A 72,089-nucleotide genomic window follows, 5' to 3' on the forward strand; every position below is an offset into this window, starting at 1 on the left:
GGATAAAAGTCAATGTTGTTCCAAAATTCCACCAGGAAATTGCCGTGTTATGTACAACAGGCCACATTAAAATCATTTTGCAAAAACATAGTATTGTAGCATGATTCTATGACCAGGTTGTGAATTCCACTGAGGAGAAAATATGTCAGTAAAAAGGTGACTTAACAAACCAATCAAATTTAACAACATCCTCTCTCACACAATCTCCTCTTTTGATTTCATTCTAGGAAAGAAGTTACTTTTTACTTTTTAATACAATTGTTTTTGGCTAGATACTTTTAATTGAGTAAAATTTTCACTCAGTATCCATACTTTCACTTAAGTATAATTTCTGAGTACTTTTTACACCCCTGCTTATTTAGTTGTGTTGTGCACCCCTCGGCCACCATAGGCAAAGGAGCAATTCTAATGTGAAGAGTATAAGGCTGTGATGTGTTGTGTAAATATCAGCGCTGTTCCATGTGTGGCGGGTGAGGCTCTAGATCTTTACGGCTGCATCTGTGAAAGCATGATTAGGTGCCAAGTGTGTCATAAAGGCAGATCAACACTCACTAAATCAGGTGAGGGTGCTTTTATTCTTTAGGTTTTAAAAACCTAGAGCTAACTGCATAAATAATTACACTATGCACTGATGTTTAATCATCAGAGGTGCCGATAAAAATAGTTTCCCATTATTCACTTGGTGAATTTCTTCTTTCTTCGCAAGCCAAGGAAACTGGGAAAGAGTTAGCTACTGTGGTTTATGGCTACTAATAGAGGTTTTACTACTTAAAGCAATTGCATGCTTTCTTATTTATTTCATTGATGAATGGTGTTTGTGTGTGTGTGTGTGTGTGTGTGTGTGTGTGTGTGTGTGTGTGTGTGTGTGTTTTATGTTTGTTTCTCATTTCAGATATCTTTTAAAGGTGCAATCAGTAAAATGTTTGAACATGTTGCCATGACACCTAGCGGCGTAGATGTAGCATCATGCAAAAACAAAATTTTTCAGTTTCAGTTTTCATATTAATTTATTCATGATTAATGTATTCTTCGAGTAAAAGTGTCCATTTTAAACATATTTTTCAAATATACTATTTTACTATATTTATTTTTTTAAAAGTTTAGCAATTAGCAAAAAATACTGGGTACACCTTTACCAATCCTGTAATAATTCACTTCATCAGAATGCAACAAGGAGGCATTTTGTGAGGAACACAGACCTAAGGATCTAGTACCAAGGGTGTAATCTCCAAATACATTTTCATAAATGGAAACTTGGACCTGTTGGCTCTATAAAAAAAAAAAGAAAAAAAAAAAAGGGAAATGAATTGGATTACAGAAAGCCAACATCCATAAAGCAGTGAGGTTTAATAATTTTCCAAAAGGAAACAGAATGGAAAATTAGGTGATGTTGTCCCTTGATGGCATAACTCTGCATGAGTGTGAACAGAATGTTCAGTTAGGTCCTACTTTCCATAAATATGATGGTAGCAACCAACCAACATGGACCTCTCTAAGTCAAGTAGCATGTTGTATTTTATTACATTTATTCTTTTTTTTTAAACGTTCCTGTTTAATTTATTTTCCTCATAATTTCCTGTAGGCAATAAAAATGTTAGCTCTGACATGTTTTAGCCTACATTTGAAGGGCCTTGTATGAAGCTGTTATACTATAATCAGGAAAGAGCTGGAAAAGCATTAAATAATGAAGTCTAACAGTGGAAATAAATACAGCACAATATCACATAGTCCACAGCATAGGATGGATTACACATTCATATAAATGACAGACCTGTATACACACATGACATACTGAAAACCTTGATAAATGCACATTGATTAATTATTTCTTGATGGCCTGAAAGCTGCATTGATGGTCATGTATATTTCTATATGACCATGTATAAAAGTATATAAATAAACTATCCATGCAGGCCCACATCTGTGTAGAAATATCTGCTGCAAACATGGAATCTGCACAATAAACATATCACACATCAAACCTTTAACTGAATTCTGCTCACAAACATTAACAAAACTTTACAACACAATGCACGCTGTGCTATTTATTGTATCAGAAAGACTGAACATTATTACACATTTGCTCATGCAACTTGTTCCATATCTGGCATAACCCACATGCAGAAACCACTAATCATTCCCGAATCAAATAGCCAAGTAGGATTTTGCCTTGCATGCCAACCTACACATAGCAATTGATTTTACAATGAATGTTTTTAAATGCAAAGGTACAATGGCAGATCTTGGCATAGGCAATAGAGGCAGTCATCTAGGGTGGCAACATTCTCTAGGGAGCCCAGACAAGCCGAGCCAAGCCCTCGCATCAGTGTTGGGAAGTAACTAACGTAAGTACATTTTATAGTGGACTGTAAACCCTATTAAGTTAATAGAACTCAAAACTCAATTTTAAGCAATCAGTTACATACAATTTTAAGTAATAAACTCCCAAGTTTAAGTTAATAGAACTTTCAGTTTTTGATTTTGTACTACACATGCATGTTAATTGCTCTGAACTTGAAATACTGGGTAAGATAACTCATACATTTTAATGGCAATTAACTTTAATTTTAACTCTTTGGCTCAATTTAAATTCTATGAGTAGAGGGAACCTAACTAGTAGCTAGAACTAGCCAATACAGTGCTTGCTGAATGTATGCTGATTGGAAATACTATGCTTTGATTAGCATAGCAATTACTCAATAAGTAAAGCAATATACTATAGGATAATCTTAGATTGTACCTGTCCTCAACCTAAGCTCAAGCTCGACTTTTCACCATAATGGTAACCCCCAAAAAACTTTACCGTAACAGAAACTCTTCTAAATAACACAACAAAACATTAAACACTAACAAGTCTCCCCCTTTACATTCATTTGCACAAATGTTCATTTCAAAGTTAATTTAACTCAGGTTACTTAAAAGGTGTCAGTTTTGTGAACAAAAAAGAAAGAGAAAGTTCTAAATACTCATTATGGTTAATTTATTTTAACTCATTTGTATGATTTATTTTTCCCTACTCAAAACAATTAGTTATTTTGAGTATTAGAGTTTAATGTGTGGCGTGGTAGTAGTTCAGTTATGTTCAGAATATTGTAGTTTTCTGAGCTAATTTTTCCAACGAGCAAAGCTGCAACATGACAAAACACTACATTGCTTTTTATCACATTATATTGCATACTCTGCAGCCAAGCAAATAAAAAAAATAAAAAAATAAAATAAAAAAAAATTAATCAAACAAGCTTACCATCTTTTCTCTCTCTCTCTCTCATAGGAAGTCCAACACATTTAAAGGTGAAGTCTAAATCATTTTTGTGAATTGCTTTGTTTGGATGGTATATGTAAATAAACCAGTTCAAATAAAAGATTAATTGATTCACTTGAGACCATAAATTTACAAGCAAATAGGTCATTGCAGCTGTTTATAAATATGTATTCGACTCAGCTCATATAAAAGTGTTTTATTAATTGTATTTAGTATAAATTATGCTCAATTAAGTATATTTATGAAGAATGAATTTGCTCAATTTAACGTTGCCACCCTATTTGATGTTGTGCCAGATAAATTCTGTAAAAGTTTTAAAAGATTTATAGTAGGATAAAATAACAGACCTATCATTTCATAGTTACTTTATTAAAAACATTTTCTTTCACAAAATGTTGTAATGTGGACCAGACTGTATAACACACATGGCTAGGAGGGAAGGGGCAGCATTGGATTCTGGCATAGGTGATATAGGCAGGTGCCTAGGGTGGCAACACTCTCTGGGGTGGCACGACAGGATACCTGCCCGCACAGAGCTTGAAAAATCGCGATGGGAGAAAGGTGCCCTGAATTGTACCGCCCCACCCCTGGCTTGCAAGATCGCGATGGGAGAAAGGTGCCCCAAATTGTGCCACCCCGCACAAAGCTCGCAAGATCGCGACGGGAGATAGCTGTCTGATCTCGCCTAGGGCACCCAGTAAGCCAGAACCGCCACTGTGAAGGGTGTCCTAAAACTAATATTACAGGATTTAAATAGATGTCAACACAATTATCCCAATTTTATGATACACAGCAAATAACAAATTTAAAAATCCACAACTCAGTTGCCATTTTAAATAAATTTTACATTAAATGATATCAAATGACAAAATTACATTCTTATATAGGAAGTTAATTTTATCTGAATAACATCTCCAAGATGGTACTGATAATAGAAATTGTGTTGAATAAATGCTGGCCTTTCTAAAGTCAGATTCGTTCACATCCACACTATGTCCACATAAAACACTTAAGTATTAATGAAAAGTACACAGATTCCCCTAGACTACCAAATTTTACACAACTTCTGTGTGAATGAACTCAACATCTCCCAAGATCTACAGCTACAACACGACTCTTTGTATACTGATGTTCCTCCTATATAAAGAGCATCTGCTTTTCCGTACCCAGCACACACCATCCATAAAACTGCAGGGTGAGTTCATAGAGGACATATAATTTCCTGGCTTGTTTTTCAAGGAGCCTGGTCTTTTTGGGCCCTGGCCGAGACTGTAAGCATGCAGACTGTTATCCAGTCGGTCTATTTAGCTCCTCCACCTGTGGGCCATAGACAGGTGTGATGCTGCCTCAGGCAAGGTGAGCCTCCACAGGCCGTGTTTACCTGTACAAATTTGTCTGCTTTGATAAGGGTGACAGCCTTTGAGGAACTATGGGGGAGAAAACAAGATTTCAGCCTCTTGCGTATTTCCTGGCCCAGGCTAACGCGGACCCTCATGTATGGTGCATTCCGCTGTGCAAGGCAGCCGTGAGAGCCTGGTTTTAGCAGCTCTGCACCCTCAATTACACACCCTCACACTGCAATCACATCCTCCCAGAGCGCACTCAAGCATATCACAGAAATTCAAACCCAATGACCCCCACAGTAAACACTATTGAGCCTAGAGAACCCAGCGAATTCTGAAATATTATTATCCAGAGGGTGCGCTAATGTTCAGGCTTTCATTTGTAACTTCAGACACTGCAGAGTGTCATTGGGTGAATGGAAACTGACAGAATGCAAATGCAATCATTATATTTATTATTTACAACGGTTAGTCCCAGTAAGGACAGAATGATATTTAAAGGTGAAGTAATTTCTGCTCCTCAAGTGTCACCAAACGGAATTGCAAAAATAATTACTAAGCTGAATAAGTTTTCAAACAGGTTTCCCAATCACTCCTCCTGTCTTTCACTGGTCGGGCAAAAAATTTTTCCTGCCATAAACATTTTATATTAAACAGCACTGGTGGATTGCACACATACTTTATACAAAAACTGGCTTTAAAGGTAAATAGCTGTATTCATGAAACACAAGCAGAACAACTTTCTGTGTAAATTATTCAAAAATCCATTTGTCACATTCACTTTAATGGGACAATTGATGTACAAATGGTTTTACGTCAACATTACTGACAAGCGCCATCCCCCATCATACATTTTCACATCAGTTCAAGTGTGAGAAATGGTTTTTGGTCCCATGGAAACCAGGAAGTAATCACGTTCACATAAACAACGGTGATTGTTTGCTCTAAAATGACATTTTCACTGCATTGATGGTTAGGTTCAGGGTTTGGGTTTGGGTTAGGGGATAGAGTTAATAAAATATGCATGAAAATATTCCTGTTGACTGTATTTTATCATTTGCAACAAAAAATACTACTTGCTTTTGGCACCATTCTGTGGACATTTCACATGGAAACTGAATCTCACAAGAGCCCATATGTTCAACAATACTCCCAGCTTCGGCTATTGGGGGACAGCGATTAGAATTTTGGTTATCACAGACCGGTTTCAGCTTAATAATTTTCAACCTACTGTTGCAGAATTCATAGAGTGATATCTGTTAACATAAGATTTATACAGAAATTTGTTATGCTTATGTTTAATGAATAAGGCCCATTAACTTTAAAGCCAGTTTTTGTTAATTTTTTGTGTGTGGTATACTGGAGCTGTTTAATCTAATCATGCAGCTATAAAAAAAGCAATGACAGCAATTACCCTAAATTTTCTAATATGTGAACCCCTGTTTTCTTCTTCAAATATCTGAAAATGGGAGTCTCCCACTTTTAAAAATTATCAAACTCCTTATATCTATTGTAATGAAAATAGAAACAAGCGAAGGATGGTGTCATGGTAACCCCATTTGCCACTTGGCATCCACAAGTAATTAAAATGTGGTGTGATGAAACCATTAGAGGTTCCTCTCATTAAGGCTAATTACAATGGCCCATTTTTTAAGCCATTTTTTAAGCCATTTTTTCTGCTTGCCACCTCTGCAGATGCTTTAAGGACTTTCGACAAAGCTATTAATGTCAACAATACATTTTTTCAGTGTTTGTCAATGCTGCCTCAAATTGGGGTTGAAGGGAAGTTTGTGGCATACCTCTGAAATTCTACAAGTGGTAATGAAATGCAGTTTGACCAAAAACAGAGAGTTTCAGCACAACAGATCAGTTGTTCAACTAAATTAGAATGCAAGACTTGTAAGGATTACGATAAGTTTTAAGTCATGCCAGGTCACAAGGAAACAGCCACGATAAAGGGAGACTGGCGTGACTGGCCGGTCACTGAATCTCCATTTCCACTTTTTGAAAGCATGGCGTGCGTGCTAGAGTCTGTGTTTTCTCAAGAAGATTCAAGTCATAATCAAAACTGATTTATTGCATCCTAGCCACTCAACTGAAGCGAGAAAAGGTCGCCACAGTAGTGGAATGTCCAGTGGGAGGAAGTGAAAAGATGATAACTTGAGGGTTTGGAATGAGTAGACCCTCTTTCAGACACTCGGTCAAAACAGAGCAGTCTACACCAAAGACTCAGTTTCCAGATCAAATGTCCACTGAGTGGCACCAAAAGTGAGTTGTGTGTTTTGTTGAAAATGATGTAATAGCTAACGGGAATGCCTATTTTATCAACTCTATTTCCAAACCCAAACCCTAATCCTAACCATCAGTGGAGTAAAAATATAATCATACAGTGAAAATACAACCTCTGAATCATACTCACCATTTTTTATTTGATTGTGATAACTTCCTGGTTTCCATGGGACTAGAACCTGTGTCTCAGAGGTTGCTCACGTAACATGCAAACATTAGCGCTAGTCAGAAAGGTGGTCACGGCAGAAATGATGCAAAAATATTTAATGGTGGATGGCATTTATTGTAATTCGGCAGTGTATGTTTGATTTCAGGGTACATGAATTTTAGGAATAATGTGGATTTCCTATTTGCATGTTGGTCTCAGCCATGCCCTAAAAGAAAGTCAAGATTAAAGGCCTCTGAGGAAGCATATCTGAAATCAGCATGATATAGGAGTTTATTAATAATGATATATATATATATACACATACACACACACACACTACTGGTCAAAAGTTTTGAAACACTTGACTGAAATGTTTCTCATGAACTTAAAAATCTTTTGATCTGAAGGCATATGCTTAAATGTTTGAAATTAGTTTTGTAGACAAAAATATAATTGTGCCACCATATTAATTTATTTAATTATAAAACTAATACTAAAAAAAAAAAAAGTTTTTGAAATTGATGACTTGGACCAAATAATAAAGAAAAGCAGCCAATAAGTGCCCAACATAGATGAGAACTCCTTCAATACTGTTTAAAAAGCATCCCAGGGTGATACCTCAAGAAGTTGGTTGAGAAAATGTCAAGAGTACATGTCTGCAAATTCTAGGCAAAGGGTGACTACTTCGAAGATGCTAAAATATAACACAGTTTTGAATTTTGTTTAGTCACAACATAATTCCATTTGTTATTCCATAGTTTTAATGACTTTACTATTATTCTAAAATGTGAAAAAAAAAAAAAAAAAAAAAAAAAAAAATTATAATAAAGAATGAGTAAGTGTTTCAAAACTTTTGACCAGTAGAGTATATACAGTTTTTAACCACTCCACAGATTTCATATAAGCAAACTATAGTATAGTTGGTTAGGACATCTACTTTGTGCACGACATGAGTAATTTTTCCAACAATTGTTTACAGACAGAGTATTTCACTTTTTATTGACTATATCACAACTCCAGTGGGTCAGAAGTTTACATTCACTAAGTTAACTGTGCCTTTAAGCAGCTTGGAAAATTCCAGAAAATTATGTCAAGCCTTTAGGCAATTAGCTTCTGATAGGCTAATTGGCATTAATTAGAGGTGTACCACTGGATGTATTTTAAGGCCTACCTTCAAACTCAGTGCCTCTTTGCTTGACATCATGAGAAAATCAAAAGAAATCAGCCAAGAGCTCAGAAAAAAAAAAAAACACAAGTCTGGTTCATCCTTGGGAGCAATTTCCAAATGCCTGAAGGTATCACATTCATCTGTACAAACAATAGTACATGCATTCTGTCTCCTAGAGATGAACGTAGTTTGGTGCAAAAAGTGCAAATCAATCCCAGAGCAACAGCAAAGGACCTTGTGAAGATGCTGGAGGAAACAGGTAGACAAATATCTATATCCACAGTAAAACGAGTCCTATAACGACATAACCTGAAAGGCTGCTCAGGAAGGAAAAAGCCAATGCTCCAACACTGGCATAAAAAAGCCAGACAACAGTTTGCAAGTGCATATGGGGACAAAGATCTTACTTTTGGAGAAATTTCCTCTGGTCTGATTAAACAAAAATTGAACTGTTTGGTCATAATGACCATCGTTATGTTTGGAGGAAAACAGGTGAGGCTTGCAAGCCGAAGAACCCCATCCCAACCGGGATTATGTATTTAAAATACAAAATATAAGTAACTGTATTCCACTACAGTTACAATTTAAATCATTGGTAATTAGAATACAGTTACATTCAAAAAGTATTTTGATTACTGAAGAGATTACTTTGCATTTTATTGTCATTTGTTTCATTTAATATTTAGTCCTTTCAGATGGAAAACACTTATACATGTAAATGATGCGGTGAAACACTTTCTTATGATGTGTTACATTCATATGAGCAGACAGAGAAGTAAGTTTGAAGTTGGGAGCAGAAGAAATAGAAATAAACCTTGCTTAAATTATCAGCTCTACGCTAAGCTAAAATGCTATTTCTAGCCATTTTACATGCACGTTAACAAACACGATCATATTTTTATTTTTTTTTATCAAGAAAATTCACATTAGATTTCATTCATTTTTTTCTAGTAAGACCTTTGATATTAGGGCAAAAATCATATTCTTTTTTTTGTATTGTTTTCCTGTAAAAATGTCTAAAAATCCTTAAAAGAAAAATCAAATTAATCATCTTGTTTTAGAAACAACACTACATAAGATATTTAGGTTTTTCAGAGAATGTATTTTTAACATGTGTATTTTGTCTTACTGTGCTGGCAGAGTTTTTATAGTCAAAACAAGTGAAAAAAATCTACCACTGCTGAAGAAGTAATCCAAAGTATTTAGAATACGTTACTGACCTTGAGTAATCTAACGGAATACGTTACAAATTACGTTTTACAGCATGTATTCTGTAATCTGAAGTGGAATACATTTCAAAAGTAACCCTCCCAACCCTGGGGGTGGCAGCATCATGTTGTGGGGGTGCTTTGCTGCAGGAGGGACTGGTACACTTCACAAAATAGATGGCATCATGAGGAAGGAAATGTATGTGTATATATTGAAGCAACATCTCAAGACATCAGCCAGGAAGTTAAAGCTCGGTCACAAGTGGGTCTTCCAAATGGACAATGACCCCAAGCATACCTCCAAAGTTGTGGCAAAATGGCTTAAAGACAACAAAGTCAAGGTATTGGAGTGGCCATCACAAAGCCCTGACCTCAATCCGATAGAAAATTAGTGGGCAGAACTGAAATGGTGAGTGCGAGCAAGGAGGCCTACAAACCTGACTCGGTTACACCAGTTCTGTCTGGAGGAATGGGCCAAAATTCCAGCTACTTATTGTGAGAAGCTTGTGGAAGGCTACCCAAAATGTCTGACCCAAGTTAAACAATTTAAAGGTAATGCTGCCAAATACTAACTAAGTGTATGTAAACTTCTGACCCACTGGGAATGTGATGAAAGAAAGAAAAGCTGAAATAAATAATTTTCTTTTTTTAATTTTATTATTCTGACATTTCACATTCTTAAAATAAAGTAGTAATCCTTACTGACCTAAGACAGGGAATGTTTTCTACAATTAAATGTCAGGAATTGTGAAAAACTGACTTCAACTGTATATATATACCATTATTATAATAATAATAATAATAATAGTGGCCTACTGTTAGAAATAAAAATAGTACAGCTGATATGTAATAAAATATGGTGCCAAGAACTGTAGGTGTAGTAAATAAATAGCATTTTATTAATTTATAATTAATAGCATTTTAAAATATATTTATTAATTAGCACAGAGGCTGAAACAGAATCTGCAGGTCTGGAACACCCATCATACAAAAATTTTCACAAATCCCCTGCCTCTTGAGTGTTTATTAAATATTTTAGCTACTTTGATAAGGCTTACAGCAGCCATTACAACTAAAGTGCTCCCAGTTCAGTTAAAGTGAATAACAGGCACAACAACACGCTACGACATGGGCCGCCATCTTTATTGTTTTGAGTTGAATGTTTTCCCTGTCCACTCTAAAACTTGAAGACAGTGTTCTCAAATGTACCAACCTGAGAGTTTTATTTTATTTTATTTTTTTAAAAGCTTGGTTTTTGCTGTAAAAATGCCATCTGACTGAAGCCCAAAACTTAGAGAAAAAGATGGGTTTTCATAAAAAAAAAAAACATAAGTGTGGACATTGCTCAAGCCATTTAATCCATTCTGCAGAATTTCACAGATTTTTCAACATAATCAGCACAGAAAAAGTCTGCAGATTCCATCTGGTTCACTTTGGATTCAAGTGAAAGATTAAGATCTTTCACTTTAATCCAAAAGTCTCTGCAGAACTACTGCGTTTCTTAGGTTGAGCACAGACCCATATCCTGATCTTTAATAGAATGAAGGCATTTACATGTAAACAAAACAAGATACAAATATTAAAAGTCATGTACAAGTTAAAATGGTCAGGTTAAAAGAAAAATGGCAAATCACAACACAGCGACGACAAGAATAAACCTTACAAAATTAGCTATTCAACCAGCATAACCAGCTCCTAACAGTAGAATTTGTGAGTAAACATTTAACAGCCACAAAATGGCTCAGTTCCACAGACTGATTACTTAAAAAACAATAAGGTTAGACTACTCATCATCTCCTCTGTAGGGGTTGTTTCTGTAGACTGGAGGTGGTGAACTGAGACATACTGTAGGTTAGGTGAGGGAACCTTTATCTCGAGTAAATCATCACAGGCACAAATCACAAACAATGCTCACACAGCACTGTAATTTCTGTCCTTCAGGTTGAAAGATATTCAACGGAGCATACCACACAAAACCAACAAAAATGTGGCAATGAAAAATGACATGGCCACATGTAAACCATCAGAACACACAAGTGTAAAAGCCAACTAAGAAGAATTGTTGATTGTTATTTGGTCCTTTGTTCCCCTTTTTCCTAAACATTCTTTGGTGCATGTGGGTATTTATTTTGCAGCCATCTGCACTTAATAAAACAGTCTCAATGCTTTGGCGCTGGTGAAAGCTTGTGCTTATTGATTTTGATGGTTATTAGTTTTATTGGCTGTTTGTGAGCACACCATTTAAACTGCAGAGCTCATTTGAAAACAAAGGGAAATGCTGGGGATTAGTTAATTTGGATATTTTTAAGCACTCGTAAATGAAAACATACAGTCCTGGCAGAACAGTCAAACTTACCCAAAATCAATATTAAAGCACCCTGACTTATAGCCTGAGACAAGAGTTATCCTATGTATATTTTTGTGGTCAAAGACTTTCAGTTATTTACTTAGGAAACTGTAACAGCTATAAAGAAACAACAACAACCTGCACAGTTACATTTCTTGGATAGTGTTTTCTTGGGGACTGAATGGAAATTTGAAACATTTTGTTGTGATGTGCTTGCAACATTTTTTTCTTTTTTTCCTTTTTTTTTTTTTTTTAAATAATAGAGGCACATTTTCAGAAATGTTTGCCACCTTTAACATTCTACAAAACAAAGTTATAATAGCCTAATGGTTGAACACAAACATTAAGTCCTAGCCTAGAATATTATAACAAGAAATATCATGAAGAAACTAGGAATTGTGCAAGAAAACTATTATATAAAATGTCAAAAAGCATTCAATTCCATATTTGTCGTGGGGACTGATTTTGCTAAATCAAAGCAGAAATGAAATTTCACTGGAAATATCACAGGAGAATCCTAATAGAAACCCATGCATCTATCAATTTATGGCATCACATTTAATATTAAATGTCTACTCAGATCCTCCAAAGAACTCTCCTTATTTTCATAGCATGTTATTTATGTTGAACTAAAGCTTTCAAAGAGACAATCTTTGAAGTGAGTTTAAGTCTAAGACAGATGCTGATGTCTACCTGACCTGGTCTAAACCCTTAAGAGAGTTTAGATAGCAGGCCCAGCGCTCCATCTTCCTCTGCAAATGTCCAGTAGGAACATAACATTACACCCCTACATCTTGCTGCTTCAAAACCATTCAGAGAAAGGAGGTATTCATTTAATCCCCAATGCCAATTAATCTTGAACACATACTGCTAATGCTGCAATAAATTTAACCGCATCTTTAGGGCCCCCATTGGGGGAGCGAGATAAAAAGGAGCATTGATGAATGATAAAGTTTAATTTTTTTAATTGAAATCACATTTTGTAGTTTAAAAAATATTTACACGATACAATGCTGGTAAAAAAGTTAAAAAAACAAATATATAAATAAAAATATAACTTAAAATGTTTCATCTTTTCATGTTACTCTCCTGGGGTGCTTTTGGCGTTATCTTTTGCATTCTTCTTGGTGAGGCCACTGAAGTATTTCTCTCTGAATGAGTTGTGACCCTGGTATGGTGTGAAGTGAGGGTCTGCAAGGTGTGCTAGTCTGTCTGATTCCTGCAACAACAAAGAAAGTTTAAAGAAATGAAAAAGTACAGCCAGGATCTTTCAGGATAGAGGTCACTTGTAAAGGGGACCTATTGTAAAAATGCAAATTTGCTCAATCAACAAATAAATCATAAGGGTAGTTAAAGGATGAGTAAATCACAAAATTTTGTTTTTTGTGTAAACTAACCCTTTAAGGTGGTCAAAAGTTAAATTCACTGATCGAAATAAGATTGCAACAACCGCACTAAAAAGGCACACCAAAGCAAAATGTCAGAAATGGACATAAACCTTTGTCAATTTACCACACTTTTATGCCTTCCCTTCACAAGCTCATAGTCAAGTGCCTAATGACAGACAGCAGAGTGTTAAGTTCCTCAGATTTTCCTGCTCAGAGCCGAGGCCAGATATTTAAGCAGGACCTGCTGTAGGAGTGAAGCACACTGCAATTCAGGCTAACGAGGTGGTGGAGAGACCATTTGCTGGAAGTGATGACTCCATCTCTATGCCTGCAAACCATCAACGCCACCTTCCACAATCCACTCCCTTCTGCCAGTTAGCTAGGGCTATGTTCAGGTCACACGCGCCGGCCCTTAGTTTACAATGCAACGAATTCCCCTCTCGAGAGGGGAGACCCTCAAACCTTATGCAACACAGACCACACCAGGATGGAGGGAAGGAACATATGAAGATGAAAAACAGAAGAATGGAGAAAGAAAAATAAATAAAAGGAGGGTGAATCTCACAAAAACAGCACATGTCTGGGTCATATTTCACCCCCATATTTAAAAAAACATTTGTTTTTCATGACAATTAAGGACATTTAAACCTTTCCCCCAATTTCTGGTAACTTACTGTTCCTTTAGCTCAACTATTAGAGAATGGCATTAGCAACACCAAGATAATGGTTGCGATTCCCAAGAAACACACAAACTGATTAAAGGTTACTTGAATGCCCTGTAATGCGAAAAAAAAAAAAAAAAAAATCTTATTATCATTATTGTAATGCGAAAAATCTCAGTCTCATTACTGTACTGTGGGGGGAAAAAAATCTCATGTAATAATGTAATGCGGAAAAAAATTGCATTCTCATTACTGTAATGTGGGAAAAATCTCATTCTCATTACAGTAAATTAAAAAATAAAATCTTTTCATTACCGTAATACGAAAAATCTCACTCATTACTGTAATGTGAAAAAATCTCATTACTGTAATGTGAAAATAAACTGTATTTTCATTATTGTAATATGAAAAATCTTATTCTCATAAAAAGTAGAGAATGAAAAAATCTACTGTATGTGAAAAAAAATCATATTTTCATTACTGTAATGAGGAAAAATCTCACTCATTACTGTAATGTGAAAAAAATCTCATTACTGTAATGTGAAAATAAACTATTTTCATTATTATGAGAAAAATCTCATTCTCATAAAAAATGAGAATGAAAAAATCTCTACTGTATGTGAAACAAAATCATATTTTCATTACTGTAATGAGGAAAAAATCTCACTCATAACTGTAATGTGAAAAAATCTCATTACTGTAATGTGAAAAACTGTATTTTTATTATTGCATTGTGAAAAATCTCATTACTGTATGTGATTTTTTTTAAATTTCATTACTGTAATGAGGAAAAATCTCACTCATTACTGTAATGTGAAAAAAAAATCTTAATCTCATTATCATTACTGTAATTTGGAAAATCTCACAGTAATGTGGGAAAAAAAATCTCACTCATTGTAATGTGAAATAATCTCTAATAACTGTAATGCCAAAAATCTAATTCTCATTACTGTTATATATATAAAAAAAAAAAAATAAAAAAATAAAAAAACAGTCCAGAATATGTCTGGGTCATATTTCACCCCCATATTAAAAGAAGAAGAAGAAGAGAGGAAAAAAAAAAAAAAGGAATTGTATTTTGAATAAAGAAAATGAAGCATGTTTTTAGACCAGTAAGAATTTTTGGCATTTGTTTTTCATGACAATTAAGGACATTTAAACCCTTTCCCCCAATATCTGGTAACCTACTGTTCCTGTAGCTCAACTAGTAGAGAATGGCATTAGCAATGCTAAGATAATGGGGTTGATTCCCAGGGAACACACAAACTGATTAAAGTTTAACTTGAATGCACTGTAATGTGAAAAAAATAAATAAATCTTATTCTCATTACTGTAATGTGAAAAACAAAAATCTTATTTTCATTATTGTAATGAGAAAACAAATCTCACTCATTGTAATGCGAAAAATTTCATTCTCATAAAAAATGAGAATGAAAAAAATCTCATTACTGTAATTTGGAAAAAATCTCACTCACTGTAATGTAGAAAACAAATCTCACTCATTGTAATGTGAAAAAATCTCATTACTGTAATGTGTAAAAAAAAAAAATTTCATTACTGTAATGAGGAAAAACCTCACTCATTACTGTAATGTGAAAAAATCTTATTTTCATTATTGTAATGTGAAAAATCGCATTCTCATTACTGTAATGATGGGGAAGAAATCTCACTTATTACTGTAATTTGGAAAAAATATCTTTCTCATTACTGTAATTTACAAAAAATCTCACTGTAATGTGAATTTCTTTTCATTATTACTGTAATTTGAAAAACAATTTAAATAATTGTAAGTATACATCATGAAAGTGGATTTCTCCAAAAAGTGTAAACACTGGCTCTGTGACACTTTCAAAACACTGCACTGTGAGAGAGAGAGAGAGACAAACGGCCTCATCTGGACTCAGGAGTTGTTTGACAGCACTAGATAAATGCTAGTTCTGCTAAGCTCCTGAAAGTTCTGTGTTCTATTCTAAAAATAAGCTATTACTTATATGACAATGATACATTCTGAAATTTTTCTAAACCTAATATCATGCTTTCTGTGAAGAGCGTTGCTGAACAATCTGACAACTGTTCAGGGTACAAAAATGTGCTCTGACATGGAGATAAACATGTATAAACAACAAAAGATCTACAGCATTTAGTTTTTTTTTTGCTACTGCTGGATGCATGTTTGGCAGAAATCTCCATACTGCTGTTCGAATACTGAATTCCAAGATCAGATCATGGATACTTGAGCACTGGGAAATGGGCTGGTGTTTCAAAGAACAGATTGTCACTGATTGTCAATGTTTTCTCTTTTTTTGATGGGGGTTGGTTTTAAAGCAAGTTCAAAAAACTTCAGGAAGACAGGAATTCGACTTTTGTAGGTAACATATACATTCCAGGATTTAAACGCAGGCAGAGGAGACACATCAGTCAGCATATACATGAGTGTGTGTTTCACAAAGTCTTTTATAGGAACAATTTGGGGTTTTGAAGTGAAGTGGTTATCAAATCCAAAGATGGATTATTTTCCATACAATGTGTGATTAAGTCATTAAAGCGCAGCATAAAAACAGTGAGTCAATCACAGCCAGATGGCGAGATTATTTTCAGAGACACAAATTTATTAAATATATTAATTAGCACATGCCAACAGTTTGCATAAAATTAAGCTCATCAACTGAGCATACCTTGACACTGGCCTGTCCAGTTCGTTACACTTAAGGCCCTTTCACATGACTTGCATCAGGACTTCAATTAGGAATGGAATTTTGCAGTAATTTTGTAGTCAAGTACACTAACCACCAAAAATGAGTAATTGTAAACACATCACAAATGTTATCAACGGTTTCAAAATAAGCTAACTTCAACGAACTATGCTTTTCTTTGGGGAAAAAAATTAACTTATAGAATTCAATAAGAATCAAAATAATACAAGTATTGCCACACTTGTTGAAAGCACACACCAAAAAGGTCATCATAATTCCTTCCATCAAAAATCTCATCCAACACCTCGACAACACAGATCCACAGCGTCCCCCCAGTGGACTCAATTGTAACTGCGATATTTGGTGAGCGATTCAGAAGGAAACTACAGCATAATTCGGCATTGTTCACGGCAGGCAAATGTGCAAAGGAAAATCAATTTGCGATTTTCAAGTAGTGTTTTTAATGGTCGACTAGCTGGTGCAGAACAAGTACTCAATTAATCGAGCACATCCTGAACTCCCTAACCTCTCAACACAAACAGAATATGCTGCTTTGAAAAGTGCTGCAAATCGTGTCAAAAAGCGAATGTAAAAGTAACATGTATTTATATGCTTAGAACAAAAACAATCATGTTGATTGCTTTGATACATCGCAGAAAGAAAAAATCATCAAACTTTGGTTCACAAAACATTGTTTCTGTTTGCTCTTGGTCAATTTCAATTCGTTCAAGAAGTATTTTCTAAATGCACAGGCTCAGTCTCCATTCCATCTTGCTTCGATTTTCACACCAATATGTCATGCGAATTGTTCAGTAATTATTGGCTGCACTTAAAGTGAGTTGGATGAAAGCTTAAATAGATTGAATTTCGAGTGTTGCGAACAACGTTTGACCTGCGTGCAATGCTTGATGCTTTGCTCTGTAGAGTTTAATGCATTGGGGAACATTGTTGTGATAATGTTAAAGGGCCTTTACTACCTCATACACATGTATATCCACCACATCATGTCCAAGTAAGGACAGAATCACATACCTCAGGCTCCTTGGTCTTCTCCATGGTGATGAGTCTTCGTGAAGTCTGGCTGGACAGAGTTTGTTCACAGTTGCTGATGAGAGTGAGACAGGGGTGAAGAGGCACCATCTCCACACAGTACCTGCAAGCCAAAGTAAACACATAAAAAGCGCAAGTTTCAGTTAAGCCAGCTGCCCACTTACAACTCAAAACACCTTGATAATGGTAGAGGATGTCACAACTATCAGCTGGTGTTGCTGAAATCTCACCACACTCACAAGTATGTTACTGCTCAGAAATGGGAGAGGGGTGATCAGTTAAATGAGTGACATTTCTCACAGATTCCCTGCACTGACTTTGGAAGTCAATCAACCTGAATAATGTCAAAACAAATACAGAATCACCAAAGCGGATGTAATCAGTCACAACTGACAATCACCGTCGTAGATAGGAGCTTTACTTGTATACATAGAAAATAGGACTGTGGAGGCGAGGGCGTGGTTGAGCGTTCGTCAGGGGAGAGGGGAAGCGGTAAGGGTTTGCACCTGTGATGAATTGCTGGTAATTGCTATTTCTAAGTTCACAGTGAGACAAGGGAAATAAAAAGGGGCCAGACCTCAGAGTGAGAGAGCCCAGTTGACAAGCTACGTCTGTGTTAACCACTTCTGTTTCCATTAGAGAACCTTTTGAGTGATTTATCTGAAGCTACACCGTTGTGCATTCAAGCGAACTTGTTTGTGTTAATAATAAATTTACCTTTGAGTTGGATTCACCGTCTCCCGCTTCTTTGTTCCTTGAACTTCTTACAAGGACCTTTCAAGTTGCCCGTAGCTTTACGAATATGGCCGCAGAGTGACCTGACATGCTAAAGTTAGCTACTAAGTGTGCTGAGAATTCTGGGCCAGGAATGGTTTGTAATTGTACTGTACCGAACTCACTGTGCTCAGAACTGTTTGCCCGATGATGGAAAACTGCTTTAAGTGCAACTTTTACATCTCTACATTGTACTTAAATAAACATGATGCTCACCAAAATCAGCACAGAAGCACACTATGAAACAAACACAATCACCATGTACAACTATCATGGTCTTGCTGTAACAGTTGAAACATGACATTTTGCATTTGCTGAGAACAACCTGAAGATGACAATGTGGCAAAAAGTTGGGGCTCGGACCCAACGGTCAGACCAAGTCAGTTTTTACACCCATGCATTGTACTTCCACATTGAGCTCACTGATCATTGCCAAGGGCATGAGAGCCTGCACAACAACAGCCAGTGAGAAAGTCCAAACTATTCGTTGTTCCCAGAGGCTGCAAAGAGAGTTGGTGTGGCCATTAACTCAGTAGGGAGTTGAATTGGTGGGCTGTTAAAGTTCACCCACTGACAGACACAGTTGCAAGCCCCAACTCCCTTCATTTTTCAGATGATTATGTAAATATAGCTAACGCCTGAAAATCTGTGAAGAAAAAGAAATAAGTTACGGGCCGCTAGCTGTAGCTGAACCTTATCCATACAAACCTAGTGATCCACAAACCAACAAGCACACACTGTTAGCTATATTTCAAACAAATCATAAATTATGTGCCCTCTTTTCAACAGGCCTAACAAAGCAAAACAAGGGGGCATACGAAGCATACATAGCCTCCATCGCACTGTTTACATGGAGCTACTGCTGTCACCTTGGAGAAATGTCTAACAAATCTCAGCTTTCCAGAAAAGTGCCCTCCAGAGGACTATGTACACAGAAATCACATGGCAGAATCACATTTCAGAATACAGGGCAATGAGTCAGAATGGAGGGATGCCATCAGTAACGTCCCATGTGGATTACACTCATCTGTGCCTTCACCTAATGACGTTCGTACACTGTAAGAGAGATTATTCTTCTGTTTCACTGCAAACAGATGAAGTGATATGAAGTGGTAATGAAACAGATTTGTTTGGCTGAGTAGTAGCAAAGGTCACAGTGATGCATCATTTGGATAAAAAGATTCATCAGCTCATTTGTTCCCGGATATATTAAGTCATTCATAAATAAAATTTATACAAAACATGACACAAACAAACCTCTCCTGTTATGTTTCCTTTTTTTGATATTTTTGAGAAGTTTAAAGGGATAGTTCACCCCCAAATTAAAATGATCTCATCATCTACTCACTTTCATGCCATACCGAATGTGTATGGACTTTCTTTCTTTTGCAGAACACAAAATGTTTTTTTGAAGAATATTTCAGTTCTATAGGTCCTTTAAATGCAAGTGAATGGAGACCAGACCTTTCAAGCTAAAAAAAAAAAAATCACATAAAGGCAGCATAAATGTAATCCATATGACTCCAGTGGTTTAATATATAATATATAACGAATATGGACTAATTTTATGACACTTGGGGATCCTTTTTAAGCTTTAAAGTGAGTCGCTACCAAATGCTATTGTATTAAAAAGACTGGCTGAGGTTTTCCACACAAGACAAAGTCATACAAGATTTGGAACAACAGTAAATTATTTCAGAACTTTCCTTTTTGTTTATCTATTCCTTTATAGTAAAAAACACCTAGGTTGTGTAACTGTCCAAAGATTGTAAAAAAATAAAATAATAGAATAAAAAAAAAAAGGCTGAAATTTGTCAAAAGAGAAAAGTCTTGTGGCATATATAAGAAATGTCCCTTTTTCAGGACACTGTTTTTTAAAGATAATTTTGTAAAAATCCAAATAACTTTACAGATCTTTATTGTAAAGTGTTTAAACAATGTTTTCCATGCGTGTTCAATGAACCATAAACAATTAATGAACATGCACCTGTGGAACGGTCATTAACACACTAACAGCTTACAGACGGTAGGCAATTAAGGTCACAGTTATAAAAACTTAGGACACTAAAGAGACCTTTTTACTGACTCTGAAAAACACCAAAAGAAAGATGCCCAGGGTCCCTGCTCATCTGCGTGAACGTGCCTTAGGCATGCTGCATGGAGGCATGAGGACTGCAGATGTGGCCAGGGCAATAAATTGCAATTAGTCAGCACTACAGGGAGACAGGAAGGACAGCTGATCGTCCTCGCAGTGGCAGACCACATGTAACAACACCTGCACAGGATCAGTACATCCGAATATCACACCTGCGGGACAGGGACAGGCTGGCAACAACAACTGCCCGAGTTACACCAGGAATGCATAATCCCTCCATAAGTGCTCAGACCGTCCGCAATAGGCTGAGAGAGGCTGGACTGAGGGCTTGTAGGCCTGTTGTAAGGCAGGTCCTTACCAGACATCACCGGCAACAACGTCGCCTATGGGCACAAACCCACCTTTGCTGGACCTGACAGGACTGTGCTCTTCACTGACAAGTCGTGGTTTTGTCTCACCAGGGGTAATGGTCGGACTCGCGTTTATCGTCGAAGGAATGAGCGTTACACCGAGGTCTGTACTCTGAAGCGGGATCAATTTGGAGGTGGAGGGTCCATCATGGTCTGGGGCGGTGTGTCACAGCATCATCGGACTGAGCTTGTTGTCATTGCAGGCAATCTCAATGCTGTGCATTACAGGGAAGACATCCTCCTCCCTCATGTGGTACCCTTCCTGCAGGCTCATCCTGACATGACCCTCCAGCATGACAATGCCACCAGCCATACTGCTCGTTCTGTGTGTGATTTCCTGCAAGACAGGAATGTCAGTGTTCTGCCAAGGCCAGCGAAGAGCCCGGATCTCAATCCCATTGAGCACGTCTGGGACCTGTTGGATCGGAGGGTGAGGGCTTGGGCCATTCCCCCCAGAAATGTCCAGGAACTTGCAAGTGCCTTGGTGGAAGAGTGGGGTAACATCTCACAGCAAGAACTGGCAAATCTGGTGCAGTCCATGAGGAGCAGATGCACTGCAGTACTTAATGCAGCTGGTGGCCACATCAGATACTGACTGTTACTTTTGATTTTGACCCCCCCTTTGTTCAGGGACACATTATTCCATTTCTGATAGTCACATGTCTGTGAAACTTGTTCAGTTTATGTCTTAGTTATTGAATCGTTTTATGTTCATACAAATATTTACACGTTAAATTTCCTGAAAATAAAAGCAGTTGAGAGGATGTTTATTTTTTTGCTGAGTTACATATATATATATATATATATATATATATTATCTCTTCAAAAATAAGCACTGAAGCCATTTTAAATTATTAATATTTAATGTTTTTTTTTTTTTTTTTTTTTAAGTCATTTAACAAGAAAATCTTATAATACAGAGGACCCCTTGTGACTGTGTGTCAAGGTCCCAAAACAAACATGATGAACGTCCACTTTATTGTCAAGATTACTGTCCAAATTCATGCTATTCTTTTGCCATGAGTGTCTACTGGTCCCTAGCTAAGCAACTTTTTTGGTCATTCAGCACACTCTAAGGTCAGGTTTAACAGGATACGAGTTCAGTTCTGTCTAGTCTGTGTGGGTTATGTTTGCTAGTAAACTGGATATGACTCTTTGCCCTGAATTTGTTGCACACATACAGAGAGAGATGAGGTTGTAGGGATGGGGGCGTGGTCGTGTATCTGTCTGCAGGAAAGAGAGAGAGCGGTGAGGATCATCACCTGGGCTGTCATTATCTCTAACACCTGTTTCTTGTTATAGTGATGGCGGAGGGAGACCTGAAAAGGTCATGAACGCATCAGAGGGGAGAGAGAGACAGCAGAGAGTGATGGCTGCATGTGCCCATCATATTACAGAGTGAACCCTCAAAGACTTGTTCGTGAGTGTGTTTGGCCACTAAGAGCCCTTTTTTGTTAAAATTTTGTGTGACGCTGAAGGAGTAATAAAACACGTTGACATGTCGCTGCCTCCTGACTCCTCCATTGCCCAGAAATTACAAACCTTGTTACAGAGGTCAAGAGCTTTCACTGTCCCTATCATATGAGTATTAAGTTATAATTGACATGATACTTATAAATCCCTTTGGGAAGTATCACACAAAAATGCATATTTTGTCACCATTTATTCACTGAATTTTGTTGTTCCAAACCTGGATGACTTTCTTTCTTCTTTGGTACACAAAAGATGATGTTAGGCAGAATTTTAGCTTTAGTCACTATTCACTTTCATCGCATCTTTTTACATACAATAAAAGTGAATGTTTCTTCACATCTCCTTTTGTGTTCCATGGAAGACAGTCAGTCATACAAAACTGGAACTAAATCAGGGCGAGTAAAAAAAAAAAAGATGACATCATTTTCCAGATTAACTATTCCTTTAAATAAAGATGAATTATGCTCATCATATTATTGTTTGCATCAGCAATCCTGAGGGAGTGAATCCCGTAACTATATGAGGGAAAATCTGTTGACGGGGCTTTTATGAGTGAGACAGAGGTGAGGTAAAGGCTGGTATAGGTGTAGATCATAAGCAATGGACTGCTTTGAGTCACTACTCTTCTGCTGCCCTGTAATCAGTGGACAGCATGATCTGTGGACATGGCTGTTTGTGGTCAGTGGGAATGCTTACGGCTTCACACCTGCACTACTGCTGGCCTGACCTCAAGTCTGCATGCCTGAGCAGGTTTAAGATCCACTACTGAAGCAGGGGGCTTGAGCTGCTGATACAATCTGAGGTCAGTAGGTACAGCGTCTATCCTCAGACAGAAAAAGGTACAAGATAGCCCCCTAGTGACTGATCCTTGCACTCATATGCTGGATGAAAGCTGTATGTTACCATTTGGACTTATCTAAAGGACAGGAACCAGGTTATCTGACTTTTGTGTCTTCAACAGTCAGTGAATGTTTCCATGCATTAATAAAACACCTAAAGAATCTTTTAGAACCATTTTCATTGTAATCCTATTAACTCAATAACTGAGTGTAACTGTATTACTACAATTTGACTGACTTACTCTGGTTTGTAAACCGGAAGCCAGTAGATGAGACGCCCACCCAACACCAAGTGGTGTGCCGCAAAATTCAAGAGGTCAGCAAAGATGTCACTCAAGTGATATGCCATGGAAACAGGGACATGGCTCTCTCCAGAGCTGCAATGGAATTTAAAACAAATAATCAACAAAAAAGGAAAGCGAAAACACAAGTGCTTGCATTCCCATACAAAGATAAGACCTAGTCCAGCATTAAATGCAACATAAATGGTCATTCTCCATTGAGAATCTAATTTAATGCAAGTCTAGGCATAATCTGCAGGTCTTCTATGCATTAGAAGCAAGATTTATTCTTTTGGGTCCAAATTAATATAAATGATTATTACATGAATATTAAATAATTACACTAGTGGTAAGTCAACATGGTTATTGGGTGACAGGCTCATGTGTAAAATGCATCTCAATTGGATGCATTAAAAATCCAAGTGGAGAAAGATGATAGGCTTACAAGTCCTCAGGAGGTTTGATGATGTCTTTATGGGATCCCGTTCTCCTTGTGGACTCACGAATACCATATGGAGCTGCACAAAGGAAATAAAAGCTCATCAAAATTAGCTAGATTTTTGTTCTCAACTTAGAATTAACTTTGTTTTAAGGAGATGGCCTTCGTTGGACATACAGGCCGAAATGGAAACAGAATGTATCAGGGTTGCTAAGGCAGCACGCCTAGCATTTATCCAGTGCGAGCACATTGAGTGAGAAGGGAATTTACCTTTTGCTAAGCTTAAAAGCTTTTCTGACCAATCCTATCGAACTATTGCCAGCCACCATTTCTCAAACAAGCGCTTGCTTTTTTCCCCAAAGTGAGTCTATGGGAGTAATTGGTGTTTGAGTAGTTTTATGCCGAATTTTATAACATTTTAAATGTTGTTGCTGGGTCACTTGTAAGTGACACAAGGTACCTAGAGAGGATGCACGCTGTTTTTTTCTTTCTTTTAAAAAGAATCTTTAAATAAATCTCGAGAAGAGCATGCTATGGATTAAACTGTGTCAGCCCTCATTCCCAAATTAACATGTATAACATCAGCAAGGACACCTACATTTTCACCAAGGTAAATTAAAACTAATAATGTTAATTCATTTATGTACTGATTTAGGTTTTAGTAAAGGCGATGGTAAATAAAGAGGTCACAGCATCATATTGATGTGTTATGAGACATTATATGGCCAGACTGGTTTAAGCTGACAAAAAGGCTATGGTAACTCAGATAATCCCTCTGAACAATTGTAGTGAGCAGAATAGGATCTCAGAATGCACAAAACATTGAACCTTGAGGCAAATGGGCTACAACAGCAGAAGACCACGTCCTAATAAAATACTCAGTGAGTGTATAATGTAAAATAAATTATTATACTTATTGTTTTTTTTACATATTATATTATATATTTTACACCTGTATACTGGGGTGCTTCCACTTGGGAATTAACATTTCTTGCATTTGAACATCATATCTTCAGGTAAACGGCGCATCTTTTCCCCCAGAGAAATTATGTTTTTTTTACGTTGATGCAAAGAACTGTGGGCTGTATGTACCGGCAAAGTATGCATCCTTCGAATTCCTGTGAAAGAAGGTCACAATGGATGGCTGTTTTTGGAGTGTCCTACTTGTTTTTCTGAAAGGAGACAGCCTATATAACGTATGCAGCCAACAAATGCGACCACCGGAGCATGCAACTTTTTAAATGAGACACACCTAATGATTGTTTTCAAACAGGTAGCCCCACCCAAAACTCTCAACATGGTTTGAGTCAGAAGTTTGAGTCAACAGAGCAATGCACTACAGAGAAAGTGTGTTTACACTCTTCTGGATGTCAACTTTGAAATGGCTTGCTTATAGTTGTCTCTGCACATTAAGCTGGTATAGGGGCAAGTATTTTAACATTGACAAAAATGACACATTTCACCTTTAAAGACTTCTACCACTATGTTTGTGTGCGTTCTAAGAAGAAACATACGGTCTGTAACGATGGCATCAAACTGAGCGCTTTTTCTCCACACATGTTTGGAAGCGTCGGACACCATGACGTCTACATACAGACTCTCAGTCCCATATTGCCGCAGGTTTGCTTGGATATTCTCATCTGGGCCTCTCCATTTCTGATCCTTCCTGCTGGCCTTTCCTGTAACAGATTTAAATGCTCACATGTACAAACTCACTGGAAAAGTATAGACTAAATCTATATTTATATGAAAAATCCAATGTAAAAATTATATACATTTGTGAAGTAGGCAGAAGCCTTTATCCAGTGCATTAAAATTTATCAGTACATGCATTTCCAGGGAATCAAACCCAGCACCATGCTCTAACAGTTAAGGTACAGGAATGCTCTTATAACCTTCTATAAAAAAAAAATAAAAAAAAGAAAACCTACCAATTCCATGGATAGTGTTAAAATCAATGTCTGTCCCACAAACATAAGCCCCAAACCGCGAACAAGCTACCAGAAGACTACCTAAAGAACAAAACAGGGAGACATGAACAAGACAAATATGAGAGGTGACTAGAAATATTTTTAAATAATAAAAAAAACATTTCTATCTGCTTAAAACTTTCTCCATCTCCAGCTTATAAATGTTTCCAGAAATCCAAAGAAGCTGGCAGAAAATTAGCACATCTGGCCCGCAGATATCAGGCATCAATCAACACAAGTGGTGATGGCACACACTTATGATAAAGCCAGGCAACATCATGGCATGCTACACTCAGTGAGCCTAGGTCTGGGAGAGAGCTTAAGAGGAAAATAAAGCCTAATGCTGCTCAGAAAAGCATTCTTACATTTGACTGATGACACTCGAAAGTGGTACTTTGCAATGTCAAAAAGGAGAAAAAGCGAAAAACTGAGATGAAAAAAAAAAGACTTCTGTGGCATTCCATTTTCATGAGCTCTCAGGAAAGATCCTATAGAGATATAGGCGCCTGGCTCCCGTTAGGCACAAATAAGAAACAGCAGATGATGACATATCCTCAGTCAACCAGATAAGCTGTCAGATCTCATTTCACTAACAACACGAACAAAAACACCTGCTTCAGTTTGGCCCAAAATGAAGCATCTAAATAGTTCTGATTAACATGTCATACAAATAGACTTTTCAAGACTACGGCATGATTTAATTAGCAGAATAAAGATATTCTGATATCATAGATTCATGGGGATGAGAAACAATAGTCAAAAATAAAAGGTTGCTGATTGTGTTTGTAATAAAATAAAGCAAAAAAAAAAAAAAAAAATGAAAAATCACAAGGATGTGAAGCGATAATGGAGTGTTTATAAACAAATAAATTCTGCATCACTGCTCGCATATGTGCACCATAGGCAGTTTTTATCAATCAGATGTAACAGTGCCACTCAAAAGTGACAATGACTGGTGAACATATGGCACAAAAACTGACAAACAGCCTTCATGCATGCAGCAATTTAGGAAATGTACTGTAAAATGGAAAGAGCTGCTTGGAGTGAAAAACATATCTTGGAAATTGCTAAACTAGTCATGATTTTTAATTATTAGCAGAGAAATTTAAAGTACCTGTGAAGTGTCTTGACAAGTGCAGTTCAGTTTGGTGTTTTGATGTATCTCCTACTGAAACAGGAAGTGGGGGACATGTCGAACAACCCGACCCATTTTTAAAAGTGGCAAATAGGCGGGGGCCTGGGTAGCTCAGCAAGTAAAGACGCTGACTACCACACCTGGAGTCGCAAGTTTGAATCCAGGGCATGCTGAGTGACTCCAGTCAGGCTTCCTAAGCAACCAGTTGGCCCGGTTGATAAGGTGGGTAGAGTCATGTTGGGTTAACCTCCACGTGGTCGCTATAATGTGGTTCTCGCTCTCGGTGGGGCGCGTGGTGTGTTGTGCGTGAATGCCGCGGAGAATAGCGTGGGACTCCACACGCGCTACGTCTCCGTGGTAACGAGCTCAACAAGCGGGGATTGACTGTCTCAGACGCTGAGGTAACTGAGATTTGTCCTACGCCACCCGGATTGAGGCGAGTCACTACGCCACCACGAGGACTTAGAGCGCATTGGGCTCTAGAAAAGGCTTTAGTTTTCAGCCACACTCACACATACACTGGCAGCCAAAACTTTGGAATAATGTACAGATTTTGCTCTTATGGAAAGATATTGGTACTTTTATTCACTAAAGTGGCATTCAACTAATCACAATGTATAGTCAGGACATTAATAATGTGAAAAATTACTATTACAATTTGAAAAAAATGTTCACAACTTTTTAAACTACTTCAAAGATTTCTCATCAAAAAAATCCAAAAAAAACAGATTTGCAGATCCTTGACATTCTAGCTGTCAGTTTGTCCAGATTCTCAGGTGACATTTCACCCCATGGTTCCTGTAGCACTTGCCATAGATGTGGCTGTCTTGTCGAGCACTTCTTACACACCTTACAGTCTAGCTGATCCCACAAAAGCTCAATGGGGTTAAGATCCATAACAATTATCTGTTGTCCAATGTCTGTTTCTTTGCCCACTCTAACCTTTTCTTTTTGTTTTTCTTTTGTTTTTTAGTTGTACATCTGGCCTTCCACATCTCTTTCTGTCCTTGTTAGAGCCAGTTGTCCTTTGTATTTGAAGATTGTAGTGTACACCTTTGTATGAAATCTTCAGTTTTTTGGCAATTTCAAGCATTGTATAGCCTTCATTCCTCAAAACAATGATTGACTGACAAGTTTATAGAAAAAGCTATTTCTTTTTTTGCCATTTTTGACCTAATATTGACCTAATATAGACATGCCAGTCTATTGCATACTGTGGCAACTAAAAAACAATACAAAGACATTGTTAAGCTTCATTTAATGAACCAAATAGCTTTTAACAGTGTTTGATATAATGGCAAGTGATTTTCTAGTACCAAATTAGCAATTTAGCATGATTACTCAGGATAAGGTGTTGGAGTGATGGCTGCTGTTTTTACATCAGTAATGTCCTGACTATACTTTGTGATCAGTTGAATGCCACTGCAACAAAAACAGCAAAATCTGTCCGAAACAGCAAAATCTGTACATTATTCCAAACTTTTGGCCAGTACCCCTTTCCACTGAGCTGCTCATGTCAGAGCCGCTTACCGGGGAAACTTGAGAAGCAATCTCAATACGACCAGCTTTTCTAAAGACTTGAGAACGGAACGATGATCTAACTGACAAAAATTACCCAGCCCACAAACCCACATGGCACATTGCGGCCTTTGCTTACGAGGCTGGAGCCGTTGTGCAAGTCCAATGCAGATGAATGAGAAACAATTGAATAAAAGATAATACATCAATGTTTTGAATCACAATACACTAAGCATAAAGAATAAAGAACACTTACTCGAGCTGTACATCCCAAGAAACCTTTGGCTGCACAATAAAACAAACTCAACATATGGAGTGGTGGTGGCGTAGTGGGCTAAAGCACATATCTGGTAAAGGTTGCTGGTTCAATCCCCACAGCCATCGCCATTGTGTCCTTGAGCAAGGCACTTAACTCCAGATTGCTCCAGGGGGATTGTCCCTGTAATAAGTGCACTGTAAATCGCTTTGGATAAAAGCGTCTGCCAAATGCATAAATGTAAATGTAAATGTAACATTCCTCACGTCTAGCTCCCCATATTGGTGCATCCCATTCAAAAGTGATCACCCCTATGCCCTATTCCCTACGAAAAAAATTACCTTCCACTGTGAGAGCTTCAGATGGCAAAAAGGTAATAACGGAACTCACTTTTTAAGCAATTCGTATTGGAAATTATTTTGGGAACGTCCCTACAGCATGAATTGTCCTCCCTTCGAAGTGCCTTACGAAGCCATGCTCAGCACCAGTAAGAACATACACTCTGAACTAGGGGTGTAATGATTCACTCCTTTTCTCGAGGCATCGATTTCTTATCCTGCCAATCTATATGCATCAATCTTGAAATATGATTTTGGAATAGAGAATCGTTAAAGTTGGTCAACAATCAATTTAAAATGCTAAAAATTGTATGAATCGCAATTTGACAAAACAGTGTACAATATTTTAAAATAAATATATATTTAATAAGTTACAAGTGTGTTTTAATGGAGACATGTGCGGCGTCATTCTCTAGGTGCGCTCCCCACACAGGCGTGTGCTGCACTCTTCTGTCATCCTTCACGGAATCCCGCTCTCAGTTCCGTCCGTAACTCTCATTTAAACTTTTTCTGAGCAGCTTTTGAGCACCTTATGTCTGATCTCTCCTCAGATCAGCCAAGGAGAATCATGAGCAATTAACAGCTCATGCTAGTCTCGAGTGAAACATGCTCAAAGCATTGTACAGCTGCAAACTCATTGGCTGCTTCAGAAAACTGGAAAATGCTGCTTATGGAGGCTGTATACGGAGGTAGGATGAAAATCAGGTGCTTTTCAAACTGTACTGAGACCAGTTTCTTTAAGAGTTCCATGCATCCAAAAACACTGTCAGTGTTGCTGACTGATAGGGCAGCAGGTCAGCTGCCTATGTTTTAAAGTGCAGCCTTTGCATGGCCACTACTGAAATAAAAATGCTGTCATTGCTGCAAAATCATGGAATTTTTATACTAAAACATGGAATCATTTTGTAGTTACACTTGACTCTGTTGTATTCCAAGAAGACTGTATGGACTTAAATTTAATGTGTTTTCTTTCAAGCAGCTTTTGGTGCAGTAAACTATCTTAAGTATCTTGTCTTTCTTTTTCTTGCCTAAGACATAGGCAAGAATCTAATTGAAAATGTATGAATCATGAATCTAATCTATTCACTTTCAACCCAAAGATTCACACCCCTACTCTGAACAGTTGTAGGGGGAGGGTGCGTTCTCGTTCTAGAAAGCATTTGATTGGACAAAATTTCTTAACCTATATGTGACGTCATGGATGTTCCTGAGTCTTTTTAGCCAGAAGAGAGAGACGGCAGATTTTAAATGCTTATATCTTCTGAAAACAAATTTTGTCAACATTTAGAATTACACTAGCATATAGATGAACTTGCCGCTAATATACAGTACTATGCAAATGTTTTAGGCACTTGTGAAAAATGTTGCATAATGAGGATGTCTTCAAAAATAATGCCATAAATAGTTTTCATTTATCAATTAACATCATACAAAGTCCAGCAAACATAAAAAAAGCTACATCAATATTTGGTGTGGCCACCTTTGCCTTTAAAACAGCCCCAATTCTCCTAGGTACACCTGGACACAGTTTTTTTTGGTTGGATAAGATGTACCAAGTTTCTTGGAGAATTCACCACAGTTATTTTATCTATTCTATCGGTCATTTATTTGTCTCAATTGCTTCTGTCTCTTCATGTAATCCCAGACTGACTTGATGTTCAGCGGGGGGATCTGTGGGGGCAGTGCCATCTCTTGCAGAGTGCCCTGTTCTTCTATTCTAATCTTTTCTATTTGCAAAAGTAATGTTTGGGATTCTAACATTTATATTTCCTACTGACACACTAAAGCTGAAGATATAAATAACCATCTTAAGATAAATGTTTGTGAAACAGCTTAAGTGCCTAAAACTTTTGCACAGTACTGTATATATATGGACTAAAAGCAGCAAAAAAATAAAAAATACAAAAAAATACACAAAAAAAAAAAAGTCACAGGGTCTTTAAACCAAAAGGTGGTATGTTCAAATACTGTAAGGGATGATTTGTGAACCGGAGAGATTTATACACTTCTCCATAAACTCAGGTTGTTCCAGGAAGACTTTCCCTAAAGTACATGTACTTTTTGGATACAAAAGCTAATCAACCACACAATCTAAAGAAAATGGCAAGGTTACACGACTGCTTTTAAAAGACAAAAGCAAAAGAAATGAAGCAGTCTATGAATTATTTTTTTCTTACCTGTCCCAACAAAAGGATCATAGACCAAGTCATTAGCCTTTACTTTGGCATGATTGGCCATGATGAAAGAGAGACCAGCATCCATACTAGTGTTCCCAATGAAATGTCTCTTCTTAACACTGTAGGAACGGATTAGTTCTCTCTGACCATCTGCAATCTGAAGGAAAAAACCAGAAGTGGATACAGTTTAATACCTTTAATTTCAAAAACATAATTTAGCTAAGAAAAGAAAAATACTAGATTATATTTTTAAAAAGTAATATATTTGGAATTTATGCAACAAATAAAACAAGCTGTAACAATTAGCTGTAACTTAACAAGGCTTGTACATTTGCAAAGGCCACTGATGAAATGTTCAGTATACTCACCCATCTCCCAAAATATATATGGAAAGGCTGCTCTGGAATGAAATTTGGATCAGAGCCATAATCCTCCAGCAAACAAAATATGTGATCTGGATCCTTAAGATTGACCTTCCCTTTAAAAGGCAGGAAGTCTAGAGCCTGTGGGAAAAGTGAGGGATAACTGCTACCACACAAAACAAAGATAGTTCAACAGAAACAGTCAAATGCAGGTGTTACTGGGGGTAGACAGCTACGCATCAGTTGCAGCAAAATTAGTTTTTGAGCTGCATATCCCCAGAAACCAATCACTGCTTTGATCAACATAATTAACGGGTGTCTGTATAAATCTGTTACAGTATTTTATGTCCATTAATGTCTTAATATTCATTTTATTTTGTATAGGGTTTATTGTTATTATAATTTTATTACTGTTACTTGGCACCTTATTTTTATTTATTTTTTTATTGTTATGCGTTACTGCTTTATTATCATTATTCTCTTTTTTTCTGGTAATTACTCATTGTTTGTATTGTTGCTTTGGCAATACTGCATGTAAACACAATCATGCCAATAAAGTACTTTGAAATTGAAATGACAAAGACTTTTGAAAAATATATTTTTCACTGCACTAACAGGAATGATGATATAAAAAATTGCAAGTTTGTACTTTTCACTCTTGGGTTACAGCACCTTTTTTAATTAACATGTCAAACTAATAATGATTTTCCTCCATCAGTATAATGGCATTGAGTCTCTTCAAAAAAAGGACAATTGCACATTACTGCTGCTTCATAAACATAATTGTCTGATCTAGTGATCAACCGATATATCGCAGAGGCAGATAAATCAGCTGATATTCATAACTTTCTAGTTATTGGCATTGCCCGATACATTTTTCCGTTTGGCTGAATAGTTCTTAAAGCCACGAGGGTGCTGAGAATCACCTGCTTGAATGTGAAGGACCCATCTGAAACATGTAAACGACCAATCACAGTTTGTTTTGCTGTTACTTGCCATTGTTACTACAATAATAGACTGGCGTACAACAATGTCTCATTTAAACTATAATTTTTAGTAAATATAGTGCAACACAAGTTAATACATTTTTTATAGCAAGTTATCTACTATATTAAATTGTGTGATATATCGGCATTAATTCGGACACCCTGCCCTCTGGATATCGGCATTGGCCTTTAAAAAACCCATATCGTTCGACCACTAGTCTGATCTGATATCTAAAGATTAACATTGGCATTACAAATCCTTTATAGACATGCAAGTACAGAAATGTAAAAAACCCTTGAAACTTGCAATCAATAAATAAACAGTAATTATGGATTGTACGTCACAGAACCGGTTTTTCAAAATACACCTGTAAAGAGCAACAAAGTACTCACATCAATCTTTTTGATTCGGTCCTGAAACACTAACGTCTTGTTGAAAGTGTAGACATTAATCTTATACATTGAATCATGTTGTAGATACGGAGCCTGTGTAGAATTAAAATAATAGGCAAATTTATTTACACAACGTAAATCATTGAAACCACTATGCTTCTTCAAGGACATACCATGTTCTTTGCAGGATACTGTAACAATGATGTCTTCAGCTCTGCAGTTGTTCTTCCATGACCCCAAAGTTCAAAGGCAGACCTAGAAATTATAAAATTAACATTAAAATGTACATAAACATATAGGCAGGCAGCAATTTAATAAATGGGATGGAAAAGAGGACTGGCTTCATCTAGAGCACATCAATGCAACTGTGCGAAATGTAATTTTAAAAGTGCACTCAGTAACTTTTCTTTGTGTTATCTTGGACTTACACTGACACCTAGCGGCTTGGATCCAGCATAATTTAAAATCAATAGTCTTCAGTTTTAGATGCCATTGTAGAAATGTAGTATTCACAGTCAGCCATGATTCCTTTAATCAATGAGTGAAAGTTTCAAACAACTAGACAGTAAATGAGATTAAGCAAGTAGTATTCGGCTGGTCATCTAATTCTAACATGGCAGCCCCCATGTGCGGACCCTCTCCATGTAGAATAAAACAGCTTTTATAAGGTAACTGATATGACTGGAGTCTACATTTTAATGTGAGTGGTCATGATTTCCTACATATATTGCAAAATTACAATTCATGCCTTTCGGAGTTAAACGTTTTTAATGAGGAAAAAATACTGAGTGCACCTTTAAATGTTCAAGTTCATATTGACAATTAGAAATAAAAATAAAATAATAATTAATAATAATAATAATAAAAAAAAAAAACAACTAAGGGTTTCTATATTACATTGGTCTAAAGCCAATTATTGACTATATTTAAGTCCTGATTAATCATAGGGACACATGATCATAAAATATTCCATACAACTCATGTTTTATTTAAAATGTCAACCAGAGCATTTTACATGCACTTCAAAAACATCAACTCTACAACCTACTTGGCACAAACTGTTCTTGACATAATGCTCTGTACATCCTCCTCCGATAAGCCATTTAGTTGCCAAAAGGGAGACTGGGGAGAAAGGTGTCTGAATTATTTAAAACAAAGACAAATATAATGCATGAACAAAATAACTTTTTTGACATTACCGTCTCTTTGAATGTTTCTGATGTATCAAATGGCCGGGACCTTAGAGACAACAATGCTTTTATTTCCTGTAAACAATTCGACTTTCATATCAGATTAAAGCAAGCAATTTTACTGTATTTAATTGAGCTGAGCAAATAAACAGCTAGTTCGAGATACTGAGCTCGAATTTAATTACACTAATAAAACAGCATTTTGTCAAAGGTTTAAAGTGCACCGAAGGTTTACAGTCTGTACCGGTAATCTAAAATCGACGTTATCATGTGCCAGATGAAGTAAATATTGCCTACACGCCCGACCACAGTGTAGCGCCATGTTTGAGTGCAACGCTCAAAAACATCCGGCGAGCAAATTGTGCTCTTGCCAAAAGTACCTGTTCGGCATCCTCGTACGTATAATCGCCTAAGCGAAAATCCCCTAAAAGGATTAGATGTTCATACTTTCAATGTTATATATAACTTATTCCCTGGAGTAAAATGTAAAAAAAGTAAACAAGTAATTGCAAATGTTGTCGAAGAGACTGTTAGTTTTTGAAATGTGAAAATATTCTACTTTGTCTTCTTTCACGTATATGCTCTGTTTTGAAGATGGAAAAGATTTAGTGTCACCTGATAATATCCTTTAATCTTATTTACATTAAGGGGCTCAAATCTTCTCTTTCATTGGTTCGTCATAACATAATGTGGAATGAATCTCATGCTCTCATTGGTTAGTATACACGTCAATCACATTCACCAGAGGTCAGAAAAGTATCCACTGTACAATTTGTAATGTATACACTTCCATCACTCTGTTACAGCATGACAACCATCCACAAGTCAACAATGTCGGTAAGGCTTTATTAAATCATACATAACAAACGAGTGTGCATACGTGTTCTTTGTAAAGTTTATTGCATCGTTAAGCAAACTATAAACACCAGCAACTAAGCGACATATTTTAAGCTGTCATATTCTAATTATCTTTTACTGTGTTCTGTTTGAAAATTATTTTAATTTATGCTCTCTTAGAGGACCAAAATAAGTTTTATAGTGTTTATTGTATACTGACTTCTGATTTTCCATGCGGGTTTGTGCGCCATTCAGACTTGAAATGGGAATAGTTTGTAAACTATTGCAAATTTTTCCGATTTGAATTGGCGTCACAAACAGGATGCAGAATTGTAATGGAATGAAATTAAAATAAATGTATGTAGCTGCTGTAAGTGTAGTTAATACATTAATTTTTTTAGTTTCAATGATCTCTAACATGTTATCATATACTGTAAATTTTGGGAATGTCTGTCTGTCTGTCTGTCTATCTATCTATAATAGGACTATACATACATTAACATAATACATATATGACATATTGTGGTTAATTTAAGTGCAAAGGCTAGTATTGATTACAATAGGTCAGCCTTCCTTGTAGGTTTTTGAGGCTTTCAATTATTTAAAGGCTGGATGACATGCAACCTTCTCACTCAGTGACTGTGCTGTGCCAACAGGGAAGCATCCTGAAAACTACAGCCACCCTGTGAGCCAAAGTTCACCATGGAGACGGAGGAGGCACCTGCGCAGTGCAATGATGACATGGCGGAGACCTGCACAGTGTCAGTCAAAGGTCTAACAGAGAACTGGCAAAAATGGTCTGATGACCACAGTGAGTATCAGAAACTCAACCCCTTCAGCAACGGCAAAGTGTTTCCCCCACAAAACCAGCGAGGACAAGTGGGATATGGCAGGCCTCTAGAGGGCTCTAAAACAGAGCAGAGAGGAAAAGACGCCCACTCCCACATCAGCAGAGAGGTTACCGAGCTCTGCCATGTGATTAGGGAGATTGGTGTGTGCAGAGAGGATGACAGACCAGCTGTACAGTTTGGAACGCTGTTTGAGAGATACGTCAACATCTCAAATAAACTAGTGGGAGTTCTGTTGCGGGCACGCAAGCAGGGGCTGGTCCACTTTGAAGGAGAGATGCTGTGGCAGGGGAGAGATGATGGAGTGGTCATCACCTTGTTACAGTGATTGACAGCAATGATGGAAACCACGTGCCAGGCTCAAAGTGTACATTACTGTCAATTATTGCGTTATAGATATGTATTTTACTTAGCTTCCGGGCCAAAGAAACAATTGTTGAGATACTAAAACTGAGTGCTAGGTTATGCTGCTACTTTTGCATGCCTTAAAAGGTGCTGCAAGTGATTTCTACCATCTCCAAAAGCCCTGCCCTCCAAAGGCATGTCCGCTTTTCTGGGATCAGAAAACCCAAACACACGATAGTCATATTTCTGACTGGCTAAAAAAGGGTGGGTCGATTCTATTTTTGATGTTTTTAGAGCCTAGGTATATCACAGGGACAGATGTGATTTCTTAGGACACCTGTTTAAGTGATATCTGTGAGGTAACAGGGATGTTATATGCATTGTATTCCTTAAGAAATCAATTACAGCACAATTAAGGGAACATACAGTATACAGTCAAAATGTAACATGGAAGTGTTAACAAATTGTAATTTGTTTCAAACCATAATCACATTTATTTGCCATCACTTTGAAACACAGTATTTAAGGGATAGTTCACCTAAAACTGAAAATGTTCTCATCATTTACTCCATCCTAGATGTTTATGACTTTCTTCTGCAGAAAACAAAGATTTTTATATAAAATCTCAGCTCTGTAGGTCCTCACAATGCAAGTGAATGGTGACGAAACATTTGAAGCTCCAAAAAGCACATAAAGGCAGCATGAAGGTAATCCATAAGACTCCAGTGGTTAAATCTATATCCTCAGAAGCGATATGATGTGATATGTGTGGGTGAGAAACAGATCGATATTTAAGTCCTTTTTTACTATAAATTCTTCTCCTTGCCCAGTAGGTGGCAATATGCACAAAGAATGAGAATCGCCAAAATCAAAAGAATGTGAAAGTGAAAGTAGAGATTGATAGTAAAAAAAGGACTTAAATATTGATCTGCTTCTCACCCACACTTACCATACCGCTTCTGAAGACATGGATTGAACCACTGGAGTTTTATGGATTACTTTCATGTTGCCCTTATGAGTAAAAAAATGTGGCATTGTGAGGACCTACAGAGCTAAAATATTCTTCTAAACATCTTTGTGTTCAGCAGAAGAAAGAAAGTCATACACATCTGGGATGGCATGAGGGTGAGTAAATGATAAGATAATTTTAACTTTTTGGGTGAAACTATTTCTTTAAGGTACAAAAGCTTAAAGACCAAAATCTATCAATAAATGACAAAGTATAATTTAATTTCTGTTACATGATTTTATTTACTTTAATTACATTTATTCATTTAGCGGATGCTTTTGTGCAACTTACAAATGAGGAATACAGCAAAAGTGATTCTTCCTGAGAAGGCAATTACATGTGAAATGGTGCAATATAAAGTTTCAAATAGCTCAGAGAAGTACAAGTAGGGAGGAAGGTGAGAGACAGTGGTGAAAGAATAATAATTAAAAAAAATAATAATAATAATTTAAAGGAAGAAAGAAGACAGGTAGTGCATTAGTAGGATTGGGTCAAGTGCTCACAAAAGAGATGCATCTTTAAATGTTTCTTGAGAGTAGTTAGAGAATCAGCTGCTCAGGTGAAGTTCGTAGAGTCGTTCAACCAGCAAGGAACATTGGAAGAGAGAGTCCAAAAAAGCAATTTTATGCCTTGGTGAGATGGCACCACAAGGCGTCGTTCACCCGCCGATCACAACCTTTTGGATGGCACATAGACTCGAAGTTGTGAGTGTAGATAGGGGGCACAGAACCAGTAGCTGTTCTGTAAGCGAGCATCAATGCCTTAAACTTGATGCGAGCAACCTTTGGCAGCCAATGCAATTCGATGAAGAGAGGCGTGACGTGCTCTCTTGGGCTCGTAGAAAACCAAATGCGCTGCCATGTTCTGAATCAATTGCAGAGGTTTGACTGTGCATGCAGGAAGTCCTGCCAGAAGAGCACTGCAGTAGTCCAGTCTAGATTTGACAAGAGCTTGGACAAGACGTTGTGTAGCATGCTCAGATGGGAAAGGTCTGATCTTCCTAATGTTGTTCAGTGAAAACCTGCATGATTGGGCTGTCTTTGTGATGTGGTCCAAGAAGTTCAACTGACCGTTAAACACAACCCCTAGATTTCTGCCTGTCCTGGACAATGTAATCATTGAAGAGTCAAGCTGAATATAATACTGTACAATATAATTACAACCATTTAATAATTAAATACCTGTCAGGCATACAGGCCTTACAGCAATACCACTATCTATGTTAGTGTTAAACATCTCATTTAGTTCCATATAAGGGCATTCAGACTGGAGTGGAATTTTATTATATTGGTTGCTGTACAGAATAACAAAAAGACAGCAGAATATTGATGCTAAAATCATTTAAACTATGGTTCTTGCCTAGTCCAATGGACCTGTTGTAATACTGTATATCATTCTATGATTTTCGTGCAAGGTCAAATGCCAAAGCCAGTCACTGAGATTAATTACAATTATTAGCTTATTCATATTTAGAAAGTCTTGGTCACGACTCTGTATTCTTATTATTTAAAATTGGAAATAGCCCAAGTGTCCACAAAAAAAAAAAAAAAAAAAAAAAAGAAAAAAGATTAATGGGTCTACTCTGTCAGATATATCAATGTCATTACTATTCAGCAGGCTTGTTTCAAAGTAATTCAAATGTAGCTGAAATTTTATAGCAGAAAATTTGATTAGCCAGTCTGGCAGAGACTGTCAATATACAAAAGAACAAATAAAGCATTAAAGACCATTTATAACCCCGAGGTACTTGTCTGTCACCTTTTGACATCATGAATAGATTGACTTGGACTCTTGTGTATGAGTAACGTGGATATGGGCAGCTCAAACATGAAATGTAATTTGACTTCCTCTAACTTCATGTACTTTTAACTCATTGAGTTCAGCCTTTGGAGTAACTGATCCGCCTGCAAACGAAGACAAAACATCAAATAAGCTTAAAAAAAAGTCCTAAAGTCTGAGACCACATTGAAAATCTGGGATTCAAATTTAATTTAAATCTGGAAATAAACAAAGTTTTAGCCTTCTGAAAACAAAATGTAAAACATTTAAAAGGAACGGTTAAAGGAATATTCCGGGTTCGATACAAGTTAAGCTCAATCAACAGCATTTGCGGCATAATGTTGATTACCACAAAAAAAATAAAAATAATTTTGAATCCTTCCTTTTCTTTGCAAAAAGCAAAAATCAAGGTCACAATGAGGCACTTACAATGGAAGTGAATAGGGCCAATTTGTGGAGGGTTTAAAAGGCAAAAATGTGAAGCTTATAATTTTATAAAATCACTTACATTAATTCTTCTGTTAAAGCTCATGTATTATATGAGCTGTAAAGTTGTTTAAATAGTACTTTTTACAGTCATTTTGGGTTTTAGAGTTTGTTGACATTACATAATCATGGCAACAAAGTTGAATTGGCTATAACTTTACACAGAAAAGGTTAGTAAGTGATTTTATCACACTAAAATCATGTTACCACACATATTGTTTATGTCTTGTGGATATATTTTTGAAATAGAGAGTATTTTAATGTTTACAGATTGGCCCCATTCACTTCCATTGTAAGTGCCATTGGAACACAGATTATTTTTAAGAAAAGGAGGGGCAAATCCAAATTATTTTTTGTTGTAGTCAATATTATGCCACAAATGCTGTCAATTGAGCTTAACTTGAAATTAACCCTGAATATCCCTTTAAATTATATGATTTATTGAGGCAGAGCTGGTAAAACTAAGAAACATTCATTCACACAGATCCATCCATCTGCTAGAGTTGTTACAAACAAAAAGGTTTTCATTCCCTGCAGCTGTAGCCTGTCCAATTGAATTTGAACCAATTTGCTTGTTCCAATTATCTGGACAAAAGGTCTCACAATTGATTTGTAACAGTAACAGAATGCTTTCTAATAAATTGTTACTCTCAGAAAACATTTTTGATTGTTAATGCATAAGTAACCTGAACCAAAGGATTATGTTAATGTGAATTTCACGGATATGGGGAAAAAAAGAGAATAGTGAATTTATTATTGGATGGTTCATTTGATTGCTTACCGTGATAAACCAATAGGAGTTTAACCTATAGATAAAGCGGGAAAAGAAGCCCATCTGAGTGGCGGGTGCAAGTACATGGAGATGCAGGTGTGTGACAGAACAAAATGGAGGCCAATGGAACCCAAACCTGGGAAAGGAAATAAACATGTGACATGTCAAATCTTCATTCATTCGGGTCTCGTTAAAGAGTACTTCAATTTCTTATACAGCAATTTACATGGCAAAGGCGTTCCTATTACCTAACATCACTGAAATCAGTGACATTGTTCTTCTGAAGAATCTCTTTCCCCATCTCCACCATCTTCTCCACTGAATAAAAACAGCAAAAATAGAGTTGCACAGATGACCACTTAGCCACACATGCTGGGTGTAAGTAAGCTGGGAAGTGATATTAATGCCTTTGACTATTTGTACACATTAAAATGTACACATTACTGAAGACTGTTACTGCAGTAAGGCTCCAGAGTAGATACTGTCTGAAATGTCTAAACATGTGCATCAATCTTCAACTCACTGTGTATTTACCTAATGGAACATGCTCCTTGCCAAGTGATTTACAATTGCCCACATGTTTTGTTGGTACCACCAGATAGTGATGGGGAGCTCCAGGGTGTATATCTCTGAAACAGGATATGTCCTCATCCTGAAAAACACAGGGCTTTTTAATTAATAACTAGAATAAATGCTTAATAATAACAATTGTCATCATAATAATACATAACTTTGTTTTACAATAATTATTTAAACTATTACAATAATTAATCACAATTATTACATTTTAGAAATAATAATTACTTTAAGTAGAGAAAATATTTACCTATTTTTACTATATTTTTGTTATATTTTCCTCACCTACTACTCGCCTATAAATAAACATTGGACATGGACTTGAATTACTGTTACTACTATAAACCCAAAATAAATGTATATGAGGTGCCCAGAATCTGTTTCTTTTGATGACAGTGGTGGCTGACAAAAAATAATTACATTACTATTTTTATTCATTCATGTATATGCAGCTAGTCAAGTTAGCTTTGATAATGCTTTTCAAAATAAAATAAAAAACGAATGGCTGACTCACAGTGTGCAAGAGCTCAGTTACTATTTCCCCGTTTGTGATTTTACAGAAAATACATTTCTTGTCATATTCAACAATCTGATCGGTTTGACCGATCTCGCCCTCGGTTGTCGGTGAATTTTCACTGGTTGCCATCTTCAAAGTGTGAAGCCAGCGCTAATTAGATCATCATGAAACGTGAGTTCCATTTTTCAACATACAAGTCCTCTGCGTCTCCGTCAAAACCAGCAGCAAACACATTTAATATATTCATTTTTATATAGGCAGAAAGTTATATTATAATTATAATTATACTAAATTTATACACTTTAATATATTAAATCATAATATGTAACATTTACAAACATTACTTTGTTCGGCGAAGATTCATTAAATTGATTGAAAATAACTGAAAAATTACAGTAAAGGCATTTATAATGTTACAACTGACTATTTCTTTTAAAATAAATGCTGTATTCTTCATCCAAGAATCCTCTACTTGCAGCAATGCAATACTCTTCATTAAAGCTGCTAGTTCAGGACCTGTGAGGAGTCAGTTTTTCAAATAAGAGACTCTGATGACCTTGTCTTCTTGTTTTGCATCTGGGTTGTCCACTTCTCTCTCTGTCCCGGTTAGATCAAGTTTGTTTTATTCTTTCAAAACAGAAGTGCATGGAATAGCCTTCATCTCTCCAAAGAACAATATATTGATGAATTTTAGGAGAAATGTGTTTCTTTTTGCTTATTTTTAAAACCGAAATTTGACTTGCAAGTGTAAAGTAACTTATAAAAAATGCAAGTGTACTCAATACCTCAGCTGGAAAAAGACACTATATTGTGATTTCCACTCTTCAGTAAGGAGCACAACCATTTTAACCATTCTAACAAAAATAAATGTTACTTTAGTAGTCGTGCTATTACCGCCAAATGAAAATAGGCGGTAAAATGAATTTGAACATTTTCAACCGATCATATCAGCAGCAATTAATTAAATAATCATCAATTGATGGAGAAGAGTGTTATAACCTGGCATCATGTGTTACTAAATTATGACTGTTTTGATGCAAAAAAAACCTTTACTAACATTATCAGTGGACCACAGTGGGTAAGATAATAAAATTATAAAAAAGACTATGTCATGACCCCTTTAAGAGTAGCTTTCTGCTTGGCTGCTTTTCTGCAGGATAGTTACTATCTAGCCTACAATGTTTGAATAGCTTAGTTACGAGCTTGCACAACACTTGTAATTATGTGTATTACCAAAAAGGTAGTACTATGTGTGCCTATTTTTGCTAGGACCAATGTTTGGACCTATGCTGACATGTTTTAAGTATCTTTTTGAGTGTCTGTTGCATTTGTTCCTGCATAATTAGAAACACTGGTTACTTGTGCTTGTGTAAATTGAGGTGTGATTTTGTGATTACTATGATGGAACATGTATATACTGTAGATATATTCAGATGCAATTATGAAGGTGTTCAGAGTTAAAGCCCCAGGGCCTCTTTTACATGGGTAATGTTCTGCTACTTTTTCAGATTCTTGGTAGTAGCAGACTACCATTCTAATATTTTTTAGATTAGGAAAATTCTAGGATTATTCTTGATTTATCAGCTATGTCTAAAAGTGCTATCACACATGCCTTCAACCAGCCAGCACAGCAGAGTTAGAGAAAAATCCTACTGCAGAATAACACAGACAGAGCTTTCATCGAGTTAAAGGTTACTAATCAAAAAAGGCAGAAAGGATAAGTGTGTGACAATGCACTACGTTAAACTGTTCTGTTTAGCAGGTCAACTGAGCAATTTATCTTGAGCACTCCAATATGTCAGGATGCCACATTTACTGCCTTAATGTATGCAAATGATGTCATTAAAATGCATGTTCATGTTTAGTCTCTAAATTAAGAGCTCATTTGCACTACCAACAATCCAGAGATTCATTATTACAAATTACAAAAATAGTAATGACTCGAGACATCAAATTTACTCGCCTTGTACACCCTCCCCTATTTGTGTTATGAATGTGAAAATAATTTATGTGACAATCAGCGATTTGCAGCCACTGTATTGGTGGCTGTCAGCTGGCCAAAGCTATTATGTTATCTCTTGTTCTGCGGCTACATATGATAAATAAAGAGCCAGAACACGACCGTATGCAATTACAGTCTGGTTTGGTGTTGTAAGAATGCAAAGGGATGCAGAAAAACAGAATTACTGATAAGTGCGAGGACCAGGGAATGTGGGACATGGAAGATGATCGTGATGTGAATGAAAAAACAGAAAGAAAATAAGGAGCTCCGTGCCGGCAACAATTGATGGATCTTATGCGTCTTTAATTATTCATGACCAAAATTTCAACTCCAGCATTGAGGAAGTAAGTGTTTTGTCCTGAAGAGTTTGTAAAATTATGCATGAGTCATGGGCTTTGTAAATAGATCCTGTTGATTAAAATGGAGGAAGTTGGGGGTGGCGACAACTGCAACTACGAATCTCTCGAGAAAGAGCTACATGACGGCAAAAAAGCAGTTTCTTTAATCATGTTCTGCCCTACTTCCATCTTTCTTCCCTTATCCAAACTTCCCGCTGAGATAAATGTCGTTGCCACTGGTCATTCCCGACACTTGGCTTTATGAATTTTAAATAAGTCTGTGTGTTTTTATGAAATTAAAGCAGATGAGCCTTAACAAACAACATAGTTGAGAGGATATGAGGCATATTATGAGAAATATAATCTCCTTTTTCCTCTTTTGCAGTTTTACTTTTTCTGTTGGCATTTAATATGTAATTAGGACTAATGAAGTAGAGCAAGTCACCATGCAGTGCCCTTTTGGTGCGGACACCATCAAAGTCCTTTTGATTTTAGAGTGGTTTATTTGATTGGTCTGAAAGCTGTTTTCCAAACTTGGGTGTGCATCAGGGAACAGCACCAGAGTCTACTCTAAAAGGGTTAGTTCACACAAAAATGAAAACCGAGCTTGAAATTATGATCGTCTAGGAGACTACTGCCATGATGTACAGTGAAAAATGTGTTACATTTTGGTCTGTTCTCCTTTTTTGGGTTCTGGTCATCATCCACTTACATTGTATGGACCTACAGAGCTGAGATATTCTTCTAAAAATCTTCGTTTGTGTTCAGCAGAAGAAAGAAAGTAATGAGGGTGCGTAAATGAGAGAGTTTTCATTTTGGGTGAACTATCCTTTTAAGGCTTGGGTATACTTTGTTTTTCTGTATTCTGAAACGGATCGCATTGCCTTTCAAAGTATACTCTTGACTGCAAGCGAATATGAATGCTTTCGACACATGCGCTTCATGAATGTTTTGTGACGCTCTTTTAGTACAGTCAATGGCAGGGCGAATGCGCCGCCACAGACGAGGACTGTCCACGTGTCGAGAGAATCTGGGGGACAGTCCGCACGGACTGTACTGATGACGAAATTTGCATCGCGCATACTGTGCACTTTCTGATCAGCAACGTGGAGAACCGAAGTATACTTTGACCTTTAGAGTTCACTTCCATTGGTTGCACAAACAGATTGTCCACACAGTGGTTTAGTCAATGTGTATATGTTGGGCTGGTCAGGATGCTCAAACAGAGCAACGTTTTGATAGCGCCACAGTGCGCTCGATTACAAATCCTAGCATCTGACGCATGTGCAGAGTGCTAGACGGTACTATAGGAAGTGTATTCAAGCGTGAAATCATGACCGCCAAGGAGACAAGATGTACAGTGAAAAAGTCACCCAAAACCAACTGGATCGCTTCAGAAGACATCGATTAAACCATTGGAGTCTGATGGATTACTTTTATGCTGACTTTATCTCCTTTTTGGAGTTTTTGGATCATTCACTTGCATTGTATGGACCTACAGAGCTGAGATATTATTTTAAAATTCTTTGTTTGTGTTCAGCAGAAGAAAGAAAGTCATACACATCTGGGATGGTATGAGGGTGAGTAAATTATTTTCATTTTTGGGTCAACTATCCCTTTGAAGAAAAGTAGGGACGAGTCAAAATTACTTTTTGGGGTAATCATTATGCCACAATTGCTGTCAATCAAATATTGATAACAACTTATATTGAACCAGGAATATTAATTTAAGCTAGAATAAGAAAGTATTTGAACATCAGAAAAAATCCTTCACCTTTAAGGGGGTTGGTTCAGTAATGGAGCATTTTACCAGCAGGAGGCAGTGTTATAATACTGAAGTGCATTCTGCAGACCAACCTTGAAGTGAATTGAAGTAGTCTTATTCTCAGCTATTTCATCATGTCTGTTCTTTTCAAACATCCGCACTTCTTATTTTTTCTGTCAGATATGTGTGTCAGGCAAACACATGGTAGCTGGTGTAGCTACGAGACTCACAACTGAGGTGACAATGTGCTCTACACCAGTAGCTATACTTTGTGAAAGTAGATAAAACATAAACTGTGTTTACATTGCTGAAATAAATGCATTGTTGATAGTGATTTCTTTCATGTAGCCTCATCAGCTTTTGCTTTTACCCAGACATACAGATATGTATCAGGAGATATCAATGTAGCTAAAGAGTGCAGAAACCATGAAACTCTCTTTTTACTCAGCTGTCTGTCACTCTTCTACTCGTTTATTCCTTCCTCTCCTCCAGCGCGCTCCATTTACTGTGTTTACGCATATATCTGGGGATCATTTTACTGTTCTCCTTCCTTCGACTCCAACACACAGATGCTCTGTTTCAAATCCCAGTGAGCTGCCTACTTCAACAGCATTTTAAGGGGCTGCTCACACAGAAAGTGTTTTTGCATCCGTCTTTGACCATTACACCCCATCTCTGTTTTTTAAATTTATTTTTATTTATTTATTTATTTTTTTTAGCGTCTGTTTTATTCAGTGTCGTGTTTTTAAGATGCTGTGTGTCCGGTTAAAACAACATTTTTTTTATAAATGTATCTCGAGACACCTGCATTCTGTTCCAACTTTTTTTTTAGTACAAGAATGCGACCACTAAAGGATAACTTTCTGGGAAAAACAGGATTCTTTAAGTTCGCCTAAAATTATGCACTGTTGTTTTTTTTTCCTGCATAGGTGTTTGTTAGGTGATATTTTTCTTGTTTGCATACATCCCTGAAATTCTTGACCTTCGAGGACTTGGTTAGATGAAGACCATTTATGATTGGTTACCTAATATTATGTGTGGTTTGGACATGATATTCTTTATTTATTTTCCCCAACAAACTAATTTTAAAATGATGTTGCACATAAACGCAGGCTTCGTCCGTCTAGGTTGCTTTAGTTTGTTGAGGAGAATAATTTTTTTTGGCTTCTTCCATTGTATCAATTAGGCCTGTTTGAATGTACTATGTATTTTTATGCTTATTAGAGTATACATTTTACTTATGTAACATGTTAACTGCAAATGTTTAATATGAATATATATATATATATATATATATATATATATATATATATATATATATATATATATATATATATATATAGTTCATTTTGTGATAGATTGTTAGGCTTATTAGAGTATTAGAGTATTAGCATGCTAATGCCAAACTAATTAAATCGATTTAATGTTTATCATGAATATATCATATAGTATATAGTTCATTTTACCCAATATTTGTACCTGTGATATATTTTTATGCTTATTCAAATATAGCGTTGTTAGCTTAGCAGCATGCTAACAGCAAACCAGAGACAGTTTAGCAGAGATGGACCACTGGTATTAAAATGCATGGAACTAATTGGAATGGCCAATGGATATATCAAAGGAAGTCCCGACTTACAGGTAAAAGAGCCTTTTAGATACAGATATCACCTGTCAATCAGGCATGCTTCATTAGCTGAACCAGCCTGAAAAATAGCATTTTTATCTTGATCTGAGCTAAAGATGCACTATTTTATGATACTATTGTTGTCAAGTTTTACTGCTGATTTTAAACATGTTCTTTGATCGTAATCTTGACCAACCATTTTGGAGATTTCAGTCTTTCCCATTCAAGTAGACAGGAGCTGTACTTTTATGTGGCTTGTTTACATAAAAAATAGCTGCCCAGACCTCCCGGGAGTGTTCCAAAGATGGCTGCTGAGTGGACTGACTTGCCTTGAAAGCACTTTGGCCAAACTCCATTGAAATCAATTGTTTATTATTAACATATTTGTAATTCATTTTACCCAGTATTTCTATGCACAGTGCATTTTTATGCTTATTAGATTATCACATTTTTACTTGTCAACATGTTAATGACAAACTTTTAAATCAATTTAATGTTTATTATGAATACAGTCATCTTTGGACTCAAGATGGTGCCGAGTATGGCTGCTGCGTTGCGAGCTCTGACACAACATTGCAGTTTTTTGTTTGTTTTGTTTGCAATTCTTATGTTTTTTTTTGTCTTGGATGTTGTCTGCCTTATTGTCTACGACAGACAAACACTTTTGGACATGAGTTCTGCAATTAAACACCGTAAACTGGACTTCAAATTCCTCAATGCTGTTTACAAACACGGCAGCGGAACCCTTTGTATGGGAAGCCCGGCCACAGGCCAACCTTGCGGAAACGCAGAAGGAAAAGGGGAAGGAGAGCCGGCGCTCTCATCAGAGTAAGACGTCATGCAAATCGACCCCCGCTACCCAGAATTCTACTGGCAAATGTTCAGTCTCTGTACAACAAGCTCTGTGAACTGAGAGCACGGCTCTCTTTCCAACGAGACGAGGGACTGCTGCATTATCTGCCTTACAGAAACTTGGATGTCTGCTGAGATTCCAGATTCAGCCATTGAACCAGCGGGGTTCTCAGTGCACCGAGCGGATAGAGCAAAACACCTCTCAAGTAAAAGCAGAGATGGTGGTGTATGTTTTATGATCAACAAATCCTGGTGTGATCAGAGGAACGTACATTCTATCAAGTCTTTCTGCTCTCCTGATCTGGAAATTCTTATGCTTCTGTGTCGACCATTCTGACTACCGAGGGAATTCACAGCGGTCATTATCACTGCTGTGTACATCCCGCCACAAGCCGACACAGACTGGGCACTCAAGGAACTGTATGAGAGTATAAGTGAGTAGGAAACCACGCACCCTGAGGCTGCGTTCATTGTGACCGGGGACTTTAGCAAGCCAATTTCAAATCAATCGCAACAAAATACCACCAACATATCAGTTTCAACACACGAGGGGACTGGGTTTTGGACCATTGCTACTCTCCCTTCCAGGATGGCTAAAAATCCCTCCCCCGCCCACCATTTGGCAGATCGGACCACTCTTCTATTCTGCTTCTGCCCGCTTACAGGCGGAAACTGAAACAGGAAGCACCCACTCTCAGAACGATCCAGTGCTGGTTGGACCGATCAGATTCTATGCTACAAGACTGTTTTGATCACATGGACTGGGAGATGTTCCAGTCTGCCTCTGATGACGACATCGAGGTTTACGCTGATAGTGTAATGTGTTTCATCAGAAAGTGCATAGAGGATGTTGTTTTGACCAAAACAATACGGATCTACCCCAACCAGAAGCCATGGATAAATAGCAATGTTCCTGTGGCACTTGATGCACGGACCTCCGCTTTTAATTCCGGGACTGCGGAGGAGCATAAACAAGCCAGTTATGCACTCCGCAAAACTATCAGAGCAGCCAAACGCCAATAGAGGGACAAGATTGAAGGACAGTTTAACACCACCAACTCTAGAAGCATGTGGCAGGGAATTAATATCATCACAGACTTTAAAGGGAATAAAAACTCCACTGTGAACACCGCTGCCTCTCTCCCGGATGAGCTAAATACTTTTTATTCTCGTTTCGAGGGAAATAACAACTCCCTCGTGGAGAGAGCTCTTGCGGCCGAAGCTACAGAGGTTAGTTCACTCTCCGTCTCTGTAGCGGATGTAACCCGATCCTTCCAACGGGTTGAATATCCGTAAAGCCGCAGGTCCAGATGGCATTCCGGGCCACGTCATCAGAGCGTGTGCAAACCAACTGGCTGGTGTTTTTACGGATATTTTCAACCATTCCCTCTCCTTGTCTGTGGTTCCCACATGCTTCAAAACGTCCACCATTGTGCCTGTACCAAAGCAATCCAAAATCACTTGCTTAAATGACTGGCGTCGTGTTGCTCTGACCCCCATCATCAGCAAATGCTTTGAGAGACTAATCAGAGATTACATCTGCTCTGTGCTGCCTCCCTCACTGGATCCATTGCAGTTTGCGTACCGCAACAACTGCTCCACTGATGATGCCATTGCATCTACACTACACACTGCTCTATCCCACCTGGAAAAATGGAACACTTATGTGAGAATGCTGTTTGTAGACTACAGCTTAGCATTCAACACCATAGTGCCCTCCAAGCTTGATGTGAAACTCTGGGCTCTGGGCTTAAACAGCTCGCTGTGCAGCTGGATCCTGGACTTCCTGTCAAGCAGAGGCCAGGTGGTTAGAATGGGCAGCAACATCTCTCATCACTGACCCTCAACACTGGAACCCCACAGGGCTGTGTTCTCAGCCCACTCCTGTATTCCCTGTACACACATGACTGTGTGGCAACACATAGCTCCATTGCCATCATTAAGTTTGCTGATGATACGATGGTGGTAGGTCTGATCGCTGACAATGATGAAACAGCCTACAGAGAGGAGGTACACACTCTGACATGCTGGTGTCATGAGCACAACCTCTCCCTCAACGTCAGCAAGATCAAGGAGCTTGTGGTGGACTTCAGGAGAAAAGACAGAGAATAGAGCCCCATCACCATCAATGGAGCACCGGTGGAGAGAGTCAGCAGCTTCAAGTTCCTCGGTGTCCACATCACTGAGGAACTCACACGATCCATCCACACTGTGGCCATTGTGAAGAAGACTCATCAGCGCCTCTTCTTCCTGAGATGGCTGAGGAAGTTTGGAATGAACCACCACATCCTCACACGGTTCTACACCAGCACTGTAGAGAGCATCCTGACTGGCTGCATCACTGCCCAGTACAGCAATAGCACCGCCCACAACTGCAAAGCCCTGCAAAGGGTGGTGTGAACTGCCAGACACATCATCGGAGGTGAGCTTCCCTCCCTCCAGGACATATATACCGGGCGGTGTGTGAAAAATGCTTGGAGGATCATCAGAGACTCCAGCCACCCGAGCCATGGGCTGCTCTCACTGCTACCATCAGGCAGGCGGTATCGCAGCATCAGGACCTGCACCAAGCCGACTTCATGACAGCTTCTTCCCCCAAGCAATCAGACTTTTGAACTCTTGATCTCTCACAATCAATATACATCAGCACTGCACTTTATTAATCTTATTATCTCACACTGGACTGTCATAAATTATATTCTCTCTTAACAACACACTGGCAACCTGCAGCCTGAATGTCAATACAGTACAATACAAACTACTGTATATTTTATATATACTATATATACTATTTTGTATTGTATGTGTGTATTCTATATTGTGTGTATGAGTATTCTATATTGTGTGTATTGTATACTGTACATTGTATATTATTATTTGTATATTGTGTTGTGTGTAAATATGTGTATATTAGATATGTAAATTGTGTTGTGTAAATCTGATGTTTATTGTAATTTGGTATATGTCTCATCACTGTCATGACTGCTATGTTGCTCGGAACTGCACCCAAGACTTTCACCCACTATTGCACTTGTGTATATGGTTGTGTGACAATAAAAGTGATTTTTTAAATATATAATACTGTATAATGTAATATAATAATATATTATATAATTCAGTTTACCCAATATTTGAATGTGTGATGTATTTTAATGCTTATCAGAGTTTTGGGTTAATAGATTAGCAACATGCTATTGCCGATCTCAATTACATATACATTTAGTCATTTAGCAGACACTTTTATCCAAAGCGACTTACAAATGAGGAACATAACAAGCAATTTGTCATACAAAAATCAGCAATATATTCAGTATCGCACTGTCACGTTCCTACAGTGGCTGGAGTTGTAAAGATTCTAGTGCAGAAGAAATTGCTGTTAATCAGTAAGTGCATTTAGTGTGGATTGGTTAAGTGCTCGTGGAACAGATGTGTTTTCAGCTGGTTCTTGAATGCTGAGATAGTATCAGCAGATCTTGTGAAAGTTCAAAGCTCATTCCACCACAGCGAAATGGAGAGAGTGAATTATTGTGAAAAGGACTTTGTGTTTTTTTTGCGATGGGACCACCAGGCACCGCCGTTCATTGACCGCAGAGAGCGAGTTGGGACATAGACCTGGAGGAGTGAATTGAAGTAAATGGGTGCTGTTCCATTGGCTGAGATGTTGGTAGTGAAATTATCAGGTAGTGGTTCCGGGCTGTCCTGGTTGGTGTTAGCGTAGTTGAACCAAGATGAATAGAGAGGTTGTGATTAACTGATGAGTTGGCTGGGATCACTAGGAGTTCTGTTTTGGCAAGGTTGGCACTTAAGGAGTGGTGGTGGTGTAGTGGACTAAAGCACATAACTGGTAATGTGCTTTAGTCTGTTTTGGCAAGGTTGGCACTTAAGGAGTGGTGGTGGTGTAGTGGACTAAAGCACATAACTGGTAATCAGACGGCTGCCGGTTCAATCCCCACAGCCACCACCATTGTGTCCTTGAGCAAGACACTTAACTCCAGGTTGCTCCAGGGGAATTGTCCCTAATAAGTGCACTGTAAGTCGCTTTGGATAAAAGTGTCTGCCAAATGCATAAATGTAAATGTAAGGTTGAGCTGAAGGTGATGTTCCTTCATCCAGGTGTAGATCTCCAAAAGGCAGGAAGATGGGTTGGGTTGTCAGGCTGGAACAACAGGTAGAGCTGTGTATCATCTGTGTAGCAGTGGCAAGAAAAACCACTTGCTGCACCTGAAAGGTCTGAGTGATGTAGTGTAGACAGTCCTTGGAGGGTTCCAAGCACCCTGATGAACACCAGTGGTCAGCTGAAGTTATTTGGACACCTCTCCTCTCCAGGTGCCTGTGAGGTATGACTCAAACCATTCAAGTGCAGTTCTTGCGATGTCAAGGTCAGAAGGAGAATCTGATGGTTCACTGTGTTGAAAGCAGCAGACAAGTCAAGGAGGATGAGGACAGATGATTTGGAGTGAGCTCTTGTCAGTTGCAGGGTTTCAACTACTGAAAAGGACTGTACCCTTTAAAAGGGTACAGTCTCCTTTGAGTGACCTTTTTTAAAGCCAGACTGATGTCTGTCGAATAGGTTGTTCTGTATCAGAAAAGCTGACAACAGGTTGAAAACAACTCTCTGAAGAGTTTTATCTAGGAGAGTTTAGCTATTGAAATCAATCCAGTGTGTCGAGTCTCCTGTGTGCTTCACGTGAGGAGCTCTATTTGTTTGAAGCACAAGAGTTGCTGTCTATGTAGCTGGTTCCAAATCAGTCACTTTTGATGTTTCATTTCAGTTAGGATGCTGCCTTAGAAGGCTGCTGCCTATGTAGGTAGGAGACAGCAAGGCAGCTCACTAGATTTTGGAACAGAGCCATTGTGTTCCCCATAAATGAATCAGTGCTCTCTTTTGATTGGTTGATTGACAGTTATATTTGGCCAGTAATCCTGATTGACAGTAGTAGAATGCAGTCTGTCTGTCATAAAGCCATGGTCTTAACTGTTTTGACTGCTTTGGTTACACAATTCACTAGATTCACTGAATTCAATAGGGACAAAAGGCACAAAATCAACTGTCTGCAGCACAGAAATGTTATGTGATAGAACAGAAGGATCACCCTCTATGAGTTTATGGGTATCAGTCACATGACCAAATATCAGCCATAGTTATCATGCACATCTGTATTTTTATGAGCAAAGGGCAATCTATTACAGAATGACAGACTGACAGAATACAGCTCTCATATGACAGCCACCATTCCACAGCACAGAGTAGACATTAATTACCGAACCCTTAAAATTGAAAGTAGCACTGTATCTGAATGTTAAAATGTAATTCCATTAAACCGTTGAACAGCGAATGCATGCATAATATTACCCTGGAGTTATTCCAACACTTTTGCTATGAGAGAAAAGCCTCTTATCTGGAACTGTAAAAAATCTGTTACTCTATCCTGATTGTAGCATCTGCTTTCATTGTGCGTAAGATTTTGGATGCAGGATGATATTCATATTGTGCCTCGCAAACGTAACCTTAAATGAAAATAAATTGAACACATACACACTTATTATGTCTGCTGTATGAAGACCGATGAGCATGTTTATATGCAAAGCAGTTTGCTCAATAACTTTTGGTTATGGGTGCCTTCATGGTGCAGCACTGCATGTAGTAAAATCAGTTTACCATGTTCACAGGCTATGGAAGAGCACCAAGACTGATGTAGGACATACAGACCATGCCGTATTTTCACACTGTTTAAGGCTATAACACATCATAGTTATATGCTCACTTTCTCAATCAAAGTGAATCCCTTTGAAATAGACCTAGACTGTTCTTACACCAAGCTAACAGTGCCAGACCTGGATCACACACACATCTGCTACCATTTAAACATGAGGGAAAGCACTACTAGAATTTGACACAGAATCAGTGAGCTGAACCTTCTGAAACACCATTTTTAAAAATGTTTTTTTATAAATCTTCCATTGTCCTTTTTGGAGCTTGGAAGTGTTGCTCCCTATTGACTTGCATTGTTTGGATAAATTCACATCAAATCTCCAATAAAATATCTTTATTTGTGTTCTGCAGATGAAAGAAAAAGTCATACGAGTTTGAGACGGCATAAGGGTGAGTAAATGATGAGAAAACTAACATTTTTGGGTGAACTAGGCCTATTCCTTGAACCCTGATGTCTTGGACATTGCTTAGTATTGTGCCCTTATCCATGGTAAAATTACTGTAAAACATGACTTATCATAGCTTCTGGCCTTAATAAATGGCATGACTGTATGCTTAAATGCAGGATAAGTATAGGACGTTTATATGCATCATACTTTTCTCCCTCTCTCTCTCTCAGCTCTGGCTCTTGCTAATGGCTCTAGCAGTTATGTCTGCACAGGATGGCTGTGAAAGTACCCTAATTGTTACAACAACAAGAAACCTGAGGACAGTGGAGAAATCCACCATGTTGAAAACTGAGCTCAGTTCAACTGCTTTTATCAACGTTGCCAACCACTTGAGGAAAATGAGGGCTCCCTTTCCTGCTAGATCTGTTTGAAGACCATTCATGCTTTTCTGTTTTATAGCTTCACCACAAAATGATAATTAAAAAAAAAAAAAAAAAAAAAAAACCCAGACATATTGAGTTGGAACAGGCAGAGCAGAAGAAAGTTGTTTGTCTTGCCTGCTAATTGCTGTGGATGGCTGTCAGTGGAGTTTGTATGATCGTTATTGGTGCTCTGGGCTGGTGAGGGGATGTAGGTTGTTGTGTACCGCTTCTGTGGGCAGGGGCATTCCAGGCTCTTGCTTTGTTTTTGCTGAGCCAATTAGCGAGTGTGATAACATCTGGTGCAAGAGGACAATGTGACTCCGTTCACATCCCCTAAGTGAGTGTCTCTCCCTGCAGCAGTGCGGGCTTGAGCAGGCATGCTGGGATATTGGAGAAGGAATAGCATATGGCCCCAGCCACTCTGATACAGCTGAATGACTTTCTCTTTTGCTCACACACTGTCTCACTCTCTTCAATTCTCTCGATCTCTCTCTTTCTGAACACACACACACACTTCACAGAAACGCACACAGCCTGACTGAACAGGATTACATGGAGATTTGAGAGGGGCATGGAGAGATGATGGAGGATAGCGCAGATCAGACTGAAATGCTATTTAGTCATGTGAATACAGAACGACACAGAGGTTTTAACGGAACCGAATGCTCTATGCGATATTTAACTGAGCCAGAAGGGAGAATGAAAAAAGGTTTAGAATCCCACTCCTGTCACATTGCTGTGTAAAAACATGTACGCATAGAGGAAGAGTACAAACAGTGGCTACTACTGTTGTGTTCAAAATCTAAGGGAGCTACCTTGCTGTCTTTCTGTCCAATTAGTCAATGACTTGATAGTAGGGTTGCAAATTTTAAGAATTTTTCTTAATCAACAATCATTAACCTTATTGAATGAACATTTATTATTCATTAACAATAACAATAAAAAGCTGTACAACTTGAAACTAAATCAAAGTTTTATTTATACAAAGTTTAAATTTTAACTGACCAGCTGTTCTAATGCAAACTTAGTCAACAATGCATAGGAGACAAATTAATGAAACATGAACATGAAACATCCAAAACAGTTTTCAGAATACACCCCTCGTCTGCTGATATTCAAAAAGTCAGATAGTCCCGTCCCCCGTTGCTGGGCCTGGTCTAAGTGGGTCACTCCAAAACAAACACAGGAATTTTATAGTGCCACAGAGACACAGTGTTTACAGTTTTCGAGAAAATTATTCTATGAATGGCTTACTTGTCTCTGTATATTAAGCTAGTATAGAAAAATGTATTTTAACATTTAAAAAGTGACATACTTCAGACATATTTCAGATGTTTATTGTAATTGTTCAGATGTTTATTGTAATTGTCATACTGCTATGTTGCTTGGAACTGCACCCAAGACTTTAACCCAATGTGTGAGGGACTCGACATGGAGGCAAAGGTAGAATCCATATGCAGGAAGTTTATTAAACACAGCAAACAAATCCAAAACACAGGGCAGAGACGTAATCGTTGAAGCAGGCAAAGTTGTATCAAGTAATCAGTCCGACCAGGCAAACAGAGCAAAACAGTAATCCAAAATTTGGTAATCCAATAAGGCAGGCACAATGGTCATAATGTAACAGGGTCGATAATGTTACTTCACTAGATTTTATTTTATTATTTTTGCCAATTAATATTTTTCTCATGCGAATTATGTAATTTCTGTTGTTCTTGTTCATAAATATGTTTAATCATAAAAAGGGTCTGTGAAGTATAATGGTTTTGTCCACTAGCAAGGGAGATTAAAATGAGGTTATCAAATTATCAGATCAAACCAAGTGTTTTATATCTTATCGATCCAAAATTGTATGCATTTAGACTTATATTTTTGTTGACAGTATTATCTGTGAGCTGAAGCTGCAGTGATGATTTGTACAAAAATATAGTCTTTATGCAGGTATGTATTAGTGGCTTATATTGTTTTTCTTTCTTTCTTGAAAATATATTGTTCTTTTTTGACACATTGTGCCAATGGTAGTTGATCACCATATGTTTAACATACATGAAACTGCAAAATATTTATGTATGTTGCGATGTATGTGTTTGCATGTACTTTTCTTCTTTTGCTCTTCTCTTTCCCGAAAGGAAGAGTATTAACTGATGTGAGCTGAAGCTACTGTGACGATTTGTACAAAAATATATTCTTTATGCAGACCCAGAGTGCTGTAGTCCAGTCTACTGCTTTCAGCATTCCATTTACATGTCAAACATCACAACGCAGAGTGAAGAAGCAAATGGTTACAATAGCATGAAGACAATGAAAACAGGCTATAGGAAAAATGCTTGGAAAGGCAGTGAAACTGGCAATACTTCGCAAAGTAACAATGGACAGGCATGGCTATTTATGTAGTGCAAACAGGAAGTCACCATAGTAGAAAAAGTTTAATGTGTAAAAAACACATTAAAATATCCTAGATTTCCTGCCCTATGGAGCCATATATTTAATAAAAAAAATACTCTAGATGAATTAACCTATTTGTTATTATTGTTATTTATACAGACAACAACATACCAGAACTCAATCATATTGATCATTATTTATTTACTCAAGAGCAAGCATAATATGCATGATTTGTTTTTGACAGCCAACTTGAATAATAAGTATACAGTATAACCATGGTCTTACTTCATACAGCAGAATGCATTTAAATGCTTGAACTTGGCACTATAAGCCATAATCATATGCGCTCACCACCGACAATGAGCCACCAGTGTGAAAAGTTTTTGGAAGTTACGATGAAATCGAGTGGAGAGTGCTTTCTTCACAAGTTTAAGGCATGACTCTGGTGAATTTATTTTCACCAAAGCTATTTCAGGGCAGGCTAGTTTTAAATCGATTAAAAGGGTGGTTGCATATTGATTTAAATGTAGAAATTGGCTATTGATTTAAATGATGTATGATAAAGTTGCCTGCGGCCACTGATCTAGATACAGCTTTTCCCTTCTCACTACTTATGAAGGTTCGCATTTAGGCAGGTTAAACTGATACTAGACCAGCAGTTACAGGCAGTGGTGCAGCAATAAGAATATCCTATAGATATCTATATTTATTGGCCTATACATCAGATGCCATTGTTACCAAATTAAGTAATCTTAGTCAGGTTGTGACACAAACACAACATAAGACATGCCTTGTTGCTTTCCTACCTCCATATCCTGCCTGCGAAGGCAGCATTTTTCAGCTTTCAGATACAGCCATATTGTGAATACTAGACATACATTTGCATTCAGTGGCTGCACTGAAATAAAATCTGTGGAAATGAATTCAGAAATATCCATGAGTGAACCTGCTCGGTTATTTATGTAATTATAGCAGCACACATAAAGACTTTGCCCTGATTAGACCTCAAACTCTCTTCCCAACAAACTCGCTGTCTGCCTATCCTCTGTTATCAATTTGTCAGAGCACAGCAGCGTTAAACATGCACAGCTAGCTGGGTAATTTGATCAGATCAGTAATTTGGGAATCAATTACAAATTGAATGAAAAGGTAAACTGTTATCCATGTGATGTGACCGCTGTCGATGTGCTGATTTGGTCACCCACGGCTGAGTAAACAAAACGGGGGGGGGGGGGGGGTTGGTATTTTGAAGTGTGCTTTGATTGTTTCAAGGTGGGCATTTTGTTTGCCATATTGCTGTGCATTGCCATACCTCACTGATGTCTCATGGGAATTTCAGCCATTTGTTATTTCCTGGATTTCATACCGACTACCTGGCTTCATCAGTAGAAAATGATCCAACAGTGAAATTAAACTCTGAAAAATCTAATAACATAGCTTGAAACAAAGCTAATTAGGCAGCATGTGTACACTATTTTATTTGCAGGTAAAATAAAGAGAAGGCCATGCGAGTTCACGACAAACCTTTTTGAACTGTATAGCTGAAACACTGAACCTTTGCAGGGTTGCTGAAGGTCACATCTTCTCCCTGCTGTTCACAAACCTACCAAGCGTGAGCTTTCCCTTACCTCTGCTAAATGCTAAAAGAAAAGTATGCATTTGGCTTCAGCAGGCTGTTTGACCATATGGCTGCATTCATCATATATCAGCGCTCATTAAAAGAGCCGTCATTAGGCACTGTCGCTCGGCTGGGTGCAGCTGCCCAGACCTGACAACACCCTTGATTCTCTCACCTGAAATGCGCTGCATAACCAGCCGATCACTCAGGCCTTACTGTGCCTACTGCGTAACCAATCATACAGACACACGCAGTCACCCTGAACTAGGATCAGTTGCTTCATTAAGTGCTCAGAAAACAGCTAAATTAGCATTGAATTCAGTGTAAAAGCAGCCATGCAGTGGATTTGTAACCCGAGATGACAATAAAGGTGTTGTAGCAGAGGGGTTAATGATCTGGGCTGGTAATTGAAAGGTTGTAGGTTCAATCTCCATAAGGGTTGATTCAGGAACTATCACCTTTGTATCCTTGAGAAAGGCACTTATCCCAGGTTGTTATAAGTGTATGGGGCTGTTCATACCGAACGCGTTCATGCTTCCGTCCACGTTGTTTTTCAGTTGTTTTTTGTATGTGCGCCAGATGGACATCTTTGACCGTTGCACCACATCTCACTGTTTTTTCAGCATCTCGTGCAGGAGCGCCGTGTTTTTAGACGCCGTGTCAAGTTAAAAAGAACTTTATCATTAAAAAACATGTCTCGAGACTACTGTGTTCTATCCATTCGTTGAGCTGCGACTAGTTGTTTTTTTTAGCGCGAGAAAACATTTGTTCTGGACGGCCCCTAAGTGTACTGTAAGTCTCTTTGAATGGCACTAATGCTTACTTGCTGATACTTTTGCTCTTGTCAAATGTGGCTGTTATTTCAAGACAGATATGGACTTTAGTCCATAGGCTAGATCACATATTTAAATTGATGCAAATGAAAAGTAGTTTGTAAAGGGTTGGTTTACAGTCTTTTAAATAGATTTAAAAGCTTAAGATCCTAGATAATGTCTGCTTTTACAACTCATGTTTTTTGTCCACTGGAATGGTTTTCAATGCATGCATTTTCAAATTGTCATCATGATCGTCACAAAGGTAAGGTACACAACAATATAACCCCTTGAACAGACTTTAGTTTTATTTAACTTGACCTCATAGTCTCATGTTGCTATACCAAAATGTTTGCAAAATTATTTTTAGGTTGTATGTAGAGCAGCAGTTTCAGGGTGAAATAAACACTAAATGTGCTACAATGATGAATTTTATTCAGTATCACACAAATCATGAGTAAACTGGCAGATTATCTGTTCTTAAAACATGTTTCACTCTGTTGCTCTTCAAAACACTTTTACTATAGTATATGTCTGGTATGGCGATATATTTTAACGTTTGCATAGAATAGCCAACTACTATTTCAAGCATATTTGTGAGTAAGTTGTGCGTAGCTCAACTGAAAGTTTGTTGCACTTGCAACGAAAGGACACAAGTTAACACGAGTCCAGAAGACCGTGCGAGTTGAGCTAAATGTGACACATGAGCTAAATGAGCCATAGAAGCATAGAATTATGTGGTTGCTTCAGCAATTATGTTTTTCACCACACGTTTGCTTTTATGACACTTATAACTAGATTAAGGTTTAGGGGCAGGTAGGTTTTGTTTATTTCATTCGTGTAACGGGAGCCAGCTGTTACGTGATTGCTGTGCAGTGTGTGCAGCGTGCAAACCAGTTGAGCTGGTCGAGCAGGACCGGTTACAGTGGTGCCATGACCTGGATGGGAGTGAGGTTTAGGGGGACGAGAGTAATGGGAGCCAGCTGGTACGTGATTGCTGTGCAGTGTGTAAACCTCACTCCCCTGGCCTCAAGAGGCGTACTAGCGACTGACGCTAGAGGCTGTAGCCTTTAGCCTCCTCGTTAGCGTGCCCGCCTCCCATGCTGGAGACGCTGGTTCAAATCCCACTTGGAGTGGGTTGAGCAGGACCTGTTACATTCACATCAAATCAAACTGAGTGTCTACCCTGACTAACATCCATATAGGGTCAATTAGGATAATCTGGGACATTTTTTGCACTTCCAAATTCTGCAATTTCTTGTGATATCACCCCAACACTTTAGACCAACAGTTGAGACATACACCCCCTGACAACCCAGCTAGAATATGGAAATCTAAAACATAAGCTGCTTTCACACATGCAACCAAGTAAATTACAGGAAAATCATTGGGTTGCCTTTACTGACAAATGTATCACATGTGCTATTCACACATGCAATGATTTTCCGTTTTGCTAGTACCATTCACACATCAGCACCAAATGCTGTTAAACTCTTTGATGTTGTTTGCCGTAGATTACATCTACATGGCTGCGCCGGAAATGTAGGCTACTTGTTTGAAAACCTGGCTGGGTATTATTTTGTATCTAAACGTACAGTATATGGTCGGTAATGTTGATGATGTTTTTCAATTTTTGGACAAATGTTTACATTTATGCAGTTGCTCGAGACTCAACGACATAGTATGCAAAGACTTCAAATAAGACTGATGAACTACAGCGGACAAAATGCTGTATCTAGTTGGGTTGCCAACTTTCCTGTAAAATATGGGTTCGTCCTGTATTTAAAGATGAATTTATGCATCCCTTATCGAATCAATATGGGATGTGATTAGACCCATATTTAAGCAGGTCCGATGGCATCACGGCAAAATCGTTCAAAATTATTAATTTAACCTTGATATTTGTCAGAAATTTTGCATATAGTGGGTAAAGGACTGTCTGAAAAGTCCACACATTGTGCTAAAACATGCTAAAACAGTGGAGGGTGTGGTAAGGGACTGTCTGAAAATGTCATCCAGATTTACCAGTATTTTTAAAAGGGTCGTGTTCACGCATGATCTCTAACCTGAAAATTTCAGTAAATTTTCTGGAAAAGACTGTATGTGTGAAAGGGGCTATAGATTTGCTTATGGGCTCCCCCAGCTGAGTCTGGTACCTCTCAAGGTTTTTTTATCTCCACTAACTAACAACTTAAGGCAGTTTTTCCTTGCCACAGTCGCATTTGGCTTGCTCACTAGGAACTTTAAGACATAGACGTTACAGCATGAGTTTCTGTAAAGCTGCTTTGAAACAATGTGCACTGTGGAAAGCGCTACAAAATAAAAATTACTTGACATCACTTATGAAACAATGTGTCCCTCAAATGTCCCAGATGACTTCAATTCACATTCAAAATTGCCTTTTGGACTAACTGCCATATCCTTGTATTGCAAAGAAAGACAAACTATGCAACACTTTATGATTCACTATACCTAGTGCCTTTAGGCAAGTTGCTTCTTGAAATGCATTTTCCTCGGTGACCTGATGTAGTCCCTGAGAGAGATACAAACATTGGGGGCCAAACCTAAAGCTAATCTCAAGAATGTATCACATGTCTGAGCTCTGCTTGTTTAGTCTCGTCCATCTCCAGCCCACATTGTTGAACTCTGTATGGTTCTCTTTATCCCAGTCTCACCCAACTCACTGCACAAGAGCCTCAGACGTAGGGAGTGCTAACATTCGGCACGTTAAATATCTTTAGCACCAGAGTCTTGTCTCAGATGACTGCTGGAGAATTGTTTGATTTTCCTTGTCATCAGAATGTTAACACGCATCATTCTCACCCGACTCTTGGCTTCGGATGAAGCTTCAAAGTGGATTTTCCCATCCATATACGAAACCATTACAGACCGACAGCAGTGTTTATAGTCGTACAGTCTCACCTTGTCCTTGGATTTTCTCTTTCTCTTAACCATGAATAGGCCCTATGAAATTTTTTTTTTTTTTTTTTTGCCAAAATCAGTGTTTTCCATTTTATTTTATTTTTTTCTGAATTCTGTGTTTTAAAGTTTATTTAAATTTTGTCATCACAAAACTTTATAATCAAATGAATTCTAAGAAATGTAATCAAATGAAAACAATTACTTTTCAACATACCATCAAATACCATAAAATCTTATATACAGATCCTCACAGCACAACCCAAAACACAACATTAGAGTTATTTTTTTTGTCAAATACAGTGTTTCACTCCAGAGCATCATAGTATTAAAGGGTTAGTTCACCCAAAAATTAAAATTATCTCATCATTTATTCACCCTCATACCATCCCAGATATGTATGACTTTCTTTCTTCTGCTGAACACAAACAAAGAGTTTTAGAATGATTTTTATCTCAGCTCTGTAGACCCATTCAATGCAAATGAATGATGATCAGGCCTTTGGAGCCGGAGAACCAATATGATTTGTTATGTCATGCAGTAATGTAATGTATGCTCATTCATAGTATACAGGTATGTTGATATTCATGCCAGATGTCTTTTGCAGAAAGACAGGATGGTTTTGGAAATTATCGTTATATATTTTTACTCTGCCTGTCTGTTTGTGTAACATATGTAGGGAAAGCCCTGCAAACAATAAGTCTGTCATGTCTAGACCCTCAAGGCACAACGAAAATGCTTCATTGTTTGTCTTGAATGAAGTCTCTGTAGGTTAATGAGCTGCATTCATACAGTGATATTAATGGCCTTTCATACACATTTCCATAAGTTTTCTGCAGTGAGTCATCATAACAACTAAGTGGAACGAAATGCAAATTTTGAGATGGAAGAGTCCAGTTATTCCTAATGTTTTCTCATAAATTACCAAGAAAGCATCAGCACTCCTAAGTAAGTTCATTAATCAAGGGCTCACTAATCAGCTGCGAGAAGTAATGAGGTAAATTAAGCAAAACATGCAGAGTGGCTGGGATTTTCTGCAAAGCAGGATAACAATCAGTGATGTACAGAGACAAAAACGATAAGGGTAGGATTTGTGTGAATTGCAAGATAGAGTGGTTTATTTGCACATGCTGTCTGCATTCTTTTATTGTCCTTTTCACTAAAGTAATTCAGGTTACGTTGCAAACATGTTTAATAACTTCATGCTGAACGCAATTTGCATGGCACGATTCCCCATGTTGCCGATAGATTTTAAATGCATGGTTGTGGATGTCATGGCAGACTACAGCGGTATTAATTGCATCAGGCAAAAGAGTGCTGAGCTTTGTGAATAAGGTTCAATTTTTAATAAGCCTAATTCACATAGAAAGGAGGCTTGTTTGGGTAAAATGTGTGTACATTTTCATGCAGAAATCATGAAAATCATGAAGTTTGCACGTAAACAATAAGCTTGATCTGGGTTAGGTTCTGCGTTAAAATATAGCTGATAACAAATGTTTGTCTGTACCAACCTGTTATAAAAAAAAAAAAAAAAAAAAAAAAAAACTTGCTCTCAATTATTAGTGAACGAGATTCACATTAAAATCTCAAGGCACAGTGCTTCAGCGCAATTAGCTTGGAAGTGGATTGCGTGGGGTTAGTGAATAAGATGCATGTTTTTGCCAAAATACTGTACACAAAAGTGGTGTAACTGTTGAATTTGCCCTGGAACATCTAATTATAAACATCATTAGAATCTTCAACAAAGCTTTCCTCCACCCCGAGTTTCTCCGACTACAATGACGTGGTGTGTTATTATACGACACGAGCTAATTGTCTCAGCGACTGGTCTTGGCAGTGCCTTCAATTATAAAATTGAGCTGAGGGCCCTGGTGTTCTTAATGAACGCTTATGAGGGAAGTGATAGCTGTTTGCTGCCGACAGGAGGTGGATTTGGGCATGGAGCCTGAGGCCAAGGCTGATTCATTTCTGCCCGTAGTGTGCTGTTTTCTGGCAGCGTCTGTAATACAGAACTCTCGGCATGTGTTGTTATCTGTTGAGGAGAAATACTTAATGAAGAACTGTACTTTAACATGGTTATGCTCTGATCAAAGCTTAGCTACAGTCCATATCTCAGTGTCCTCAGGTAAGGATCAGAGAGAGCCTGTTGGGTCCAAGTTGCATTTGTATGTGTGAATTCTCACAAACCTGGGCAGATGACTGCCTAATTTTACCATTACTACAATGTTAACAAGAGTTGGCTATTAATAGAGTTGACAGACTGGTGGCATTTTATAAATTTTGGAGAGGATGGGTGTCTGCTGAAGGTAATACAGAGTTTGTGTGCTTTATTGTTTCTATTCCGGTGTTTGATCCCACCACTCTGTCATCTCACAAAACTGTCATGATAAGTTTACTAATGATTTAACCTAGATAAGCAAAAAAGATTGTAGAAACTGGAATGTCAGTATCAATTCTATACACACAATAGCAAATACACACACAGGCACGTATATGGATATCAGTATAGTATACTATATCTTAAAGGGACTATCTTGATTCCATTTATGTACATCCCATAGTGCCTGAAATGTGCAATTCCATGGAAATGTCAACCAGATCATGGAAAAATAAAAAGTTTAAACCAAAGGAACAAAATGCCCTTTTAAGTTCTACCCTGGTGTAATGGTTAATGGATAATGCCGCCCAGACCGCTAGAGGGCGCCGCTTGCTTACACAATGCTGAATGAAACGCTGAGTGAATCACTGATTGCAGTCAAAGGCTGAGTTCGGAATTACAGTATGAGTAGTATGGGTAGTATGGGTAGTATGTAATTTCAAACTCAGCCAAAGTCTTTCTAGCAAGTCAGTTCACAGTGGCCATCTTTGGAGTGTTCTTGTGAAGCTATTTCCTGTCATGAAAGTGAAGCTCCTATCTACTTGAATGGGGGAACATGAAATCTCAAAATCTGTGGGTCAAGATTACAATCAAAGAACACATTTGAAATCAGCAGTAACAACAACACTGACAACACTGGAATCATATATTGTGCTTCTTTACCTCAGATTATGCCAAAAAAAAAAAAAAGTTAATTTCCCGGCTTGTATAGCTAAACCATTGGGCATTCCAATTTCTCCCATTCATTTTGGCCCATATCTGCTAAATAGTCTCTGTTGCATTCTGTTTTTAAACGCAGCCTTTCAAGCTTTAGTAATAGTGTAAGACCATATTGCGATTTACAACTTTAACTCAATCAAAAGTCTTAAAAGTCAAAGTTTGCTGGTTTTAAAATGTTTTGGATGAAATTTACCTCATTATGTATAGGTAAGTGCCACTTTCACAACTGTCATGATGGGTTTTCCTCATTAATGTGATTGATAGAAAATCCACGAGAATGTTAGAAAATTAAATATTACATGTTTTTAGGATTGCCAGCCCTTCTACATTTTCATATTTAATTTGGTCAGTAATTGACCGATAAATATCAGCGACTGATACATTGGTGCATCCCCAATTAAAATGTTTATCTTTGTCCTTCAGGACTTGCTACTCATAGAGACACTCTGCAGTGGAAGTGTTTCTTAATCATCTGTATCATGTCTACAGATTTTTAAGGCATTGTAGGGGACTCAGATTTTTTAAGTCTTTTTTTGCCTGGAAGCACTGTGTTCTGTAATTAAGACTTCAAAGACAGATGTGGGCAAGACGTAGACCACATGGTGGCAAATCAGACAGGAATTGTGGTGGAGCATTTTTTTTTTTCAGAGGAGAGTGATCTTTTGAGTGACAGTACGATCAGGAGAGATAAATGGAGGGGGACTCCCAAGACCAAAGCTATGATTGGAACAAATTAGTTTGGATTCTGAGGGCCAGCTGCAGGGGTCTTTTTCCAAACACACACACACACACACAGACACATAGGGAACAAAATTGCTGAGAGCTGTTGTCTCTTAAAAGGCAAGTGGTACAGGAAACTGTTCTATGAGGCGAGAGATTGTAGCAGAGATTGTGCGTTATTCAGGTTTTGATTGTGACATCTTCTGCGATGGTGACTTCATCTTTGCTGTTCTTTGCTGCATAATCGCTGGCTGCTCATCGCCTTTTCAAAGTTATATTAGATCCCTTCTGAGAGAAAAATGTGACAGCTGTTTAACCCCCCTTCCTTTCCCATGGAGAGTATGTTAGATGATGGAACAGAACAGAGGTATGGAGGAGGAGAAGAGAGAGAGTCAATCTAATTAACTTACTCCTGATCACTCATTGTGCTACACTTAGGGGAGACACCTGCTTCACCTTGCAAAGTATGTTTTGTCTTCCACACCTCTGGTCTTTTTTCACCTCTTTTAACTCTTTACTATTTCTCGTGCTTCCCATTGGTGTGACTTTTCACCAGTGTGAACACCAGTTATCACAATCCATACCTCCCGTATGGTTTTTGTTTCTGACTTTCATTTCTTAAGTAGGGGAGTGGGATAAGCTGAGCTTTACTTAACTTGTCATTTTGGCAAGGGGACTGATATACTAGAGGTAAAACTATAGCTACGCCTAATTATATTTCAGGGTGTCTGCTTCCAACTGAAATTAGAAGAAAGTGTCTATAAATAATGGCCTTACAAATATGACTTTAGGGGCAAGCTGTGTCATGTAATTATTTACATTTAAAAGAAATTTAACGTAATGGAAAAGGATAAAGAAATACCAATGTACAATCCTATTCCAAAGTCTTATTTTGCAGCATATATTTACACAAACCAGCCTGGATATGGTTCCATATTCAGAATATTTGAATAATTAGTAATTTACATGGTTTTATCCAATTCACCAACAAATATGTCAGGTATTTTTAGACCCTGATGTATTTGCTTTGATGTAAAATTCATTTTTTGCCTTGTTTACTTCGACATGCATAGAATATTAAGCATAGAAAATGCTTGTATATGATGGCCTCTTCCTAAATGTATGACAAAAATTGCATCACACTGGATATCAGCTTGTTGTTTCCGAAAGTTCATGTACCTTGAAATCAACCCTATTCATCTACATTTCTGACAAGCGCCATTCCCCATCAGACATTTTTTCAAAGCATAAAGACTTTTCACAAGCAATCTCTGAGACACGGGTTCTGGTCTCATGGGAACCAGGAAGTAATTGTTTTAACATAAACAATGGTGAGCATGATTCTGATGTTGCATTTTTGCTCTAAAATTAAATTTGTACTCCACTGACGGTTAGGTTTAAGGTTGGGGGTTAGGTAGAGTTAATAAAATGTCTATTCCTGTTTACTGTATTAGATCATTTACAAATAAAAATACTACTCCCTTTTTTGCAACACCCTGTCACCCGGACACTGGATCTAACATGCGCCCATACATTCAACAACACTTTCGTCTTCAGCCACTGGTGGGGCAGTGATTGGAATTTTATTAAGCACAGAGCGAATTCAGCAGCAAAACTTTCAACCTACTGTTGCCGAATTCACAATGTGATCAGTCAGAAAATTTGCATTATTTGCTAGAGTATGGGAGCCACACAGCTTATCCACTGACACATCTTACCCTACTGTCCCCTAGATGATTTTAAGAAAATGAACCTTAATTCACAGACCTTATTCACAGTAGCGTCATCTTTGATTTTTGACGGGCATGAAAATGAGGCTATGAGGGATAGACTTACCGTCTCTTCAATGGCATGCACTGTATAAAGCTATCAAAAAGCTCCTAGATCACATCTACCTTTCCACAATTCATGTGGTCTGGAGTTTTTTGTTTTGTTTTTTTTGTTTACTGACATTTCTTGGAAATATATTTTTTCAATGTTTCGTCAGTGGGACGATCCAAAAACACTTTAAACAAATGTACAACCAATTGAAGAGACTGTACGTATATACCTCACAGCCTCTTTGTAATTCCCATCAAAAACAAAGATGGCGCTGCTGTGAATAATGTCTATGAGTAATTAATTTTCTGCTCCTTTATGATTAATTATGGAACATCTTCTGAATATCAACATCCACATTTGGGAAATTCTACCAACTTATTCATTCAACTGCAGTGTAACATTATTCTCTATTCTGTGCCACTTTTTAAAAAAAGGATATGCGGGCCACCAAGTTCTAGAGCTCTGCCATCCTCAGTGACATGGAATCCAATTTACATTTTCACATAACTTATGTAATTATGCTTTCTTCCCAGCTTGTAGTTGTGTCATTGCACAAATAACCATTGTGAAAGAATTGTTACTCAAATGAATGGAGATAAATAAACCTGGCGGGCATAGCAGTTTCCTCTAGGATATAGTGCAGGTGGTGTTTTGTCTATGTGTAGCACTTTAGATTTGTTATAACATGATTATTACTTAGTAATAACTGTGTTATACGTGCATGGTTGTGTCTCGTCTGTTTTTCTTTTTTTTTAATTGATCAATGACTCAGTAGGATGTTGTCTACATTTTCATTTTCATTTTAAAAAGTATTTTTTCAAAGCTAATTGCTCTTGAATAACCATAATTTTAAACAATTTGAAAGAGCTGTTCTCAGGAATTTCTTAGCTGCCTTCTTTACATTAATTGCTTATAACACAATATAAAACACTTTCTTGAAAAGTGCTATGGTTCAAAAGAATGTGAATATGAATGCATTTAGAGTAGAGCTTGTAACTTTTGTAAGCATTTGTAGAGTTAGCTGATAAAACTGACACTACGTCCTTTCTGTTCTCCGATAAAGGACTTTATTGTTTATGTACCTCAGCTCAAGGACTTCATGAACAAGATAATATACTCTTGTTTGTGTTTTATTGTCAATCCAAAAGTAGGCAGGCGCTCTGATGAAAAAGCTTCAGGCATTCTTTCAAAACACGCTAACCATTAAGTAAACTCCCTTTATGTCTTTGACAGTGTTATTATTTCAGATGCCAAAGCTGTATTAAACTGAAAGATGTCAGAACTGGAAAACAAGACAAAAAGAGAAAGAAAATGTTCCCTGTTTATTGTCAGCACATGGAAGGTCAGTGCACTAGAAGAGAGAGGTGTCTTAGGCATCTAATTGAGAAAAATTGCAGACCAGCAGGCTTTTCAAAATCACTTAGACATTGGATATAATTGTGAAGTTCTTTCGTGAGTCTTTCCATTCCTGTGCACATAAATACAATGATGCATACAAGTCCTTTCTTTGATACCCTGATTGCAGTTAACGTTGTAGATGGGGGAGGAGAAGAATCTAGTCAGTTTTTTTTTTTATCTGCCTTTGCTAAGAGGGCGTGACTGAGTTGATGGTGTTGTCTTAACATATGCATGTTCTGTTCTTACAAAAGCATATACTGACCAAGGGCTGTTAAGCTCCAAAAAAAAAAAAAAAAAAAAAAAACATCATAAAGGGACCATAAAAGTAGTCCATATAAACTATATTGAACTATATTGAAAGTTTTCAAGTCAAACAAAAGCTTTGTCAGAAGAACAGACTGGAATTTAAGTCTTTGTTCTTAAAAAAATCTTCCCCTTCGCCATAGCGCTCAAATCCCATTCGTGTTTGCGCAAATTCAAATATGGCACGTCAAAACATGGTGTGCAGGTTTGACATCAGTGACGGCAAATGCCATTTGTTCTCACATCTGTTATAACCAATCACAATGTGGCTAGTCATAATGTGTGGAGGCATTTGTACACTCACTTAGCACTTTATTAACAACACTATGGTCCTAATAAAGTGCCTGATGTGGTCTTCTGCTGTTGAAGCCCATCTGCCTCAAGGTTCAACGTGTTGTGCATTCTGAGATGCTATTCAGCTTAATACAGTTGTACAAAGTGGTTATCTGAGTTACTGTAGCCTTTCTGTCAGCACGAACCAGTCTGGCTATTGTTCGTTACCTCTCTCATCAACAATTTACATCCACAGAACTGCTGCTCACTGGATGTTTTTTGTTTTTGGCATCATTGTGAGCAAACTCTATAGACTGTTATGTGTGAAAATCCCAGGAGATCAGCAGTTACAGAAATACTCAAACCAGCCCATCTGGCACCAACAATCATGCCATGGTCGAAACAACTGAGATAATATTTTTTTTCTTCATTCTGATGGTTGATGTGAACATTAACTGAAGCTCCTGAACCATATCTGAATAACTGTATGCATTCCACTGCTGCCACATGATTGGTTGATTAGATAATCACATGAATAAATAGGTATACAGGTGTTCCTAATAAAGTGCTCAGTGAGTGTATTTTCCACACAGGGGAAGAAAAAAAGCTATTCTTGTCTGGAATGACAACAGGGTGACAGAAAATTGATAAATGGTGACAAACTTTTCAAGTCAGATTTACAGAAAAATGTGTACAAATTAATGGCATTGTACAGAATGTTTCTAAGAGTGCTTATAAATTAATATTTGATTGGTTCATGGTCTGTATGCTTTTTATTTATTTTTTTAATTAAAAAATATTTAACACAAATTAAAATTTATAAGCACAAAAAAGTATGGTCAATTTTATTATTATTATTATTAATCTTTTTTTTAAATTCTTACAGTTTTTATTATTTATACATCAATTTACTACTACTACTACTACTACTACTACTACTACTACTACTACTATTACAATTGATACAATTTCTACAATACAATTTTTGTATAATTATATATTATTATTACTATAAATATTAACCACAAGATAAATCATGGTGCTGTAACACCATTGTACTTTCCTTAACTGGACATTTGCCCCCACCACCACAGATTTTTTTAAATCCTGCTCTTAAAAAATAATTTAACTTAAATCATTATTTATTAAAATATTAATTGTAATGGCTTAAGAATAGACTACTGAAAAAGCCATATCTCTCTACCACTAATCTGAATGACCTACTAGTGGAACATCCCGCTATGTTTCTCTGAATCTCATAAACATGCTGAATTCAGTGATTTTAAGTCTAAAGCACAACTGTTTATGTTCGTTTTCTAGAAATTGAGCAACTAGATGCTCACAAAGGACAAACAACTCATGTTTTTTTGTGAACACGCAACTCACATTACCGTGATTTAATTTTTTTATTTTATTTTATTTATTTATTTTTTAATTCAGGTCTTAACTTGGTGTGCCCAAAAATGTGGACTATTAGATGTGGATATATTTCACATTCTCCTGTCACTGCAGAAGTCCAAGCTTTGTACTAGACTCTAAAGTTCACAAGTTCAGCAAGTTATATTTAGGAAATTATTTCAGCACCACTGTAATATCTCCCTATCTGTGTATGGCTCTTAAATCTGTTCCTTTTGACTGTTCCAAACTTTCCATAAAGGAGTTTTGAGCAGTATTCTGTTTGGTTACACACACTGTTGGCAAGCTTTACGGTTTTTAGCTGTTAAAAAGAGAGGGTGTATGAAGTGGAAAATGTGAACCATGTCTGACTGTGTCATTTTGAATCCTGCATTCTGCACTCAGACACTATTAAAGTTATAGTTCACACAAAAATTAAAGACACCCTCTTTCACCCTCATGTTGTTCCCAGGTCATTCTGCTTAACATCTCCTTTTGCATTCCATTAAAGAAATGAAAGCCAGGAAGTTTTGGAACAACATGAGGGTGAGTAAATGATGACAGCGAACTTATCCATTTAACCCTCTTTAGTAGTCTTGCACCCTGAAGCAAAACACATTTTGTGTCAGCATACTTGAGAGTCGGTCATAAAACACAAGCACCAATCTTCTGTTGGCCATGTTGAACTACAATGAAAGGACTGCACGAAATTAAGCCTTGGTTATATTGGTCTCTTGATTTCACATGCTTAATCACCTGTGTGATGTGTTCATCTCTGACGTTACCTCTGATCCAGCTGGCATGAAACTCTTCGATTGTAGTGCAAAGCTCAAGTCAAATGACTTCAGCCTCCTCTTGCACTCGGATCTCTCCACCC

The 72,089-nt window shown here is 37.5% G+C and overlaps 3 protein-coding genes across 10 annotated transcripts; 1 reads left to right on the plus strand and 2 right to left on the minus strand.

Moving 5' to 3' along the window:
* Positions 1–10,540: 10,540 nt before the first annotated feature.
* LOC127454486 (tRNA (guanine(10)-N2)-methyltransferase homolog) lies at positions 10,541–34,543 on the minus strand. 6 transcript variants are annotated; one of them, XM_051721738.1, is made up of 13 exons: positions 34,439–34,541; positions 34,204–34,269; positions 34,053–34,126; positions 33,178–33,259; positions 33,005–33,097; positions 31,632–31,766; positions 31,264–31,420; positions 25,801–25,881; positions 25,384–25,548; positions 23,876–23,948; positions 23,392–23,526; positions 17,541–17,661; positions 10,541–12,984 (listed from the first exon to the last, which is right to left on the minus strand). In XM_051721738.1, the coding sequence occupies exons 1-13, from the start codon at positions 34,514–34,516 to the stop codon at positions 12,847–12,849; spliced, it is 1,398 nt and encodes a 465-aa protein (XP_051577698.1). In that variant the 5' UTR covers positions 34,517–34,541; the 3' UTR covers positions 10,541–12,846. The 6 variants fall into 6 exon arrangements, with proteins under 6 accessions (XP_051577698.1, XP_051577700.1, XP_051577702.1 ...); XM_051721740.1 differs by having other exon boundaries at positions 34,204–34,243; positions 34,439–34,479; XM_051721742.1 differs by lacking the exon at positions 23,392–23,526 and having other exon boundaries at positions 34,439–34,543.
* hint3 (histidine triad nucleotide binding protein 3) lies at positions 34,079–41,498 on the minus strand. 3 transcript variants are annotated; one of them, XR_007899564.1, is made up of 6 exons: positions 41,361–41,498; positions 40,805–40,922; positions 40,519–40,588; positions 40,280–40,406; positions 38,992–39,137; positions 34,079–34,126 (listed from the first exon to the last, which is right to left on the minus strand). XR_007899564.1 is itself a non-coding variant. In XM_051721762.1 (5 exons), exons 1-5 carry the CDS (start codon positions 41,490–41,492, stop codon positions 39,099–39,101), a joined length of 486 nt encoding a protein of 161 aa, XP_051577722.1. In that variant the 5' UTR covers positions 41,493–41,498; the 3' UTR covers positions 38,494–39,098. The 3 variants fall into 3 exon arrangements, 1 of the variants encoding a protein (XP_051577722.1); XR_007899563.1 differs by lacking the exon at positions 34,079–34,126 and adding an exon at positions 37,221–38,335; XM_051721762.1 differs by lacking the exon at positions 34,079–34,126 and having other exon boundaries at positions 38,494–39,137.
* si:dkey-29b11.3 (actin-binding Rho-activating protein-like) lies at positions 34,592–37,041 on the plus strand. Its single transcript, XM_051721764.1, has 2 exons — positions 34,592–35,031; positions 35,688–37,041. The coding sequence occupies exon 2, from the start codon at positions 35,734–35,736 to the stop codon at positions 36,205–36,207; it is 474 nt and encodes a 157-aa protein (XP_051577724.1). The 5' UTR covers positions 34,592–35,031; positions 35,688–35,733; the 3' UTR covers positions 36,208–37,041.
* Positions 41,499–72,089: the final 30,591 nt, after the last annotated feature.

The sequence above is a fragment of the Myxocyprinus asiaticus genome, chromosome 16 (assembly GCF_019703515.2).
Source record: "Myxocyprinus asiaticus isolate MX2 ecotype Aquarium Trade chromosome 16, UBuf_Myxa_2, whole genome shotgun sequence".
NCBI lineage: Eukaryota > Metazoa > Chordata > Actinopteri > Cypriniformes > Catostomidae > Myxocyprinus > Myxocyprinus asiaticus.

What these genes read in the sequence shown, in the direction of transcription:
- hint3 (XM_051721762.1), bottom strand. Translation starts at nt 41,492, where the DNA reads ATGGCAACCAGTGAAAATTCACCGACAACCGAGGGCGAGATCGGTCAA. An exon ending in TAACTGAGCTCTTGCACACT is followed by an intron (nt 40,923 to 41,360) that starts GTGAGTCAGCCA and finishes TGTGTTTTTCAG; the next exon opens with GATGAGGACATATCCTGTTT. An exon ending in CAAGGAGCATGTTCCATTAG is followed by an intron (nt 40,589 to 40,804) that starts GTAAATACACAG and finishes GTTTTTATTCAG; the next exon opens with TGGAGAAGATGGTGGAGATG.
- LOC127454486 (XM_051721738.1), bottom strand. Translation starts at nt 34,516, where the DNA reads ATGGCGCTACACTGTGGTCGGGCGTGTAGGCAATATTTACTTCATCTG. An exon ending in CAGAAACATTCAAAGAGACG is followed by an intron (nt 34,127 to 34,203) that starts GTAATGTCAAAA and finishes CTTTCTCCCCAG; the next exon opens with TCTCCCTTTTGGCAACTAAA. An exon ending in TGATGCCATCGTTACAGACC is followed by an intron (nt 23,949 to 25,383) that starts GTATGTTTCTTC and finishes TCCTTTGTGCAG; the next exon opens with CTCCATATGGTATTCGTGAG.
- si:dkey-29b11.3 (XM_051721764.1), top strand. Translation starts at nt 35,734, where the DNA reads ATGGAGACGGAGGAGGCACCTGCGCAGTGCAATGATGACATGGCGGAG.